This window comes from Ursus americanus, chromosome 20 (genome assembly GCF_024610735.1).
Source record: "Ursus americanus isolate L20-20 chromosome 20, mUrsAme1.1.p, whole genome shotgun sequence".
NCBI lineage: Eukaryota > Metazoa > Chordata > Mammalia > Carnivora > Ursidae > Ursus > Ursus americanus.
In genome coordinates this window covers 12,699,171-12,759,387 of record NC_142146.1, presented here as the reverse complement: position 1 = coordinate 12,759,387, position 60,217 = coordinate 12,699,171, and the positions used below count along the sequence as shown (strand labels likewise).

Below are 60,217 nucleotides of genomic sequence, written 5' to 3'. Positions count from 1 at the left end.
TCGGACACTACCGAGGTCTGAGATTTACTTTGGAAATTCATCCAAAAAAATAAGACAGGTGGATGGGTAAAAGACAGATGGGTAAAAGGATAAGCCTGTGAGAAAGCAACTGCAGTAACATGTTAAAGGGGTAGTATATGGATGACCACTGTACTGGTTTCTTAATTCAACTTTCCTGCGTGTTTGAACATTTTCAGGATAAAATATTGAGGGCAAGTTATATTAAAAAACATTGAGCAAGGAGAGAAGATGGGCAGATTCTCTCAACCCTCTCAGTTTATTTACGGTGCACTAGGGCAATGCTCTAGAAGGTCTCTGCTTCTCTTTGAATTTAGAAGAGGGTAAGAATTTAGCTCGTGATTCACAAACTTTGGGATGCCTAAGAATCTTCTGGGAGGTTAACTAAAAATAAAGATTCTTGGAGATCTCCCCCAAAATTTCTGAATTTGGGTGGGTCTTGGGAATATACTTTTGTAACAGGCTTTCCAGAGGATACTGATGAGAAATCGTGCATATGGAGGAACACTGTTTTATAATGCGATAAGAATGAAAGCCATTAGGTAGGAGACAGCGTATGTGCCATAATTTCCTTTGAGCTGATTGATTTAGGGGTACCCAAATCAATTAGAATAAGGCACTAATACCCCTCCCAGTTAAAAAAAAAAGTGTGCTTCAGTTAAGTTTTCTTAATAAAAGGCCAACTAAAGAGTTTAGGGCTTCATGAACAAACACTTGTATTAGGGACCCCATTGGATGGGTGCATCCGCAGGGAAAACTGTCATGTTCGTTTATGAATAAACAATACTGAATAGTTAAATGCTGAGATTTGCCACAGCAAAATGAGATATCTTATTAATGGAGAAAAGATATACCGAAGAGAGAAAAGAAAGACTCATTTAAGTTTTGAAGAATATTCATTTTTCTCCTTCAATACTATATCGTTAATATTTTTTAAAATAAGAAATAGGAAACATTTGCAAAAAGATAGTTTGGGAAAACATACTTTAATGAGATTTTAGATTTAGATTTGTTACTTTTTTCAGTTGAGATTTTGACTTTTCAGAGTCCCTACTGAAAAAGTTTTACTGGCTTTCTTATCTGTATTAGCACAGTTAGGCAATCATGTGGATACAAAGTTGGATTATAGATGAAGCCTTACAATGAGGCCATAGAAATTTTCATAAAGGACCATGTCATAAAGTAGAAAGTGACATGTGCCATTAAAAAGAGACAAATTAAATGTGCTGGGAATTCAGGGCAGAGAGAATTCACTTCCAGCTAAAGGACCAGCTGGTGGAGCTTCAAGCTGGGGGGTAAAGGATACTTACATTTGGACATGCAGAGGGTGCTGTAGGCAGAGGCGCAATAGGAAGAAATGCAAAGAGAGTACACACAGGCACAGAGAATGGAACGAGGGACAAAGAGGAGTCAAGGAAGACAAGCTTGGAGTCAAATTTTGGAGGGTCTTAAAAATCAGGCTAAAGAACCGGGGGCTTTCCTTTATTGTTGAACAGTGAAGAACCAACAAAGTCTTTTAGTTTAGGGAAGTGAAATGACCACAGCTCTTCCTTGGGGATGTTTTTCTAGCAGCCTGATGTAGACTGGGTAGTTTACAAAGGGCCAGGTAGGTGCTGTTATAAACGTTCAGGAAAGAGGGAACAGGGGCTTGAACTCAGAAAGTAAGTCATGGAAATAGAAGAGAGGGGATGGCTTGAAGAGAAGCTGTGGGAGGTAAAATCAGTGAGACTTGGAGACTGGTTTGTTTGAAGAGGAAGGAGGCATTAACCCTTGTCAGTGTCGAAGTATAAATTTCAAAGAATTAAAAAGATGACTCTCATACAAGTATATAGTAAGCATGCTTCAAAGATTTAATTTATTAGTAAAGTAATCAGGAGGAAATAAACCTGGTTGAGAGGAGGATACAAGAGACTGTGGTATGTGTGTATATGTGTACCTGGATGTATGCATAGTGTTAAAAAACTAGGCTAGACTCAAAATTGACTAACCTTCTACAAGGACAATAAAAATGTTGCCTTTGTGAGTAACTCTAGCAGAGAGAAATCATTTTCAACTCTATCAGGCAGAAATCATTTGTAGCTTATCAGTCTCCTGTAATTAACAGCTAACTTTACAGACTTTGGGCCCAACTAAATAATAAATAGTAAGTCACATTAAATTATCTTTTCTTAGACCAAAAATGACCCGTAAGATGATGCTCTAGTCCAGGGGTTGACAAACTTTTTCTGTAAAGGGCCAGATAGTAAGTCTTTCGAATTATGAGGGCCCTATAAGTCTCTGTCACAACCACTCAACTCAATCCGGCTGCTGTAGAGTGAAATCAGCCATAAATGATAGTAACTAAATGCCATCATGCCGTCATATTCCAATAAAACTTCATGCAAACAGGCACTGGGGCTGGATTTGGCTCATAGTGTGCCAGCCCTGTTCCTGTTCAGTATTTCTCGAACTTGAGAGATCATCATAATTACTGGCGGGCTTGTTAAAGCACAGACTTCTGGGATCCACTTCCACAGTTTTTGGCTCTGTAGATCTTGAGTAAAACCCAAGAATTTACATTTCTAACAAGTTCCAGGACGATGCCTGATGCTGCTGGTCTAAGACCATACTTTGAGAGCACTATTCTAGTATGACATGGGAAGGGCATTCAATAATCCTTTAGCCTTATTTCCAGGTTTTGGATCATTTGTCTTAACAAAAGGAAAATGAAGAACTCGGATTAGGACAGAGGTGTCGGTGCCAGAGGGCGGCAACAAGTGGGGTTCCTGGTAAATCGTTTCAAATATGCATCTGGAGTATTGGAAGAGATAAGGCATTAAGAGGATCCACACAGAACTGACAGAACCATCCCAGTGTTAAAGGGAAGTACCTGTAGAAAGAGGAGGACTAAATCCTCTAGCCCAAAGCTAGAACTTCGGAGGGAGTGGGAGAGAAGGGAGTGGGAGAGAAGGTAAGGAGGAGGCAGAGAAATAAAGGGATGTTGTTTCTAGACAGCAGGAGAACACAGGAAGTGGTGCTATGGAAGGCAAAGAAATAGTCCTAAGATTTCCTTGCCAACATTTCCAAACACCCCACAGTGGACAAGGATGCGAAATATGCAAAGAGAAGTCTGGATCAGAGATCTTCTTGGGATGATAGCTTATCAAGCTCCTCTCCTAACAGAACTAGAATAGGGAGAATAAGCAATCAACACAGTCAATCTCCACATCTCATTTATACCAGCAGAGGGCTGCAAGGGCAAAGGAATGCTAATAATGCTTTTTGGTCTAGGGTTTCTTTCTTTTCTTTCTTTTTTTTTTTTTTAAAGATTTTTATTTATTTATTTGACAGAGAGAGAGACAGCCAGCGAGAGAGGGAACACAAGCAGGGGGAGTGGGAGAGGAAGAAGCAGGCTCTTAGCGGAGGAGCCTGATGTGGGGCTCGATCCCACAATGCCAGGATCACGCCCTGAGCCACAGGCAGACGCTCAAGGACTGTGCCACCCAGGCGCCCCTGGTCTAGGGTTTCTGCTCTCTGCAGGGAGTTAATTCTAAAGTGGTATTTGGGCCGGGGGCTGGGGGGGACACCATGGATCACTTAGCCTCCTTGCTCTCATTATTAGTTGAGTATTTTATTTTACTTCATTTTTTAAGATCTTATTTATTTGTTTGAGAGAGATCACGAGCAGGAGGTAGGGGTAGAGGGAGAAGCAGCCTCCCAGGCTGAACAGGGAGCCCAACATGGGACTCAATCCCAGGACCCCAGGGATCATGACCTGAGCCAAAGGCAGACGCTTAACCAATTGAGCCACCCAGGTGCCCCACTGATTGGGTATTTTAGAAGTGCACAGTTTGATTTGTTGGGTGAGGGGCGTGATGAAGAAGGGTAGAAGCTTCTGATTGTTTGGGGAAGAGAGAAGTTGGGGTCCAGTTTGGGATTTGGATTAGAGGGAGTCCCTGTCATCACAAGGTAACCCTTAACACAAGACTTTCCCTCATAGCCTCATATTGTTATTACAGGTTATAGAAAACCGTCTTAGAGGGTTTTGTTTGTTTGTTTGTTCTTTAAAGATTTATTTATTTATTTTAGAGGCAGAGAGAGCACAAAGCAGGGGGGGCAGAGGGAAAGGGACAAGCAGACTCTCCAATGAATGCAGAGCCTAATGTGGGGATGGATCCCAGGACCCCGAGATCATGACCTGCGCTCAAGAGTCAGGTGCTCAACCAACTACGCCACCCAGATGCCCCGTCTTAGAGATTTTTCCTCGTCATTGATTAAATATTATTTTTTGAAAATGTGAAAATGTGAAAAATTAACAAAGGTCTCAAAGGAAAAACATACAAATGGGCACACTTAGAGAAGCGCTTCTCAGTCTTTATACCTTCCATCTCATTCCACTCAACCACCCTCCCCAGGTAACAAATTGTGACTGTTTCTGACAATCCGTCCTGTGTCTCTTTAGTGGAAAGAGACAGATACCATCCTGGAAGTTGCTCCATATCAGTTCATGGAAATCAGCTTCATTTTTTTTCCTGAATAACCGCATAGTACTCCATTGTGTGGCTGTCCTGCAGTTTATTCATCCAATTTCCTGTGTACAGGCATTTAGGTTGTTTCCAATACTTTGCAATTACAAATAATGCCACACTGAATAACTGTGTGAATACTAGTTTTGTATTGTCAGATACGAAAGTTTAGGGTGAGTTCCATGATGGCCGAGTTTGAGTGTGTAGTTTCATTAAATACTGCAAATGTCCCTCACTAGAGTTTAAGCTGTTTTGCACTCCCAGGAGCAGTGAATAAATACATCTATTTCTGCATCACCTCTCCAACAAAGTCAAGCTTTTGAGGGTTTTTTTTTTCATTCCAATAGGAAGAAATAATATTTCACTGTAGTTTTGATTTGCATTTCTTCCTAAGGAAAGTTAAACATATTTATATATATTCAAGGGCTATTTTTATATTATTTTTTACTTGTCTGTTCATGTCTTTTACCGATTTATTTATATTCTATAGGGATTCTGGATCCCCCACCTCTATTTTAAGAGTTCTTTGTGTATTAGGAATTTTTGGTCTTTGTGATATGTTATAAATATTTTCTCTTACACTTTTATTTGCCTTTTGGCTTTGCTTATGGTACTTTCTGTCATCGTGTAGTCTTCAATCATTTTTATGTAATTGAATTAAAGTTTTTTTTATTACATGTGGATTGAATTAAAGTTAGAAAGCCTTTTCCCACTCAGATGCAAAATAATTTTCTATTTTCTTTTAGTACTTGTATAGTTTCATATTTTATATTTAGGTCTGATACATTTGGAGTTTATTCTTGTGACTGATGGCGGGTATGGATCTAATTTCATCTTGACAAATAGCTGGCAGTTGATCTAATATTATTATATATATATGTGTATCTATCTATATAGATAGATAGATACACATATATATATATCTTTTGTTTGTAGAAACAAGCACACAGGTAGCAGGCTTTTCAGAAGTGAACTAATTACACTAATACATTTAGGGAAATATCTAAAAATGCTTGCTTGAATCATTTATGCATGGGACTAGTATTTATGAAGTTTATGTGAATTAAAATGCCTTCCCTCTATGGCGATAAAACCTTAAATCTGTTTAACCCTTCCCAGTTTATATGGCACCTCCACACCCTCGATCTTGTTTATCCTCAATTGTAACTCTACACCTGAGCAGGTGGTCCTTGCCACCAGCCAGATGATCAAACTAAGGCTTCAGGACGACAAATGCCTCTTCCACAGTCATGTGATTAGTAAATGGGGTAGCTCAGTTCTTCTGGCTCTTTCCACAGTGTCTTGGCACTGCAAGTCTTGGACAGTAAGATTCTCGTGGAGGTGGCGGCTAAGATGTTCAGACGTCTTGCAACAACAGGGCTGAAGTAAGTCTATAAAATAAAACTTGAAGGTCAAATGTGCTCTAAATATCAAGCCATGGTAGAGCAGCAAAAGATGTGGTCATCACCTACCATCTAAATAGTACTTTCTGTGTGAGCAAAACTTGGAGAGAGCAGACTTCATGCACACAAAACACAGAACAATACAAGGCTAAACCAGCTGACTAGGACAAAGTTGTAGCGTTCCAGACAGAAAACATTTCCATAGAGGGGCGCCTGGGTGGCGCAGTCATTGGGCGTCTGTCTTCGGCTCGGGGCGTAATCCCGGCGTGATGGGATCGAGCCCCACATCAGGCTCCTCTGCTATGAGCCTGCTTCTTCCTCTCCCACTCCCCCTGCTTGTGCTCCCTCTCTCGCTGGCTGTCTCTGTCAAATAAATAAATAAAATCTTTAAAAAAAAATTTCCATAGAAAATGCTCGGAAGAGTAACATTCTACAGTATATCAACCCAAACTTCTGAATCAAAGCCTTGTTTTAAATTCTAAGCCAACATAGGGCAAAATCAAAGGAGTTATTTGGCTTTGGATTATAACAGCAGTTCTCAGGGGGATCAGAGGACCCCTAGAGGTCTTGAGACCTTGGCAAGAGGTCTCTGAGGTCAAAACTGCTCTCACAAGACTACTGAGAGGTCATTTGTCCTTTTCACTGTGTGGACATTTGTTTGCACTGCCGGTGGAATAAAACTGCTGGCATTCCAGCTCGAAGCAAGGCAGTAGCACCAAACTGACTTTGTAGTCATTGTACTCCTCACTACTGTGGGGGGGGGGGGGAAGCCGACTTCACTTATGAATTCCCTTAATGAAGTGAAAATTATTGGTTTTATTAAGTTGTAACCATTTGGTACCAGACTTACTTCAAATTTTGTATAAGGAAATGGGAAGCCTACATACATTACTTCTGCTCTATACTGAAGTACAATGGTGTTTCAAGGAAAAGCATTTGTGCTATTGAATAGTTATAAGCTGAATTCGCCACTTTATTTCACCATATTTACTTGAAAGACTACTTATAGGCCAGCTGGTTTTTCAGACTTCAGTATTTGGCAGGCATTTTCTCAAAAGGAATGAAGTGAGACTGTCAGTACAAGGAATACAACTGATGGGATTCTTTACATTGATAAAATTTGAATTTTCCAGGAAAAATGAGAATTTTGGAAAACTTGTATCCGTCACTAAGCCTGTTAGTTTCCTATCATTTAAACTTTTTTTTTTTAAAGATTTTATTTATTTGAGGGGGAAGAGAGAGGAGAGAGAGACAGAGCACGAGCAGGGGGAGGGGCAGAGGGAGAAGCAGACTCCCCACTGAGCAGGGATCCCCATGCAGGGCTCAAGCCCAGGACCCTGGGGTCATGACTTGGGCTGAAGGCAGACGCTTAACTGATTGAGTCACCCAGGCACTCCATGTCTTAAACTTTTCTAAAGAGATCAGTAATAATACTAAAAATGCAATTTGTTTAATGTTCTATAAGACATGTCAATACTTAGAAGAACTCTAACTCAGTGAACTGGTATTTTCTAAAACACCAATGAATAATGTTATAGAATCACATAGGGGAAAAATCCATTCAAAGTGCAAGACAGATCAATGCATTCCACACTGCAATTGACCTTTATAAAACTACAACTTGTTGAGTTTTAGAAACAAAAAGAAAATCTACAATTATCTGGAAGAGCTATTAAAATACTCCTAAAATACTCCTATAAATTTGTGAGGCTGCATTTTCTTAATAGAATTCACCTAAACAACATATGACATCAGATATAATACAGCAGATATTAGAATCCAGCTGTCATCTATTAAGCTAGACATTAAAAAGATGTGTAAAAACATAAAACAATGACACTCTTCTCAATACATTTGTTTTGTAAAAGTTATTTTCTATAAAAATGTTATTTAACATGTAATGGACTTAATACTGTTATTTATAAATGAATATTTAAAAATTTTCAGCTTTTATTTATCATATGGCAAATATAGATAAATATGACCTGTATTATTATTTTAATATGACCCACATAATTAATTCTTCGGAGTCTCCTTATTAAGTACAAGTGGAAAGGAGTCCCATGACAAAAAATTGGAGAATCATGGTATTTGAATTTTAGAAAAAAATCTCAACCCAAGAGAAGACAGGAAAGAATTGTTGCCAGTTAATTCTAAAAAGATTTTGGTGATATGATGGGATCAAGGTACTACTCTTCCCCAAATGTGTGTAAGTGTGTATATATGTGTGTGTATATGCCTCTATGTAGCCTACGTTTTGAAAACTGGTAGTAACAAGTATTATTTCTCAAAGTATGGACATATCCATCTATTCTCTAGTTATCTGATTGAGAAGTAGATTTAAAAATATTCTTGAATTCCAGGTACTTCTTCACATAAGTTACTTCATGTATTTTTATGTATGGATTATAATTTTTCCTAAAATTCTCTAAAATAACTATGATCACCGGAGAAGTCTTACACATTCAGCAAGAATTCCCTGACATCATCGACTGTCATTTCAGCATGGGGAACAGCTATTTGGTATGGACATTAATAAGGTGCTACATGAAGGAGGAATTCCCATATTCTGGTATTTTGCAAACTGAAAAGGCAATTTCTCTGACAAATGAAGCCCAAATAAGAAAACTGTAATGGATGGGGCGCCTGGGTAGTGCAGTCGTTGGGCGTCTGCCTTCGGCTCAGGGCGTGATCCCGGCGTTATGGGATTGAGCCCTACATCGGGCTCCTCCGCTGGGAGCCTGCTCTTCCTCTCCCACTCCCCCTGCTTGTGTTCCCTCTCTCGCTGGCTTTCTCTATCTCTGTCGAATAAATAAATAAAATCTTAAAAAAAAAAAAGAAAGAAAGAAAACTGTAATGGATAATACCATTTGGGCTATTGTTAAGTTCCACAAAGGGCCCTTATAAATTGATGTCAGATAGTTTTAAAGAAACGAATTGATAAGATTTACATCAATCTTTCACAAACTCTTTACAAAGAATACAAAAAGAGAATTACTTCCCAACTTGATTTATGAGGTCAACATAATCTTGACATCAAACACTGACAAAAACATGATGAGAAATAAAAATTACAGGCCAATCTTTCTCAGGTGCACAATGCAAAATCCTAATAAAATGTTAGCAAACCAAATCCACCAATATAATAAAACTAATACATCAAGATCAAGTTAGATTTATTTCAGGAATACAAAGTTGGCTTAATATTCTTAAAAGGTAATGTAAATGATACCATTAACAGAAAAAAAAAAGGAAATGATTATCTCAATAAAGAAAAAACAGTTTATAAAATTCAACACTCATTCATGATAAAACTCATGATATAAAGTAACTAGGAAAGAGAACTTTCTTTTTTTGATAAGGTATCTACAAAAAGCATGCAGCAAATACACTTAATAGTGGAATATTAAAAGCTTTCACTCTGAGATGGGGCACGAGATAAAGATGCTTCCTCTCATTGGTTCTATAGTATTCTTTACTGGTGTACAGGTGTCATAAAGCAAGACAACATTAAAAAGGAGGAAATAAAGCTCATTATTTGCAGATGACATAATTCTATGTAGAAAAATCCATAATAAATTACACATGAACTATTAATAAAGGGATTTGATAAGGTTTCTGGATAATATGAAAAAGATGTATTTCTATACACCAGCAACAAATACAATGAAATTTTAAAAGGATGCCATTTACAATAGCATCAAAAAATTCACTGGAAAAAAATAATCTACCAACAGGAGGTGCAGGATGATACATTGAAAAATATAAATATTGCTAGGAGAAACTAAAGAAAATTCATATAAGTGGAAGGATAGTCCTGTGCATAGTTTGGAATGACAAATGAACCCCAAATTGATCTATAAATTCAATGAAATCTCAATCAAAATGCAGGGTGTGTGTGTGTGTGTGTGTGTGAGTGTGAATGGACCAGTTAATTCTAAAGTTTATATGGAAATGCAAAGAGTCAAGAATAGCAAAAACAATCTCACGGTAAAACAATACCAGAGGACTTGATTACCAGATAAAGGACAGAAACCGAGACTGTAGTATTGGTACCTTATAGGCAAACTGGCAAATAGAAGAGAATAGAAAGCCCAGAAACAGAAGTATATATAAATGGACAAATTATGACCAAGGGGGCACTGCAGTGAGGTGAAAAAGGATGATTCTCCCAACAATGGTACCGAATTAATTAAATACCCATGGTAAAGAAAAAAAAATAATTTTGTCCTCTACTTCACACCATGCATAGAAATCAATCCCAGGATTGTAGAAAAGTAAAACAACGAATCTTCCAGAAAAAAATCATAGAATATCATCACCTGGAAGGCAGGCAAAGATTTCTTTAAAACAGGTCATAAAAGCAATAACCATAAAGAAAAGCTGACAAATGGAACATTAAAACCAGTAACTCCTATTTATCAAAAGATACCAATAAGAGGGTGAAAAGGCGACCCACGAAGTGAGAGATGGTATTTACAATACACGTCGGACAAGGACTAGCAACCTGAATGTGTAAAGAGTAAGTCAGTAAGAAAAAGTCAGATAGTTTCTCCCCCACCTCCCTCCCACCCCTCTCCTCCCAAAAAGAAAAAGACAAGAAAAAGGACAAGTCTCCTAAGACTCGAACAGGTACCTCACAAAAGAGGGGATCTGTATGGCCAATAAACATGAAACATACTTAACTTCATTAGTTATCAAGGAAAGACAATTAAAACCACTAGAAGACCCTACTGTATACCTCCCAGCAGGTCTAAAATGAAAGACAGAGTACTCATCTGTTTTCTGTCTCAATAGTTTTGCCTATTTTGGACATTTTTCATAAATGGAATCCTGTATTGTGACTTTCTTGACTGGCTTCTTTCACTTACCATAATGTTTTCAAAGTTTATCCATGTTGTAGCATGTATCAATGCTTCATTCCTTTTCATAGCTGAAAAATATTCCATTGTAGGATATGCCACGTTTTGTTTATCCATTTGTCTGTTGGTAGATGTTTGGACTGTTTACTTATTATGAATAATGCTGCTATAATCATTTGTATACAAGTTTCTGTGAGGACATATGTTCTCATTCTGTGGGGTATTTATCTAGGAGTGGCACTGCTGGGTCATTTGGTAATTGTATGTATACTCTTATAAGGAATCACCACATCGTTCCCCAAAGTCTTGGCCAATTTACATTTTACATCCCCGCCAGCAGTGTATGGGGTTCTAATTTCTCCACATCTTTGCCAACGCTCATTTTTTATTTGGGTTGTGAAGTGGTATTTCATTGTGGTTTGGTTTGCATTTCTCCAACTGCAAATGAGAATAAGCATCTTTCCTTGTATTTGTCATTTGTGTATCTTTTTTTTTTTTTTTTTGAGAAATGTCTATTCAAATCCTTTGGCCATTTAACTTTAGGTTACTTGTCTTGAGTTATAAGAATTCTTTATATAATCTGGATCATAGACTTATTAGAGAAATCATTTGCAAATATCTTCTCCCAGGAATGGAAATTCTTATAACCTTTTTGGAAAAACTGGCATTATCTGCTAAAGCTGAATATACACATAGCCTGTGGACCCAGCAATCCATGCCTGCATATATACTCAGTAGAAATTAGAATGTATTTTCACCAGACACATTTGAGTGTTCATAACAGCACAATTCATAATAGCAATTGAAAAGCTTAAAAGTCGATAACATCCTGTAGGTAGGCTTAATGATGATTCTACAAAGATGTCCATATCCTAATTCCCGGGACCTGTGAATGTTACCTTATTTGGCAAAGGGACTTTGCAGATGTGCTTAGGATTTTGAGAGGGAGAAATGAGACTTCCAGTTTCCAAGCCAGCAAGTAAGGAGTTTGGAAGTCAACTCTCCACCCTAATAAGCAAAAGGCTGAACTGAAAAATAAACAACTCTTTTTAGATTTGTCAGAGAAGTGAGGCCCCAGGTCAAATTCACTCTTAAAAATTGGAGATTGGCAAGTGGACACAGAATAACAACTTACTTAACTAGAAACTCCTAAGCAGAAACCTCTGAAACAGTACTGGGGTAAGAAAGTCTGCATTGTAATTGAGAAGTTGCTGGAGACTCAGAGTAGGCAAGTCTGTGAGTTAAAAAGCCCCAAACATAGGGGGTTCCCCACACTTGTGAGTTTTACCTCCTGGAGCTGTACTAGGATCTCAAAGGGAAAATCATAGAAAAATCCCCTGGTGTTCCCCATCTAGCCATGCTGTCCCACCTAAGGTGTAAGGGCTTGGGGGTGGAGACGGGGTCTGGGAAGCACTTGTGAAGTTCACAGACCAACAGCACAGGCTCACTGAGACCTAATCACAGGACTACGGAACGCTTCCCCTCCACCCAACACCTTACCACACATTACTAACGGTCTATTCACTGGAGCTCTTTTCACCCAGTGCACCACATCCAGCTGTCAACAGAAAATTACGAAGCATAGTAAAAGGCAAAAAGTATTTTGAAGAGACAGAAGAAGCGTCAGAATCGGATTCGGATATGGCAAAGATGATGAATTATCAGGCCATGCATTTAAAACAACTACGATCAATATGCTAAGGGCTCTAGAAAAAGTAGGCGACACACAAGAGCAGATAGGCAATAATCAGCAGAGAGATGGAAATTCTAAGAAAGAATAAAAAGCAAACGCTGGAGTTAAAAAACAAAAAAGAAACTATAACAGAAATGAAGAGTGCTTTGCATTGTCTAATTAGTTGACAGGATATGGCTATGGAAAGAATCTCTGGGTGACAATATATGTTAATAGAAACTTCCAGAACTAAAAAGCAAAGAGAAAAAAGACCAGAGGGTTAGGTGGCAAGGAACAGAATATCCTAAAAATGTAGGACTACAAAGATGTAACATATATACAATGGAAACACCAGAAGAAAGGAACAGAAGAAATTATTTGAAGAAATAATGACTGAGAATTTCCCCCAAATTAATGTAAGACACTAAACCACAGATCCAGAAAGTTCATAGAACACAAAGGATAAATTCCAAACAACTACACCCAGGCATAACATATCAAACTGCATAAAATCAAAGATAAAAAACCTTGAAAGAAGCCAAAGTGGGGGGACCACCCATGGAGGAGCAAAGACAAGAATCACACCCAATTTCTCTTCAAAAACCATGCTAGCAAGGAGAGTGAAGTGTTGAGGGAGCTTACACTGGATTGCTTAGGTGGGCCCAAGTTAATCACATGGATGCTGACATGAGGGAGGCAGCGGGTTCAGAGCGAGAAGCCATGTGATGGGAGCACCCAGCTGAAGATGCTGTGCGGGTGGCCTTGAAGATGGAGAAGGGGCCAGGAGCCCAAGGAATGCAAACAGCCCCTAGAAGCTGGAAAGGAAGGAAACAGGTGCTCCTTGGAGCCTCCAAAAGAAATCAGCACTGCTGACACCTTAACTTAAGCCCAATAAGTCGGATTTTGGACTTCTGACCCCCAGAATGGTAAGATCATAAATTTTTACTGTTTTAAGCCACTGAACTGTGGTAACTTGTTAACAGCAGCGATACGAAACTAATATACATCCATCAATAGCATAATGGATAAATTATAGCATATTTGCACAGTGGAATATTATGGTGCAATGAAAAGAGATAATTACTGCTACATGATTTGTTGATGTTACAGAACTAATATTGAAGGAAGCCTTGCACAAAAAGAATGTAAACTCTGATCCCATTTATATAATGCTTAAAGAGAAATAAAACTTATCTATAGCTGTGGAAGCTGGGTCAGTGCTCACTTGGTGGGTAGGGGGGCTGATGAAGGGGGCACATAGGAAGCATATGGGATGCCAGTAATGTCTTTCTTGATCTTGGTGGTGATTAGTGGTCTTTCAAACCATACAACCTGTAATTTGTATGCTTTTCTCTATTGTGTACTTCAATAAAAAGTGCTTAAAAACAAAAAGTTTTAAGTAGTCTAAAAACAAATTTCCTTGCAAAAAATAGGGACAAAAATCAGCTTAAGGTTTAAACGTGTAAGTACAAGGTTTTAGATTAGTTAAAACGTAATACCCTATAAAGTGAACAATTACAGTTATTTCCGCTAATGACTCAATTCCAAGGATTTTCTAGTACATCTCCAATGTCACACAGAAAAGAACGAGTTGGCCCAGACATGCAAACACAGCAGACATATCAAAGTATACCATGATGCCCAGTCAGTGATTTTCTTTCATTAGTCTTGCTTATTTCATCAAGTACTACTTTAGAAAAATCGGTCTTTCCAACACCATGTCTACAGAACCCTTTCCAGGCTAAAGATTCTATCAGTGGCATTTTCATCACGTATTTCCTCAAGCAAAATGTTTTTACAAATTAGTTTTTCCATGCCCGTGAACAACCTAAGTTTTTTCCACCTTGAAACAAATTATTACCCTCTCCTGTATTTTTATCATTTATATTCAACAATTAGGAGCCAAATACTATTTAAAAGTAAAGATTTTAAAGTTTTAATGAAAGGATTATGTTAGGGGCGCCTGGGTGGCACAGCGGTTAAAGCGTCTGCCTTCGGCTCAGGGCGTGATCCCGGCGTTCCGGGTTCGAGCCCCACGTCAGGCTCCTCCTCTATGAGCCTGCTTCTTCCTCTCCCACTCCCCCTGCTTGTGTTCCCTCTCTCGCTGGCTGTCTCTGTCTCTGTCGAATAAATAAATAAAAAATCTTTAAAAAAAAAAAAAAAAAAAAAAAAAAAAGAAAGGATTATGTTAGATAGTAGAGGTATTGTCCTCAAACATTTTGCTGAAAAAAAATCTTTGGAATATATATTTTAAAGTAATAAAGAAGGCCAATGTAAAGGGCAATAGCCAGTTTTCTCCCCACTTGTCTGTAATGATTCAGTAAGTTAAATGTGCATGTGTTCTCTAGCTGAACTTCAGTAAGAAGTCGAATTGTTCTTATGAAGGTTCTAAAACAAGCATTTAGAAACAATACTGAAAATTCAGGTGCAACTACTAACAGGTGTTCTCACCTGTAAGAGAGGACCTATGTGTCAGTGCATTTGCCAAGCTTTTAAAACAGCTTCTGCCCAATAAATGACAAAACGCTACATTTTATCTACTAGAAATGCTGACATAAGATTCTGTAGTTCAAGACATGCTTGTGGGGAAGATGTGTTGATCAAGGTAAACTCCCAACTTAGGGAAACTTACAGGATAGTGAATCTCATGTATTTACTTGTCTCTTACAAAGGAGGTCAGAATGCTTAATAATCCTATCAAGTCAAACACCTCAAAATACTAATGAATCTCATTCATTGTTCAATAAATACAAATTATGCATAAGAGAATGCAACAAGTTATTTGAACCTGAATGCAGAGAATAAATACTTTATTAACTGATTACAGTTGAAAGTCACAAACAAAAAAGGGGTATATTAAGGCAGAGCCATATCTATATCTATATCTATATATTGATACAGATATAGATAGACAAATCCAAAGACTGTTACCTCTTTACATTTTAATAACCTCTGCATTTTTCTTTTATGCATTTAGGCAGTGTGCTTTCTTTTCTTCTCAGTTAAAGAATTGAATCTTGGCCAATATTTCAAAATCATATTTTGAAGACAACTTACAAGATCGTGGGTTGAGACAATGACTAGTGTATAAAATGCTATTTGATAGTTTTCTTCGCATATTCCATGTGTGGTATTGTATTTACGTTGGTGTGGAAAATCTGACAACTGATCATTTTCTCTTTTCCAGCAAAACTAACACATAATTTTTCAAATGATTTTAATAGTCTTAACTAAAATAAGCTTGGACTTCCAAGTCAGTCAAATGCCCAAAGCATATTATTTTCTGCCCTTTCCTAAACCCTCCTATGTTTTAAATAGCCTTTAGAGTATGATCACATGGCTGTATTTCAGATCTATAAATTTTGAGTTTTTCAAAATCCAAAATTATTTCCTTATGCAAAGTGGCAATGCAAACACCAATCCTACATAGTGTAGAATAATTTTTCTTCTGTATAGCTTCCTTTTATAAAAAATGGGCAACCACAAAAAAAAAAAAGAATAAATTTAGTCCGTCTGAAAAAGCACTCCAGTTCCCTAATTCCACTTTTGAAGGAGAAGGCAGAGGCCAGTTTACATTATCCCAGAAAATTGAATAAATGGCTTTATTTGGTATCTTCAAGAAGCTTCTCCTTCCGTAGGAGATGTAGGTGTTGTAGAAGAAACTGTAACTGGTTTGCGTGCAATTCTGTCTAGCTCTGCGTGAACATCTGATAGGACAGGCTTCTGGCCTACGTTGAAGGAAAAGAAACAAGATTTAGATAGAAGTCAAAGTATCTTTTACACCAATGTCTCTTCATTTAAAAGCTGCTAACAGTTTCATTAACTTTATCTAGCATACTAAGTTATATAAACATCCTTAATTTAAAAATAAATCCCCCCCCAAAAAAATCCCCTCATTTTACATTATGGGATCTGTTACCCAACGGAAGTAAAACTAGCACCTATCGTTTAATCTCATAAAGATATGTTTTAAAAAGGCACAGGACAATAAGAACAGTAAAACAGAAAATAGCAAAAAAATTTTGGAATGTAGAAAGAATATGAATGAGTAGTAACTATATTAGCAGTCTTGGGAAAGCTTAATCTTCTACACTGGCATTGGGAAAAGCGAAGAAGTAATTCAGTTTATATCCAGAAACCTGTAAAAAGTTCTAAAAATGGTAGCTGCAGAATGTTATTTGTGAGAAGGGTGGGAAGAGGATGGGATTAAAAGGGAAAATGGGTTACAAGATCTGTTTAAAGGGCAGTTACAGAAGCAACAGAAGAAAACTAGACTGGACTTCACAAAAATTAAACACTTTTGTGCTTCAGAGGACACCATCAAGAAGTGAAAGGATAACCAACACAATGGGAGAAAACGCCTGCAAATCCTACATCTGATAAGGGTCTAGGACACAGAATATATAAAGAACACTTAAAATTCAACAATAAAAAAACAAATAACCCAACTTAAAAATGGGCAGAGGGTTTGAATAGACATTTCTCTGAAGATCTACAAATGGTCAATAAACAGATGAAAAGATTCTCAACATCATTAGCCATCAAGGATATGCATATCAAAACCACAATGAGATAGGACTTCACAGCCAGTAGGATGGCTCTATTCAAAAAGATGGACAAAAACAAATGTTGGAGAGGATGTGGAGGATGTGGAGAAACTGAGACCCTCATTCCCTGTTGCTGGAAATATAAAATGGTGTAGCATTTTACAAAACACTTTGGCAGTTCTTCAAAAACTGGTTACCTTATGACCCAACAAATCCACTCCTGGGTATATACCCAAGAGAAATGAAAACATACGTCATTTGTCAAACATCTGTCAAAAACACATGTTCACAGTGGTTCTATTTATAATGTCCAAAAATGGAAACCATCTAAATGTCTATCAACTGATGAGCAGACAAACAAAATGTGGCATATCTGTACAATGGAATTTCATTCATAATAAGAAATAATGATACAAGCTACAATGTGGATGGACCTTGAAAACATTATTAAAAACATTAAAGAAGGCATATAATATATGATTTCACTTCTATGAAATCTCCAGATAGGCAAATCCACAAAGACAAAAAGCAGATCAGTGGTTGCCTAGGACTAGGGGATTCCGAGGGGAAAAAAAAAAGTTCCTGCAAATAGGCCAGAAGATTCTTTTTGGGGAGATTAAAATGTTTCAAAATTACATTATGATGGTTTGCATAACTCTGTAAATATATCATAATATAAATCTATATTTTAAATGAGTGAACTTCATGGTATGTAAATTTTATCTCAATAAAGCTATTAAAAAAAAAAGCGCTCTAAGAGTGTTACCTGATTTCTTGGCAGATGGTGGTAAACCACTGCTTCCACCTCCAGCCCCACCTCCAGGGCTACCACTGCCAACACCAGGGCCTCCTGGAGAGCCGGTCTTTTTACTCAGCAAACTGTTGAAGAAATTTGCCAGGACACCTTCACTTGTAGCTCCAGCTGTTAAAAAAACAAAAACCCAAAAACTTTCACTCAAAACATTAGATTCTTCTATAAATTATTATTAATCACCCACAGACAGCAATTAATACTTAAAATTTAAGAGCTGTGTACTCCAGGGGCACCTGGGTGGCACAGTGGTTAAGCGTCTGCCTTCGGCTCAGGGCATGATCCTGGCGTTATAGGATCGAGCCCCACATCAGGCTCTTCTGCTATGAGCCTGCTTCTTCCTCTCCCACTCCCCCTGCTTGTGTACCCTCTCTCGCTGGCTGTCTCTATCTCTGTCGAATAAATAATAAATAAAATCTTTAAAAAAAAAAAAAAAAGAGCTGTGTACTCCAAATTCAAGTATAGTTTGATCTTTTGAGCCTGGGTAACTATCTCTAATCTATACATTTGTAAAACAAAATATAAGTAAACTTAATTTAAGAGTATAAGATAATTATTAAAAAAATTAGAATGTTATTTTTTAAAAACCAAAAGCATTTAAAACAGATTTTATTTATTTTTTTTTAAAAGATTTTATTTATTTATTTGACAGAGAGAGACAGCCAGCGAGAGAGAGGGAACACAAGCAGGGGGAGTGGGAGAGGAAGAAGCAGGCTCATAGCGGAGGAGCCTGATGTGGGGCTTGATCCCAGAACGCCGGGATCACGCCCTGAGCCGAAGGCAGACGCTTAACCGCTGTGCCACCCAGGCGCCCCTAAAACAGATTTTAGATGCTACTGTACCTCCTTTTTGAAAAAGGTTCTTCAAAATTTTAATTGTTGAGAAATATTTGCCTCAAGTATTACAAAAAGCTACCTAATCCTATATGAAAACCAGCAGAAGTTCCAAGACATAAATGCGTAAAGGATAACAAGAAACAATTCACAGAGGAGAAATACAAAGAGAAAGGAAATACCAGGGACAAAATTCTTACTAGTATTTAAAGAACGCTGATTAGGTTGTGGCAAAATTGCAACACTCAATGTTGATGACTTATAAATTGAATAAGCCATTTGAAACATATTATCAAAAGGGATAAAAGTGTACAAATGCTCATCTACTAATCCCACTTATGGCAATTACTCCTACTGAAATAGCTATTATGCATATAGTTTTTTTCTTTATGGTAACTGCAGATAACCTATTAGCATATGAATTTCTTCAATGAACTGCCTTGGGAGAAGGTTAAAAATAACACAAAATTTCATAAAACTTACACCACAGATATGATATATTAAGGCTATAATATAAAACGGCTTGAAGTCTGATTAACTATGAGATTATACTGACAGAGACAAAGATTAGAAGCTATTGCACAAAAAAGAAAACAGCCATGGAAAAGGCGGGAAGCTAGATAGATTTCTTTTTAGTGTGAAATGTATTGTGTTGCTTTTTCTAGAAAAAGAGAGAAATGTACCTTTCATGTTTGGATCAATTTTTTTTGACCCAGCAGGGATGGGTGACACGCTGGCAACATTGGATGACACGGATCGGTTTGGTGTTCGAGGGGAGCCTCCTGGGACTCTTGGTGAGGCATCCTATGTAAAAACAGGAAAGCCATAATAATCAAAACAGGAAACTTCCAACTTCACCAAAGTTAGTATAAAAAGAAATTACTTTTTAACTGTCCCCCATCTGTTCTACTGGTATGTTGCAGAAGACGTTTAGCAATCATGTCCTCATTATGAGATAATACCAGAGACCCATCACATTTTAGAATACAAACTCCCCTTCAATGGAAAAAGAACATACTGAATAATGGGGTGTGATTACAAATATAAGCATGGGAGTCAGATCTGGGTTCCAGACTTGCACCCTACTAGCTGTAAAATCTCAGACAAGCTATAAGGTCCTCCAAAGCCTCCATTTCCCCACCTGCAGAACCCGGCTGGTAGTACCTGCCCCACTGGGCTGCTGTGAGGATTTATAAAGAACATACATACAGGGTTGCGCACAGGAACTGATGTGTAACAACAAGGCAAAATGGATCTTTAGGATTTAAATATTCTAAGAAGGAGTGAGGTTTATCCTTTAAAATGTCGCAAATTCCAGAAGAGTTCTTAATTCAAGTTTATATCAAAGCACACCCACATGGGACATGTATACGGTTAAGAAAAAAAGGAACTAAACCAATAATGTATGACACTTTAATAATTTTTCAAAATCTGTAATACTGACCACAGGCCTTCCAGCTGCAGTTGGTGGTTGCTTTGCTAAAAGGGACTGAAAAACACAAAAGAGTTCTAGGTTAGACACTCACAGCATGTATAGCTGTATTTTAAAAAATACGTAAGAACAGTTTACCCATTAACCATACTAAATCTGCTTCTGACATAATTTCATACCTGTAGCTTCATAAGAAACACTTGGTCATCTTCTGCCACAATTTCCTTCTCATGTACAAACTGAAATGAGCAATGCATAAATGAGCAAGTCTAATATATTATGCTAAAACCATTAATAACATACTCTCTAGACTAATTTAAAAAAATATTCAATACAAACATTACCTATGTTTACACAAATGAGCTGCCTGACCCAAGGCCCTACAGCAGAGCTGTCCAACAACCGTCTGCACTGGGATGAATGTTCAGTAGCTGTGCTGTCCAATACTGTAGCCACCAGTCACCTGTAGCTATTAAGCATTTGAAACGTGGCTACTGTGGGGTGCCTGGGTGGCTCAGTGGGTTAAGCACTTGAGTCTTGACTTCGACTCAGGTCATGATTTTGGGGTTGTGAGATCGAGGCCCGAGTCCACCTCTGTGCTGAGTGTGGAGCCTGCTTAAGATTCTCTCTCCCTCTCTCTGTCCCTCCCTAGCCTTGTGCTGGAAGGAAGGAAGGAAGGAAGGAAGGAAGGAAGGAAGGAAGGAAGGAAGGAAGGAAGGAAGGAAAGAAGAAAGGAAAGAAAGAAAAAGAAAGAAAGAAAGAAAGAAAGAGAAAAAGAAAGAAAGAAAGAAAGAAAGAAAGAAAAAGAAAGAAAGAAAAAGAAAGAAAGAAAGAAAGAAAGAAAGAAAGAAAGAAAGAAAGATAGATAGATAGATAGATAGATAGATGGGGCTACTTGACTCAGGTACTGAAATTTTATTTAGTTTTAGTAAGTACGTATTTAAAGGCCATATGTGACTGTAGCTACCGTACTGGGCAGCATAACCTTAGAGTCACAGGTATATTAATCATGCTTATAAAACATGCTAACCAACAATTAGGTGTTTTCAAAGGGCCAATAATACCCCGGGTGAGAGAAAAGCAATTTGCCCCTGGTTTCTCTGAAATAAAAATATAATGGCTCTTCTACCTGCTAAATAATTAGGCAAAAAGAAGCAGCAACCATCTCCTGCTTCTACTGTTTCTGTACAATGCACACCATGGGTCTACTTTCCACCAGCAGCCAGAGTGATCCTTTGAAAAGGTCAAGCAGATTACATCACTCCTCTGCTCAAACTCCCCCTCCAGCCGCTTTCCATCCCACTCAGAATGAAATTCAAAGTCCTGACTCCCGCTGAATGAGAAAGCCCCACAAGATCTAACTCTGCCTTCCATCTCCTATCAGTCTGGCCCTCCTCTTCACTCTTTTCCAGCCTCTTTGCCCTCCCTCTACATTCCTGCCTCAGGACATGCACACTTTCTGCTCCCTGGGTAGGTAACACTCTACCCTCTTACCAGAGCCATTCCCTAACCACTCCTAAAACAGCCCCCGCCCCCCACCGCCCCTGCTCCCCGCACCCTCCCTCACTGGGTTTTATAGGCACAGCACTTAGCAGCACTGGAGCACTGGCTGTGTAAGGATTTACTACTGCATCGTTGTCCTATTTAGAACCTAGTGCCTAAACAGGGGCTCAGGAGGTATTAGTGGGATGAATAAAAGACAACTTACAGCACAATTTTGTTGGTTAAAGAGAATGGGAAAAACTGCTTTTTTTTTTTCTTGATGTGTGCATTTAGACATCCAAACCAAATATCCCAACTGATTTTTCATTTGTCATTAATTTTCTTATTTCTAATTACCCACAAACAGAAGACATGCTCAGTATCAATGTTTGGATTTTTTTTTTCAATGTTTGGATTTTTAAGTAAGAATCTTATTATATGTTAAATCAGAATTATTTTTCCTAAAGCATGTCCACTTAAAAGTCACTGAGAAGTACTATATGTAAACACTTCTTTTTATACAACTTTCTACATCTGTAACATCTAACTTTAGAACATGACATATTAACATGAAATCGAAATATGTCAAAGAAGAGTACTTTCTGGAAGCAGATTAAATAGTCATACGAATGACATGTAACAGTTAAGACTAAACTGGAAGCTCCTGTATAGCTGTGGGCTAGCATGGGTAACTAGTGACCATGGAGAAGATTCCAGATCTGCCTCAACAGATAGAAGCTAATAAAATTACTCTATCAATGTTTTCTTGGCTTTTGGCTGAGTTCTACTCTCCAAGATCCATATATTCACTCCTACTAATTCATTACTTCCATTAGAATATGGAATCCGCACTACTATTTTCTAATATAAATATGCCAAAGGCTAAGTGAGAATTCAGTACCTGAACAGCTGGTTTATATTTTGATAACACAGATTTTTATTTTGAATTGACATTAGAAACACCCAAATTATACTTAGAAAACCCCTTGATAGGAAAGCACCCCCTTACCTTTCTAACTATAATCTTAAAATTATGGACTTCCCCCTCAGTTTAAAAGGCTAAATATCGAGACTATATATACTAAAAGTGTTACCTTTCGGACAGGTGGTTTAGTTATAATGTCTTCAAAATTATCTTCTGCTTTTAATGTTTGAAAATTTTCATGTAATATTCCTATTTTCTTATCATTATCCCACCCTGCTGGACTGGAAAGAAACACATACGATAAATCTCAAACACTTATACAGTCATTCCTTCATTAAATCCATGATCATATTAAAGGGAACAAATCTGACCAATTAGGAAAAACTAATCAGCTTTTAGGGCGCCTGGGTGGCTCAGACGGTTGAGCGTCTGCCTTTGGTTCAGGTCATGATCCCAGGGTACTGAGTCTTGCATTGGGCTCCCTGCGCAGCGGGAAGTCTGCTTCTCCCTCTCCCTCCGCTCCTCCCCCGACCCTGCTGGAGCTCTCTATCTCAAATAAATAAATCCAATCTTTAAAAAAGCCCAAAAAACTAATCAGCTTTTTAAATATAATGCTCAAGTTATAGTTTACTAATTTCTACTTAAAAAGGCTCTTAATCTTCCTGATTTCAAAAATGCACAGTTTTGGGGGTTCTTTGGAGGGGGGTCTGGTCAATTGTTTTTACCTCTCAATGTATTCACATAACTTTTTGAAAGCATGTCTAGATTATACACTGGGTCCTTTATGTATCAAAAACAATCAAAAAATAAGTAAATACACTGGTATCTGCACTCAACAGTTTAGCTATATATAATAGCGAGGTCTTCCTAAAGGCCAGCAATAAACTAACAGGCAAAGATAAATAGATCACGGCAGGTTATAAATAAAACAATCTAGAAGATAGTCTCACCTACTCATTGTGGAAAGGTCTATTGGTCTCACGTCAAAACCAAAAAATGAGGATTCACCATCAAATTGCAGCAATAACACATGATAATACACCAAAGAGGATACTTACATAAATACTGCATCTTTTTCCACAACAACAGCAGGAATCTTATAGGGAAATCCATACAGTTTCTGAACGATATATTTATATACTAAATCTATATTTTTGTTTTCTTTTACTGACGTGTAAATAAGCGCCGCACCATCTGAATAATACCGTTAAAGAAATTTTTGGACAAATTCCAGGAACAGGTACCATAAAATTCTGTGTTTTCAGCTTAACAGTTACATGCACAGTAGTTTCAAAAATCATTCCAAAAGGTACATTATAGGGTAGTCAAGAATTCCAGAAGTATAAAATACATATAGGCTAAAACGCAAATAAAACAATCTTTATATTATTGACTTAATTTAGGAGGGCAAAAGTCTCATTAAGCCAAGAAAGTCAAGGTAATTTAGTAATACTGACACTGCTACTACCTCTCCATTTAAAGCACAAGAGGTAATTGCCTTTGTTTTTCACCTTCCTAAACTGCACGAAGGAGGGATATTATTTATCAACTATTTTGCTTATGCTTTCAAAAAAAAAAATGGTGTATACTAGTATCTCTTGTGGTTTTCACTAGCCCCAGGAATGAGAACTTCAGGAGCAAAGCTCAGGAGACCTACTGAAGAGAGATGAGCCAACAGGTACCATCAGGAAACTTTCAGGCATGATTCAAGGCAAAAGTTGATTTCATGATCAAACCTTGAGGTAACACAACTTCCCAGGAGGATGCATTAATTAAAGCAGACCCTGCCAAATGACACGGTAGATCCAGAGATCAAGAGATGCTGTGGAAAAGGGGCAATGTGACTACTGACAGATGATGTGGTCAGAGTGGCTATCAGAAATTCTATGGCCACTGCTAAGGACCACACTCTAGCACTGCCCCCTGTGTCATGAGATGGTAACTTAGACCAAGGGGAAATGCTGGGAATGGTCACACTTCTACTTCTGAACAGGGATACTCATATTTACTAGCGCATGAATCAAGGCTTATGAAGCTAAAAGTGGTATTGCTAAATACGACTTCTCGTAAAACTTGACAGAAACAAACATCATCACCTTAAGTAAAAGCTTAATTGTATGAGCTTTTCATTAATGAGTGATCTTTTCTCATGAGAAACAACTTATAGCTGAAAAATTTGCATTGTAATTAACATTTTAAAAACTTAAAAATAAAGCCACACTATCTTGAAGTGACTTCTCAGTTTGTGTTCTTTTAAGATCAATGGGCTCTACTAAAGGTCTGTAATTATTTTAGTGGACAGTCTCCTTCCTGATTACATTTCTGTATGTACACTTTCAAGAAGAGCATTAAATAAATGTTTAAAGAGACTGCTTGTTCCCAAATTTGCTAATCTTCAAAGATAACAAAAAAGTCTATAGACATTTACTTCAATTACTCCCACTTTTTGCCCTCTTTTTAAAGTCTCTTATGTAGATAAATGCCCTTCAATTCAACCCAAATCAACTGCTATGTGACAGGAGAAAAGAAAGGACCATGGAGAGGACAAAGTACTGAGGGGAAAAGGGAAACTGTCAGTGTCAAGTGATCTATTCATTACTCAGCTAGGCTTCTTGCAAGTGCTCCTTAAATTAAACTTCCATTAATGAAGATGGAAAAGCTACGGACACTATAAACATGTGTATATTACTTATGATTCCTATCTGTCCTGATGTCACCATTTCTTCACTTTTCAGACACAAAAGCTTTGGTTAGGGAATGTAACCGCAGACTCTCTGATCCAAGAGGGGTGGGTGGGAACGGCTCTCCTCAGTGCACTCAAGCTGTGGCACAGTTTTCAATAGCAAATTCTCTTAAAAGCATTCAGGTACAACCCTCATTTTATCCTTCTTTTAGCTGTGAATGTTATTCAGTGGCTCCTCTAATCCTTGCAACCTAGACGAGATTCGTTATAATAGGTTTTCTAACCTTGTGATCATCAAAATAACCCAGAAAGCTTTTTAAAAGTAGAGATTCTTCAGCCTCACCTTGAAATGTTCCAACTCAGCAAGGCTTAGCTGGGCACGGCCAGATTTGGAAACCATTGCATTAGACTATGTGTAAGAGATGGTAACGCAATGAACATATTAAAAATGGGAGCACACAAACCTAAATATTGATCATGCCCCAATACCATTCCCAATAAATGAATACTGCTTTGTAATCAGAATGTTTACAATGCCGACTCATTAGAATTTTCCACAAGAGACTGATACTTGATAATGATTTTGCTTAAGCATAATCCTTTAAAACACAGCAAATCAAAGATACATAATTCAATACTTGCTGCTATAGCTCAAAATAACCCACATATAAATGATTTGGGAGCTAAAATGAAATTTCTAACCAGAAGCAGGAGGAAAAAAGTTTAGAGGATTTCTGAAGTCCATCAATTTAATTCCCTTAATTGAAAAAAGCAAACAACAGGTAAGGTACATCGCATTGATCAATGCGGGAAAAGGATACACTGTAAACAAAACTTCCGGATATGTGACTGAATAAAATCAAAATGTTCATCTCTGTAGTCATGTTCTTTCTCCAATACACTAATGGCATCACACTGTTGAGTTAAAATAATTTAAAAAAACCAATAAGAACATTAACTTTAATCAAAGTTAAATACAATGATTTAAATAGTTTTGGGTGGGGAATATCACAAACCTACCATGGACATGGTGACTGAATATCAGAATATTAGAATATCAGTTACTCTTATCTGTCTAGATTCTTTTAGTTGGAGTCAAGACTAAGGAATAATTTTCTTTGAAAAGTACTAATGTCTATGTTCTATTGAATGTTGAAAACACCAAAGAGAAAGTTTTGGTACATAAAGGAATGAAGAATAACAGGACAAGCACATGGTTGCTCATACTTGCTGACTCAACTCCTTTTGACTTAAGCGAAGTTTTGAAGTTCTAAACTCTATTCTAGTTCTATAAACAATTTGTATATCCAGGAGTCCACACCTTTCCCTATTTCCTCTTTGCTCCTCTGTTTATCTGATAATTTTTAATTGACCTTCATTTTTTTTCTGGTTCCTTTGTTCACTCTTACTACAATCTTACCAACAGAAAAAAAAAAAAGAGAGAGAGAATGACGGTGTTTTTGAACTGTTGTCTCCTGTACAGTCAATGAGACGATTCTGAATTCTGCTACAGAAAAATGTTACAAAAAAATAAACATGATATCCAAATTACGTCACCAAAACCTTTTGGAACTGAAGGTACTGAAATCTAAAAATAACCATTTAACAATAATGTTCATTATACCTAATATTAGTTTGGGGTCAAATCTGACATGCAATTTTTTGTTATGCATATATATATCATACAGTAGAGTCTCTTTGTATAATCACGATATAGGATGCTTGTCCATTCTATAGAACACAGAGTAATTACTCTAAATTACTAAAGATATTTATAATAATTGTATTGCTGACTTATGATACTTTTAGTGGAACATATTTAAATGAAATAAGAGGATCTGGACCAAAGGCAAGACTCTTAAGTCTCTCTGAATCTCAATTTCCACAGTCTTAAAGCAGAGTTGAACCGCCATTATTTCTCTGTCCTGGGATACCTCTCCCACCCCCCTACGTATTTTAAAAGCTCTTAAGCTAATACAAAACTGATGATTGTCTTAGAGTCTGTGAAATACAGCAGATAATCTCTTTTGGCTCAAAAGTCTTATGCATCGACTCATTTGATACTAATTCAGGTCCCTTTACGCTTAACATTTTTCCTTTGAAAATAAGAGGTTTTTATAAGAGGCAAGTTGTGGTGTAAAACAGGGAAGTATCTGCCAACAAACAGCTCTTTGTCAAACAAAATAAAATGAAAACATACCACACAAAAAAAGATTCTAGTGTGAGAGTTTAAAAATAGTTTTACAGTTTTACACCACAATCACTATTTGAAAAGCAGATACCAGATTTTGATTTAATTATTTTAAATGCTACCCCATCCCTTTATTACTAATTTTTGTAGCATTTAAAATAAAACTTAAGCTAGATTAAAAATTTTTTATCATTTTATTCCAAAGAGGAGTAAGTGCCATACCTCCCTTCAATTGTATGTGCAAGTTTTTACATGTTACAGAAAACATAAATAATTTTAGATCTCAAAATGGTTTCTATGTTCTGTCATTTCCTTAATATTCCATGACTTATAAACAATAAAGACATACTACTTAGGACCATATGGGAAGAAGATGAACTTGAACCAGAAATTATTTTTAAAGGGAATTTGATTTTATTATAAAGTGTAATGGAACTAAATTAACAGAATTTGGTAATAATCCTATCAGAACCTCTTTAATAAATAAATAAAAAGCCCTTGATAACTGCGTATCAACTTTACATAATGAGTGCTGGTAGGTGTTTAAGTCTATTTTATTTTAAGTGCATAACCTTCTGATATTAGGATATTAGTGTATCACAATTTAATGTGCAATGTATTTTATAAAAATTAATACCGAAGTTATCATCTTACCTGTAGTATTTCTACTTAACTGACCGGACAATGAAGTCTAACTGAAATTAGGAATATGAAATTCAATCGCAAACAGAGTATGTGAAGTAACATTTTCTTTCAAAGAAACTATGATTAAGATCATAAAACCAACGTGTGATTATTATTCAATATTTTAAACTATTATCTCTATTTGTTAAAAAAAATTATCTAGGAAAGCTAGTGTGTCAACTCCAAAAGGAGGCGGGAAAACAAAACAGTTGTTCATCCTTGGTTAATACGAGTAGTAGCATCTCTAGGAAGGAAGCTAACCTTTGTGCAAACTACTAGTACTGGGATGCCCAAGTTATGTGTAAGTGTGTCCGCACCCAGAGGTAAAACCACACTGTCGTCTTTGTCTTCCTGCGACCCAGTATTTCTTCTCTGAGGAGAGGCTGGAAAATCTTCTCCCGGCTCTACATATTCTTGGAAGTCTCTAATCACTGAAAATCAAAGTAAATAATTTAATACATAGTTTAGAAATTGCTTTATTTCAGCAGGTAGCTTTTTCTGCCATGATCTAAATATGTATTTTATGAGACTTTATACTTAGTCTCGTGTAAGAGAAGAAACAAAAAGGGTTTGAGAAATCTGTTTCAAAGACAGGACAGAAACACTAGACCCACATTAATTATTAGGAGGCAGAGAATAACAGTGAGTGGCTTCAAAGAGTGAAGCTCAATGTAAGCCCAGTTCTGTCTGTACAAATTACTTTGGGTAAATCACAATCCAGCTTTGCTTCTCTATATTCTCTAATTCACAAAGGGCACTGAGAGGATAAAAAACAGGTGTGTGTGTGGGCAGGGGCGGGAGTGTTCCACAGTTTAAAAGTCAGTGGGTTAAGTGTCTCCCTTCGGCTCAGGTCATGATCCTGGAATCCTGGGACTGAGGCCCGCATTGGGCTCCATGCTCAGGGGACCTGCTTCTCCCTCCCCCTGTGCCCCTCCCTCTGCTTGTGCTCTCTAGCACTCTCTCTCTCAAATAAAATCATGAATGAATAAAGGAAGGAAGGAAGGAAGGAAGGAAGGAAGGAAGGAAGGAAGGAAGGAAGGAAGGAAGGAAGGAAGTCAGACCTAGATGACTTTCTAACATTACTTTCCTTTCTCTAAACCCTTTACTCAGGTCTTCTCCTTTTTACCTATGTGCAATCCTGGGTCATATTCACTCTCTACCATAATCCTGGTAAGAATTAATGAGATATTACCAATGCTGATAAATTTTTAGAACTCATTTGCAAGCCTGTCAAAACCACCACTTAACAAAAAGTTAATGTGAATGTATTAAGAGCCTTAACAATGTATACTTTGACTTATTGATTACTCTTTGATTACTTACTGATTACTCCTTGAGTAATTCTCAAGGAAATAATCAGTGATGCAGGATTTCTATATAAGGCTGCTTTCCATGTTTAAAAGGAAAATAACAAATCTGGAAACAAATTATCCACAGCATAGGATTTAAAACAGTATATGAGGGAATTCTACACAGAGCCATAAAGGAGGAAAACTGTCTTAAACTTACATGGGGTCAAGGAAGAGGGAACCTTGAACAGTTGAGCACAGCTCCTCCAGAAACACAGGGGCATGCATACAACCCTAGCAGATCTGGTAGCTAATACCCTTCGAATCAGAGGCTGAAATCTAACAGTGGTTCTCAGGTTTTGGCATGTACCAGAGTAACTGACTGTACTGAGTTTGGGGGAGGGGGCGGGGCTATGAATGTGTATTTCTGACAAGCTCCCAGCTCTACTGATACTGATGCTGCTGGTCCTGGGACCACAAACTGAGAACCAGTGCTATCGTATAAACTTAGGGAAAAAAAAGACCCACAGGCAATGGCCAACAGGGAAAGACAAGTATAGACTAAAAGCAGTTACACACTTTTTTTTCAGTGATTTAGGACATACATTCTCCTAAGTCTCTACTATTTCCTAGCATATAAATTCCAGTAAGCTGTCAATTTTCCCCTAAAAGTTATAATCAGCTAACAATAACAAAGAAAAGCAGCATTCCATCTGTATATTTTCTTAAGCAAAGTACGACATTGGCAAATGAAGAGCTCTCAGTGAAATTAAGAACTGTGACAACTGGCTTACAATCTCTTAGAAATGACCTGTATCATTTTCATAATTTACTTGAAAATTTCCAATTTACATGGGCATATACAAAATATATACTTAGAAAATCATAAAACCAGCTTACCATCTTTATGTTGTTAACATTCTGGGGGCACATTTCATTTTGACAAGGTTGATAGGATTGCTCTACTTATTAAGAAATTGAAATGCTGAAAATAAACGGCTGAAGAAAGATTCAATTTTTTTTACTCCTGAAAACCTGCTTCTCAAAATGAACATTTACGGCCTTTTGGCAAAGGAGAAAAGACACCTCTACTAAAGAGTCTGCTATTATGTATAGGTTTCCAATTTAAAACTACATTAAAACCTAGCACATCAAATTGAATTTCTAAGCAGTAGTCACATTATGTACCCTTCACTAAACCTTATTCAAAGTCAAAAATTCCTACAGTTACGACAGCGAGGACATCAGGTGTTTGAAATCTATATTAGTATTTCTAGACTACTCACACTTTTGCTCCATTTCTTTAATTTCTTCAGGAGGAATTTTCAATTTGTCAATATGTTCTCTAACAACACTTGCCCATTTCTGTAGAGAATCCAAAGCAGTCCAAGGCTTTGACATATCCACAACCAGCATAACTAGAGTATCCTTCAGAGAAATGGCATCCAGCGAAAATTTAAGGAGGCCCTTGTGATATAGGTCTCCATCTAAGATCCATACATTACATCTTGTTTGATCTATAATAGACGAAAGAAAGTTACCAAGGCAACAGGATTAAGTTATTTCATTACCCAACTAACAATACTACCTGGTGTCTTAGGGCACCTCCACAGGAGAGGTCTCCTTTCACAAGGTTGGACTATTTAGGTCAAAGGCCTAACAAACATTCAGGAAAATGATTTAACAGTCAACACAGAAGACCAGCAGCCTCTACTTCTTATTTCTCAATCCCAAATCACAGACATGAATTACATGTTTTTATTCTTACCACAGAATCTCTCTCCTTATCAGCAGACACAGCCATGCATATTCAAGATATTATACATAAAATGAAAAGGCAAGTGATGTAGACAAGAAAAAAAATGGCTGATCAGATTGAAAAAAGCTGGGGAATAGATGACATTTTTGTGTCAAAAATGAGAAGGTGAAAAGGGAGTCAACCAAACAACCCTAGGATACTATTATTTCACTATCTCGGGGGGAAATGAACTGAAAAATTGAGATTCTTCAAGGATAGCAAGAAAGCTAGTCTGCACACCGAAATACCTTAAGATGTTAAAAAATATCACTGCATGAATCCCAATCCAAACCAATAAAAATATGCCCACGCATAACTATTCACTGACTAGCATGACAGACTAGGACTCCTAGTGAAAAGTGACACACTAAGAGAAGTCAAAGACTAATATGAGCAGCAGTGCACCTCTGGAAAGGCCTCAGGAAACTTGTTCTACATACAAATGACACTCACCTTCCCTGTCTTCATCATGAACATTTAAGTACAAATATTCCAACCCTCTTCCTTTCTTGTACTCTTCTATTCCCTGAATTTTTCTTATCAAGCTTGTTTTTCCAGCTCCATCTTCACCTGTAAAAGAGGGTAACTCTTTATAATTGTAATACGGATTATTTAAGGATGCTAGTTTCTAGTGCCAAGTGAAAAACCCAACTGCAACTAACTTTAACCGAAAGGGTAATTTGATGGAAGATATCTAGGTAATTATACAGCTGAAGATGCAGACTTCAGCTCCAAGATTCTTTGTCCTGGTGTCTCCGCCCTTCCTGTTAAGTCTGGTTCTATCCTATTACAAATAGCTTCCTCTATGGGTATTTTTCAGGAAGTTCAACTCTTATGTCATCCCAGTTTACTATACAAGGAACAAAAGACTCTCCCTACTGGCTTTCAGTATGAAGAATCTCAGGTAAAGACTCTTAATTAGCCTGGTTTGGTCACCCACCCACCGGCCACACTTATGGAGGATGGATGGTACATCAAAACTGACCAGGGCAGAAATTGTGGCTGTAGCCTCACCAAAACCATGAAGTCATAAGAAATATTAGTAAAGGAGAGGGGTGGGGGTAGTAAATTGAACAAGAACAAGGGGAAAAGGAATGCAGAACGGACAAAAATGAAATGCAGACTTAAAAAATATTATATTAAAAATATATTAAATATACTTTAATAAGTATTTTATAATATTTATATATTTAATAAATATAAAATATAAATATATATTTTATAAAAATATATTAAAATATTAATAGCAAAAACACAAACAACAAGTGTTAGCAAGGATGTGGAGAAAAAGGAACCCTCTTGCACTGTTGGTAGGAACGCAAACTGGTGCGGTCATTGTGGAAAACAGTACGGAGGTTCCCCAAAAAGTTAAAAATGGAACTACCTTCCCATCCAGTAATCCCACTACTGGGTATTTACCCAAAAATACAAAAGCACTAATTCAAATAGACACCCCTATGTTTACTGCAGCATTATTTAGCCAAACTATGGAAGCAACCCATGTGCCCATTGACAGATGAATGGATAAAGAAGATGTGGTATATATATATATACACACATACACACACACTGGAATATTATTCAGCCATAAAAGAATGAAATCTTGCCATGTGCAACAATATGGATGGAGCTAGAGAGTATAATGCTAAGCAAAGTAAGTCAGTCAGAGAAAGACAAATACCATACGATTTCATTCCTATGTGGAATTTAAGAAACCAAACAAGCAAAGGGAAAAAACAAGAGAGAGACAAACCAAGAAACAGATTCTTAACTATAGAGAACAAACAGGTGGTTACCAGAGGGGAGGTAGGGAGGATGGGTGAAACAGATGAAGGGGAGTAAGAGTACACATTTATCGTGATGAGCACCGAGTAATGTATAGAATTGTTGAATCACTCTATTGTACACCTGAAACTAATAACACTGTGTGTTAACTAGTCTGGAATTAAGACAAAAAACTTGGAGCTCCTGGGTGGCTCAGTCAGTTAAGCATCTGAGTCTTGATCTTGGCTCAGGTCTTGATCTCAGGGTCGTGAGTTCAAGCCATGAGGCTGTGGAGCCCACTTAAAAAAATTTAAATTAAATTAAAAACTTATAAGAAAAAAAATGGGGAGCCGGGTGTGGGGATGGGCTAAACAGGTGATGGGCATGAAGGAGGGCATGTGTTGTGATAAGCACTGGGTGTTATATGTACGTGATGAATCGCTAAATTCTACTCCTGAAATGGAACTACGGTATTTATTAACTAACTTGAATTTAAGTAAAATCTTGGAAGAAAAAAAAAAAAAAGAAAAAAACCCCTGCATCTTTATAAATACCTCAGATAAGAGGTACTTCCTAGAAATGGTAGGTAACAAATGAGATTTTATCTACAGAATATGTCTTCATTGGCCTTTTCAGATGTTTTATGAAACACGTCTATTTTCAAATGTCTGCATTTGCCATCAAGACAAATCACATCAGAGTTCATTTAGGTGTAGAAAAAAGTGACAGCTGCAGAAATTGATCATTTTGAGGCTTAAGACTTATGAAAAGAAGAAATGGGCTTAAAATATGTGTAAAATATGAATGTTCAATTTCAACCAACTGTAACTCCCAAATGTTAAAGTTGAAGAAGAGAGAAGAGTAGTGGATAGAAGTTTTGCTCCCAGAAAAATTCTGTTTCAGGTAGCAGAGTGCTTCTTCAGACATCTTAAGAATCTTCTCTGTGCCAAGCATATGTTAGAATATTCTTCGGAATAAGATATTCTTCTGTTTTTGCCTTCATTCCATTTTCTCCTGAGAGCCAACAAGAGTCACACTCTTGAGAAGGTTGACTTGGATTCTCTTGAAAGGCTGGATTATTGCCATGTTCCCACAATCTTTGTGACTAGCCTGTTCTCAATTTTCTCACCTCTAAGTAGAGCGGATTTCATTAGATTTCCTTACAGCCTGTGTGTGTCTGTGAAATGTTCTTTATTCTCAATGTGTATACTTCCATTTTGTTACCAGAAGTGAGAAATTTTGAAATCGCAGGGTGGGGAAAAAAATCTCAAACTACTGTACTTACCATATTACATTTATTTGACAGTATACTCTTTTTCAAAATTAATGTTGTAATATTTATCTTACAATGGCTCTCCAACGTGCTGAATATTAAGAGGCACAACTATTATCGTTTAAAAATTTCAGGAGAGAAGAAATTACCAAAACAAACTTTATTCCCAATCTTTAGAGGCAGAATCAAGAGAATAGGAACATGACCACCTGTCACTCAGAGGCAGCCCACAGAGAAGAATGCATTGCATCATTTTCTTTTTCTTCTGAAAATAGCAATGACCCCTGGAAGAAGGAGTATCTTTTTCTTTTATGAGTCATAATGTAAAAATAATCAACAGTATTATTTTAATGGCCTCTAAAATAGCAGCTCTGTTGCATACTGGAAAAGAGTATGCTTTGAACTTAAATTTATATGAATTTAGATCCCGGCCCTGTCATTTCCTACTGATGAAACTTTGAATAAGATACTTATCTTTGGCAATTCTGAGTTCCAGTATCCTCGTCTGCCAAATGGGAGATAATCACCATTGCCCATTACAGTCATAGTTATGTTAGAATTACTGTTGCTTAGATGAGTGCAGCGGGCACTCTGGAAAATGTTTGCTGCTCCTGCTACAGAGATGGAACGGCAAGCCACTGATGGTCCCATCTGACTAGGATGTTTGGGCAAAGGGAGCAGTTACAGTCCTTTGTTTTTTGTTATATAGAAACACATGGACAGACTTGAAATTTTAGCCTTTTTCTGCCCTAACTTCTTAGGCTTTTGTCTTTCAAACCCATTAATACACAATAAAGTTTCCAAAGTGGATAAGGAAACAAAATTTATATCCTTCATGCAGGGATTTGTAAAACTCATTAATATTTTGGCAAAATTTCTGTTGTCTGAGACCAGATGTATCAGTGGCTGCCCTGCAAGAGGCTTAGGAATGTACATTTCATTATGGAAAGTGTAGAGTTAAAAGGCACTGTAGTCACAGGTACTTTCTGGATACTGGGGATACAGCAGTCAACAAAACACAAAAATGCCTGTACCGCTGAAGCTTTTGAGGGTAGAGGGTGACTAAGCAAAACACATACTATGTTAGTAAGTTCAATGGAGAAAAATAAGATGAGAAGGAACAGGAATGTAAGGGAGGTTGTGATTTTAAATGAGGTGGTTAGGAATGGCCTGCCCAAGGAAGTGATCTTTGAGAGAAGGGAGAAGTTTAGGCAACACAGAGGTTTCGGAAGAGAGTATGTTCTAGGCAGAGGGAACAGCATATAGGAAGTCTTTGAGGTTGGAATCTTACATTAATAATTATGAAGGCGAGTGTCTGGGGGAAAGGTAACAAGAGTATGATACTGTTTTTGTGCATATTGAAACGTGACGTATTTATGGGACATCCAGGTAGTGATGACCAGTAAGCAGTTCAGGAGAGGCTGAGGCTGGAAGGGAACGTGTGGGTCACTAGTACAAGTGGTACTGAAGTTGTGTGTGGAGCTGCTCCTGGAGTTACATTCAGAGGGAGAAGAGTCCAAGGCTGAGAAAGGAACCCTGGGGAACACAAACGTTGGGTGGGGACGGAAGAGCAGCCTGCGAGGAAGACTCAGGACCAGCCACCTCCAAGGTCCGTGGTAGAGCAGCAGAGGGCGATGTTACCGAAGCAGTGGCAAGGGAGAGCCTTCCCTGACTTCTGTGTCTTCCTCTTCCTCTCTCTGCCTGGAGTACCGCTGTCCCCGCCGCAGGCTAACCTTAGTTCAGGCCTACTTCGTTTCTTGCTAGGACTCCGTTAATATCTAGTTACCTAGTTTTCTTACTCCTTGTCAGCCAGTCTTCCACACTTCTGCCATAGCAGTCTTTCTAAAATACCTAAACACTGCCAGTGGCTCCTAAAGTTCATGCATTCAAATTATTTGTCCTTTGTGAAAGGACACTTCTTTGCCTCCAGGCCTCTGTATATGCTTTCCTTACTGCCTGGAATGATTAACTGTCCAGGGCTCATTAAACACTACAAGATCTGGCTAAAGTATTACCTACCGTCTCTACAAAGCCCTTTCTCATTTCCAGGCAAAACCAAGGATATTCCCTTAGGGCTGGCTTCCTGGTTTGTTGCCTATCTCCAGTGTAGTCCTAATGACAGTATCTTGAAATTGTCTCCTGCTTGTTTTCCCTCTCCAGTTTACAAGCCTCCCAGAGAACAGCGGCTTTGATATAAGGATCTTTGCATTCCTCGTGCACAGTGTAGTAAATGTCTAACTTGACGGTTCTCAAAATGTGGCACCTACACCAGCAGCATCAGTAACACTGGTTATTTGTTAGAAATGCAGATTCTTGGACTCCCACCCCAGAAATCTAGGAGGGGAGGCCCAGCAACATGTGTTTAATAACCCCCCCAGGTAAGTGTGGCACTTTTGAAAACCGTTAGTCCAGTGAAATGAATGATGGACATTTACTCAGAGGAATAAACTCTGGTCTCTTAAGTAGGGGAGAACTCTTCAACTTCAGTCCTTAGAAAAAGGAAATAGCCAGGGCACCTGGGTGACTCAGTGGGTTGGACATCTGCCTTCAGCTTGGGTCACGGTCTCGGGGTCCTGGGATCCAGCCCCATGTCAGGCTCCCTGCTCGGTGGGGAGTCTGCTTCTTCCTCGCCCTCTACCTGCTACTCCCCCTGCTAATGCTTGCTCTCTCCCTGTCTCTCTCTCTCCCTCTGTCAAATAATAAATGAATAAAAATCTTAAAAAAAAAAAAAAGGAAACAGCCATGTTCTCGTGATGGCTACAAGAACTTAAAATACAGCATATGTAGTTAAGATGGACTATATATTTGATGTCATGAATTTGGGCTCAAAACCTATTTGGAGGCTATGGATTTAAACCTTTACAATTAGATAAACTAAAAGGAAGACACAAACTTGTTATCTGAAGAACAATTCCATAAATTTTTCTTTAAAATTCCATTAGCCAACATATATTACATCATTAGTTTCAGATGTAGAATTCAATAATTCATCAGTTGCATACAACACCCAGCACTCATCACATCACATGCCCTCCTTAATGCCCGTCACCCAGTTACCCCATCCTCCCCCACGCCTCCCCTCCAGCAACCCTCAGTTTGTTTCCTAGAGTTAAGAGTCTCTCATGGTTTGTCTCCCTCTTTGATTACTTCCCGTTCAATTTTCCCTCCATTCTCCTATGATGCTCTGCACTGAAGAACCAGTCCATAGTATCACCACTACAGATAAGCAAATCAGTGACTATTTCGAGGTGATATTATTATGGTTTTGGGTCTTTTGCTTCTGTATGTTTTTTTAAATTCAGAAACTTTTGTATTTAAGTCATTTGAAATACTAAAAAGGATCTGAAATAAACCCATCTGATTCTGACCCTTTTTTAAAGTATCTTTTTATTTTCTAACATCTAAAATAGGAATTAAAAAGATAAATCTTGCATTATATTAAATGAAGTTTTATCTGATCACCGCCTATTTTTATGGATGCATATATACTTTAGAAAATAAGACATTTTATTGTTGATTTAAGCTTCTATTACAAGTCTGGGCACTAAGTTTTTGCCTATAATATATAACATTGTTTCTGTGGGATAATAAGTTTGCAGTTGGTGTCAATTTAACTTAGAGGACTCCTTTCAGTAAAGTAGTCTGTCGTAAGAGAAATTGTGATTCTTTTCTTTCTAGTTCTAGAATAGACTCAGATTTTTTAAATTAATAAACTTTGGGTTATTTTATTTATTTTTTAGAAAAAGACAGCATTTATGTGCAAGTGGTGGGGGAGGAGGCAGAGGGAGAGGGGAAGAGAGAATCGTAAGCAGACTCCATGCTCAGCACAGAGCCCAATGCGGGGCTTGATTTCACGACCCAAGCCAAAATCAAGAGTCAGACACTCAAACAACTGAGTCTCCTAGGTGCCCCAATAAACTCTGTTTTTTAGTGGAGTTTTAGGTTCACAGCAAAATTGAGTGCGAAATTCAGAGAATTTATGAATATCCCGTCTCTACAACCATACAACCTCCCTGACTCTTGACACGGTAGTACATTTATTACAATCGGTGAACTCACGTTGACACATCATTATTACCCCAAGTCTGTTGTTCACGTGAGGGTTCATACTTGGTGTTGTACATTATATGGGTTCTGACAAACGTATAATGACATGTAGCTGCCATTACAGTATCATACACAACAGTTTCACTGCCCTAAAAATCCTCTGCTTTGCCTATTCAGACTCTATAAAAGGTAAAGTTTTCATGGATCTCCTCACATGGTGATTTAAATTATTCTTATTATGTCTAGTGCTCCTGCATACTGAAGTGACTACATAGAAATGCTTTAAATTCTATTTGTGTATAGTTCTTGAACAACTACTTGAAAATACTATAAACTAAATGCCATAAAAATGACAGAGTTGATAAAATTCAAATTAGCAATCAATAGAACAAATGATGTTTTGCTTAAATTAAATGCCAGTGTTGGGTTTAGTAGAAGCACTTATATATTTTTCACTAGTTAACTTTATTATTTCCATTTTAAGCATGATGGATCATCATGGGGACAATCATTGTCATTATCATAATACTGCTATTTTCAACCCAATCCGTTATTTTTTTGGCCCATTTTGACAGTACACTGCAAAAAATAGCACTGAAAAGGAAGTACTTATTTAATGACAAGTTTTTTATTGCCTGTTTAAGGTGATCCTTATTGCTCTGAAGTGTTGGAAAACAGTTCATAAAAAGAACCAGTCTGGTAGTGAAGAGAAGGGCCATATGCACCCCAATGTTCATAGCAGCAATGTCCACAATAGCTAAATTGTGGAAGGAGCCGAGATGCCCTTCAACAGATGAGTGGATTAAGAAGTTGTGGTCCATATATACGATGGAATATTACTCAGCTATCAGAAAGAACGAGTTCTCAACATTTGCTACAACATGGACAGCACTGGAGGAGATAATGCTAAGTGAAATAAGTCAAGCAGAGAAAGACAACTATCATATGATTTCTCTCTATGGAACATAAGAACTAGGATGATCGGTAGGGGAAGAAAGGGATAAAGAAAGGGGGGGTAATCAGAAGGGGGAATGAAACATGAGAGACTATGGACTCTGAGAAACAAACTGAGGACTTCAGAGGGGAGGGGGGTGGGGGAATGGGATAGACCGGTGATGGGTAGTAAGGAGGACACGTATTGCATGGTGCACTGGGTGTTATACACAACTAATGAATCATCGAGCCTTACATCGGAAACCGGGGATGTACTGTATGGTGACTAACATAATATAATGAAAAATCATTAAAAAAAATAAATTAAAATAAATAAATAAATAAATAAACTCCTAGAGGCAATGATATATTTTACAATAAATTTTGTATAACTGGCAAAAAAAAAAAAAAAAAAAAAAGAACCAGTCTGGCCAATACAACTGAATATAGTACTGGCTGTTCTGGGAGCTTTCTTTCGTGTCTGACAGATCTGTGTGTCCTCTCTCTGTTCTGTCTGCATTACTTGGCCTCAGCCTGTCACCAGCAGGGCTATGAACACCTGTGCACAAGTGAGTACTGCAATCTTGCGGAGCATTTGGATCTAAAGATGGTCATTCAGAAAATCCAAAACATAATTTTTCTTAAAGTTTAACATGAAAATGAAAACAATTTTTAAATTTTCAGAGAACTCATAAATATTCTCTAGGAATAAGTCCTTAGATCTAAGAAACTCACCTTTATTATAAGTATTTTTAACATGATATTGCTAATAACGAAGCTCAAGAGACAATAATATGTAGTATCTAAATAGATTTACAATATTTAAAAAAATCCCTACCAAAACTAGCCTAGTTTTAAAGTTTTTAAACTTGTGCCAAGTTTATTTTTTTTTAAAGATTTTATTTCTTTCAGAGAGAGAGAGAGAGAGCTCTCTAGCACACCAGCAGAGGGAGGGGTAGAGCAAGAAGCAGAGGAGGGAGCCCAACGCAGGGCTCGATCCCAGAACCCCGATCCCAGGACCCCGGGGATATGACCTGAACTGAAGGCAGATGCTTAACTGACAGAGCCACCCAGGTGCCCTATAACTTACGCCAAGTTTAAATCACATAATTTCTGGGGCGCCTGGGTGGCACAGCGGTTAAGCGTCTGTCTTCGGCTCAGGGCGTGATCCCGGCGTTATGGGATCGAGCCCCACGTCAGGCTCCTCCACTGTGAGCCTGCTTCTTCCTCTCCCACTCCCCCTGCTGTGTTCCCTCTCTCGCTGGCTGTCTCTCTCTGTCGAATAAATAAATAAAATCTTTAAAAAAAATAAAAAATAAAAATAAAATAAATCACATAATTTCTTGCTACTAATATTTTTTATTAAGTTCTTTATTTTAATTTCAGTCTAGTTAACAGTGTTATTAGTTTCAGGTGTACAATAGAGTGATTCAACAATTCTATACATTACTCGGTGCTCATCACGATAAATGTGTACTCTTACTCCCCTTCATCTGTTTCACCCATCCTCCCTACCTCCCCTCTGGTAACCACCTGTTTGTTCTCTATAGTTAAGAATCTGTTTCTTGGTTTGTCTCTCTCTTGTTTTTTCCCTTTGCTTGTTTGGTTTCTTAAATTCCACATAGGAATGAAATCGTATGGTATTTGCCTTTCTCTGACTGACTGACTTTGCTTAGCATTATACTCTCTAGCTCCATCCATGTTGTTGCAAATGGCAAGATTTCATTCTTTCATGGCTGGATAATATTCCAATGTATATATATACTACATCTTCTTTATCCATTGCTTCCACAGTTTGGCTATTGTAAATAATGCTGCGATAAACACAGGGGTGTCTGTATTCCTTTGAATTCGTGCTTTTGTATTTTTGGGTAAATACCCACTAGTGTGACTACTAGAAGGTAAGGTAGTTCCATTTTTAACTTTTTGAGGAACCTCCATACTGTTTTCCACAGTGGCTGCACCAGTGTGCATTCCTACCAACAGTGCAGGAGGGTTCCTTTTTCTCCACATCCTTGCCAACACTTGTTGTTTCTTGTGTCCTTGATTTTAGCCATTCTAAGAAGTATGAGGTGATATCTCATCTCATTGTAGTTTTGATTTGCATTTCCCTGATGACCAGTTATGTCTCTGTTTGGTCATTTGTAAGTCTTGTTTGGAGAAATGTCTGTTTATGTCTTCGGGCCATTTTTCTTTCTTTCTTTCTTTCTTTCTTTCTTTCTTTCTTTCTTTCTTTCTTTTTTTTTTTTTTTTTTTTGATCTTCTGCCCACTTTTCAATTGGATTTTTTTTTTTATTTTTTGGGTGTTGAGTTGTATCAGTCCTTTTTATATTTTGGATACTAACCCTTTACCAGATATGTCATTTGCAAATATTTTCTCCCATTCAGCAGGTTGCCTTTTAGTTTTGCTGATTATTTCCTTCACTGTGCAGAAGCTTTTTATTTTGCAGTGATCCCAAAGTTTATTTTTGCTTTTATTTCCCTTACGTTAAGAAATATATCTAGAAAAATGTTGCTATGGCCAATATCAGAGACATTACTGCCTGTAGGATTTTTATGGTTTCAGGTCTCACATTTAGGTCTTTAATCCATTTTGAGTTTATTTTTTTATATGGTTTAAGAAAGTGGTCCAGTTTCATTCTTTTGCATGTTGCTTTCCAGTTTTCCCAACACGATTTGTTGAAGAGACTGTCTTTTTTCCCATTGCATATTCTTTCCTGCTTTGTCAAAGATTAATTGACTACACAGTTATAGGTTTATTTCTGGGTATCCTATTCTGTTCCATTGATCTATATGTCTATTTTTGTACCAGTACCATACTGTCTTGATTACTACAGCTTTGTAATATAACTTAAGTCCGGAAGTGTGATACCTCCAGTGTTGTCTTTCTTTTTCAAGATTGCTTTGGCTATTTGTCTTTTGTGGTTCCATACAAATTTTAGGATTGTTTATTCTAGTTCTGCGAAAAATGCTGTTGGTATTACAAAGATGTAGTCTTGTTCTACTGTTCTATACATCTTCTAATCACATTATTCGTCAGACTATTTTTTTCTCTTTTTATGTTTTTAGGCACTTAACCCATGGCCTCTGCCTGGTTCTCTTCTCAGTATACAAACATGCTCCTCAAAAGTGAACATCCACTAAATTCATACCACACACCATCCCATTCCTCATCCTGCAGCAGAGTGATCTTCCTCCAACAATCTCCTCATGCCACTTCTCCCTCTTAAGACCCTTCAGGGTATTCTGGTTAATGATACACAAAAGCTGAAGTATTTAGAGTGAAGCAAACTAGCATCAGCAACTTACTTTGTAATGCATAAAAAAAAGGGGGTGGAACAGTGAACTGCTTATGTGATAAAGCAAACACAGCTAAGTTTAATGGTAGAATCTAGGTTTGGGTATATGAGTATTCACTGTAAAATTCCTTTAACATGTTTGTAAGTTTCATAAGATGTCAGGAAAAACCCTCAGGCTCTTCCTGCTGCTCTTGCCATAAAGTGTAAACTATAAAATGCAATGTTCCTTACAATAGCACCTAATTTTTCTGCCCCTCTCCCACCATATCCCACAACCCACATGCTAGGCTCCAGCCATTCACAACTTCTTGCAGAGCACTAAGAGGGTGCTCTCTCCCAACTCTTGAATCTTCACACATGCTCTCATTTCTTTCTGGAATATTCTTCCCTTCCCCTCACATGTGGGAGAACCGCAGCTTATCCTGGTCTCAGTTTAGGTTCCCTTAGGAAGCTTTCTTTGCCTCCCTAAGTCTGGTTAAGCGCTCTCCCTCACACTCCCAAAAACATACTGTACACTGAAGACACTGCAGTGTAGTGTGTCAGCTCATTTATGCGTTTCCTTCAGCAGAATATAAGTCTGCCAAGCCTAACCCCCTTCATTCAACGAATATTCTTTGGGCAAGTTCTCTTAACAGTAAGCAGGATATAAAGTCCTTGCTTTTAAGATACTTACAGATAAGAAATTATCCTATTCTTAACAGACACTGTCCCTGCTTGCTCAACAAAAACAGAAACCATGTTGTCTTAGTCTTTTTGGGCTGTTAAAACAAAAACGCCATAGGCTAGATGGCTTTTAAACACAGAATTTATTTCTCACAGTTCTGGAGGCTGGGAAGCTCAAGATGAAGGCATTGGCAAATCTGACGTCTAATGAGGGCTTGTTTCCAGGATCATAAACAGGTGTCTTCTCACTGCATCCTCACATGGCAGAAGGGGTGAGAGAGCTCTCTAGTGTCTCTTTTATAAGGGCCCCAACCCCATTCATGAGGCCTCTGTCCTCATGACCTAATCATCTAGGAAAGACCGCACATCCTAATGCCATCACACTGTGGGGCAGGATTTCCACATATTAATTTGGGAGGTACACATTCACCCTATAGTACCCATCCTATAGTCAGAAGATCCTTTACCAACGTTCATTATCTCTTAATCACAACTACAGTCTCTATTTTCGTAACTATACTTCATCTGTAATTACTTGTCCTGGACTTTTATCCACAATCTATAAAAATAGATTAAAATGCATTCATATCTATAAAACTCAAGTGGCTACCTCTCTTCAATAACAGATCAATTAATTGTGTAACTCATAATACACACCTCTTTCACCAAATTTAGAAAAGCTTGGCCTGAGTTGTCAGTACTCAGATGCCTTGCCATAGCCAAGGTGAACTATGTTTGACATATTAAAAAGTCCATCATGAACCCCTTCTCTTTATTCAATTATGCAATTAGAAGGATTAAAAAAATATTAAAATGCAGGATACCTATATTTGGCATTGACAGACATTTAAAAACCATCTTTACTGGCCAAACCATTCAAGAAACAGAAGTCACTAAATTCCAAGTTATTTTTAGAAAACAAAATAGAACCTAACAGTTTGAAAACTAAAATAAAAGAAAAATAGCTATATACATACTTAATTCTAAGCAATTAACATACCTTTAAAGTGGCAAGCAGGGCAATGGGGCTTTTGTGGCTTCAAACCGAAAGTAATCTACAGATTCAATTCCATCCCTATCAAAATTCCAGTGGCATTTTTCACAGAAATAGAACACACACTCCTAAACTGTGTATGGAACCACAGAAGACTCTGGATACATCAAAGCAATCTTGAGAAAGAAGAACAAAGCTGGAGGCATCATGCTCCCTGATTTCAAATTCTGTCACAAGTTACAGTCATTAAAACAGTATGGTATTGGCATAAAAACAGACACATATACCAATGGAACAGAACAGAGAGCCCCAAAATAAACCCAAGCATATATAGTCAATTAATTTATGACAAAGGAGTCAAGAATATACAATAGGTGAAGGACAGTCTCCTCAATAAATGATGTTGGGAAAATTAGACAGCCATATGCAAAATAAAACTAGACCACTATCTTATACCATACACAGAAATTAACTCAAAATGGACTGAAGACTTGAACATATCTGAAACCATAAAGTTCCTAGAAGTAAACACAGGTGGTAAGCTCCCTGACAGAGGTCTTGACAATGATTTTTAAAAATCTGACTCCAAAAGCAACAAAAGCAAAAATAAACAAGTGGGACTACATCAAACTAAAAAGCTTCTGCACGACAAAGGAAACCATCAACAAAATAAAAAGGCAACCTACTGAATGGAAGAAAATATTTGCAAATCATATATCTGATCAGGAGTTAAATGCGAAATACATAAAGAATTCGTACAATTCAACTAGCAAAAAACCAAACAATACAATTAAAAAACGGGCAGAAGACAAGAACAGACATTTCGCCAAAGACATACAGATGCCCAAGAGGCACATGAGAAGATGCTCAACATCACTCATCATTAGGGAAATGCAAATCAAAACCACAATGAAATATCACCTCACATCTGTTAGAATGGCTAATATCAAAAAGACAAGAAAAAACAAACGTTGGAGCAGATATGGAGAAAAGGGAACCTCTGTGTCCTATTGGTAGGAGTGTAAATTGGTGCAGCCATTGAAGAAAACAGTGTAAGGTTTCCCCCAAAATTAAAAATTTTGATCATATTTTGACCATATGATCCAGCAACTCTGCTTCTGGGTACTTATTGAAAGAAAATGAAAACACTAACTTGAAAAGATACATGTACCCTCATGTTCATTCCAGCATTACTTATAATAGCCCAGATAAGAAAACAACCTACGTGTTCGACTGATGAATGGATAAAGATGATGTGAAATACACAGTATTCAGCCATAAGAAAGAATGAAATCTTGTCATTTGTGACAACACAGATGGACTGTGAGGGCACTGTGCTAAGTGAAATAAGTCAGACAAAGACAAATGCACTATGATCTCTCTTATGTGTGGAATCCAAAAAAATCCAAAAAAACTCAAGCTTATAGATATAGAAAACAGATTGGTGGTTGCGGGGGATGGGAGGGTGGGTGAAGGGTGTCAAAAAGTAAAATTAAAAAAAAGAAAGTATTCGACGCCAAATACAAAAATAAAAGGAGGAAAGACAAAAAAACTCCAGAAATATACGAATATTTGGGTGACTTTTACAACACTAAGGGGCATTACAGTACATCAATCAATGATACAGACCATTAAAATCACATAAACACTTCTTAGAATAACTTAGAATGAGATCTTAAAATTCTCCTATGTTACCAAAACCACAAAGAACCATGGACAGCACAGAGAAAAATAAACAAAATAAAAACCATCTCTAATGACCAAACCATTCAGGAAACAAAAATCACTAAATTCCAAGTTATTTTTGAAAAAACACAGAACCTAATGGTTTCAGCAGTAAAATAAAAGAAAAATAACTATAGATATACTTCATTCTATGCAATTAATATATCTTTAAAGTGGCAAGTAGGGCAATGAGGCCTGCATGGTTTCAAAAAATGCTGAAAGAATTCATCTACCTGTCATGTATAAACTCTAAGAAAGCTTTATCTTCAGTTCCTCAGCCTTCAGCTGGCAGTGAAACAGACATACTAGCTTTAAGTGTGCAAGCCAAATAGTTAATGATCTGTAAACATACACTTACACAAGTACTGAGAGTTCTGTTTAAAGAGACTAAGATGAAAGTCCTTCTACAAAGAACCCTTTAATGATGCTGAAGTTATTCTCTAAATATTTTATCTAAATTTTCATTTTATATTAGATTTTCTTAAAGAGGGCATATTTTACAGATGTTTTTAAAACAAATATTTCATAGATCAAATTATATTCTAATAGGGCTATTTTCATGTCCTCATCCAGGTGCCAGGAAACTTTTTATGTAAAGGACTAAATACTAAATATTTTAGGCTTTGCAGTTCACACAAGGTCTCTATCACATATTCATCTTTGATTTTTTCAAACCCCAAATCTTTAAAAATATAAACAAACCAACCCCGTTCTTGGCTTGCTGGCCATACAAAAATAGTCCACAGGCCAAACCTTGTCCTAGTATGTGGACCAAAGGAGGAAAGACTTGTTGATCAGATGACAGTGAAATTCCCCAAAGCAAATAAGTCTGTATTCTAAATTATTTGTCTGAGCGCTGTTCAAATCAGTCACTCTCTGTAAGCCAAGTCTAAGATCCACGCACTTAAAAGAACTTCAATTTTATTTTAATTTTTAAAAAGATTTTATTTTTAAGTAATCTCTACATCTAATGTGGGACTCAAACCTATAACCCTGAAATCAAGAGCCGCATGCTCTACCAACTGAGCCAGCCCGGTGTCCCAAAAGAACTTCAGTTTTAGCATTAAGCAATAAAAACCATCAATTCTTATTTCTTTTGAGGTCAAGTTTAAAAACAAAATTGATTACAAAAGAAAGTCTCTGTAAACTCGACCAAAACACTATAGGGATAAAGGTGTACTCATGATACTGTTTTATCACCCCAACAGATCTCTAATTCAACACCAGAGGTAATGTTCATAAACTTTATAATGACAATTTAATTAACAGATTTAGAAATAGGAAGATTCAGAAGATGTGATTTCTAACTGTAACAATATCACAATTAGTTGTGTAAACCTGGACAAGTCAAGTATTTCCATGTGCTCCCCATCTTCTAAGTAGAGGGGGGTAAAAGCAGACAAAATTTACGGTGGCGGACTTAAAATTCTATGACTATTATCAATTCATTACTTCTTGGTTAGTGATACACCAGAAATAAAATCCTTCTATAAGACATCAACAGTGTTTAATTTAATTTTTTTAAAGATTTTATTTATTTATTTGAGAGATAATAAGAGAGAGAGAGCACGAGATGGGGGATGGTCAAAGGGAGAAGTAGACTCTTGCTGAGGAGGGAGCCTGATGTGGACTCGATCCTGGGACTCCAGGATCACGACCTAAGCTGAAGGCAGTCGCTTAACCGACTGAGTCACCCAGGCGCCCCTCAACAGTGTTTTAAAAAATAATATAAAAACAAGAATCACGGGTGCCTGGGTGGCTCAGTCAGTTAAGCATCTGCCTTCGGCTCGGGTCATGATCCCAGGGTCCTGGGATGGAGCCCCACATTAGGCTCCCTGCTCCGCTGGGAGCCTGCTTCTCCCTCTGCTCCCTGATCCTGTTCTCTGTCGCTATCTCTGTTCTCTCTCTCTCTCATAAATAAATAAATAAATAAATAAATAAATAAATAAATAAATAAATAAATTCTGAAAAAAAAAAAAACAAACCCCAAAATCACAAGAAAATGAACAGTCAAAGCAAAACACTTAAGTACTCACGTAATACATTAATAATAGCTATCTTCAACACTTCCAGTATACGCCACAGTTAGAAGTGTTTTGCAAACATTATCTCCTATAATCCACACGATAATCCTAAAAGGTAAATAGTAAATCTGAAAGATTAAGCAATTTGCTAAAGAAGGGTCAGGATTAGAATCCAGCAATGCTCCTAAACACTATAGACATTGCCCCTGTACTTGGAGCAGCTTCCAGTCTTCACTCACGATAAACAGGGATGACAAAAGATACAATTAAGCAGTGCACTGCCTCCTCTTTCTCCCCGGTTCCTCTCCTGTTGTGGTGGAAGGCTGAGACACTGCTCTTCTCGCGCTGCACAGGTCTGGATGCCGGATACCTGCTCTCTATGCCGAGCTTTGATTCACGTCTCCACAGCTATATTAGATTCATTATGGCCTGCAGCATCAGAATAATCAGACCAGAAAGAATTCTAGCCTTTCATGTTCCTTCTTTCTCCAAGTGAGATACCAACATTTTGAAGTTGATATTTTTTATTTGGCCTGGCATGATGTAAAAGAAATCATCCTATTTTATCTGAAAGCTCTGGTGACAAGAGCCATGAGGGGTCTTCACTGGAACTATTTTTGGACTCATACCTGCTACGTGGCCTTCCATAGGTTATCTGGATGACCCAGGCAGGGTGGGGGCTTTTGGTCTGCTCCCCATCTCACAAAGAGCATCTCCTCCCTTGCCTCAGCTGGCAAGAACAGGGAGAGGCTGCTAATCAGCTGCAGCATCTGCACCCAGTGGTTCCAAGTAAACATGTATGCATGGCTGTTGAAGACTACATGCCTCTAATATGTCAAGGAGTACCTGTATAGTGGAAAGTTAGACAAACTCAATTTTGAATCCCACTTCAGCTGTGTAACCAGGGGCTCAAACCGTCTTCTGTAAAAAAATGAACATGCTATATAATAAAGCAGAACACCCAAGCAACAGGCATAGCACATGATGTTCCTATCCCATCTGATGGCCAAAGCTCTACCTTTGAACATCATCATTCAGTAATCCACATTAAAAAACAGAATTTATCCTTTATCATTTCCCTCACTCTCGCAGACTAACTAGACATGAACTGAAAACCACTGAGTTTAATTCAATAAAGATTTATCACAGCCAATAAATGCTAATCCCAACAGTTATTAACAGTTCCTATCCTCCAGGAGGTCAAAATTACACTAAGAGTTTTTAAACAACAAATATGGTATATATTCTATAGTTCAACTGTCTTTAAATTAGGTTGCCAACTTTTAACCTATCTACCAGACATGTAAAGACTAAAGTGAATAATCCTTAGTGTTAGTAAAGGTGCTAGGTAAACAAGTACTCTCATATACTGACAGTAGGAATGTAAAATGGAACAACTTTCCTAAAAGACTGTTTTGTAATATATAGAAAGACCCTAAAGATACACACTTTTGATCCAGCCATTCAACTTACAGGAATTTATCCCAAAGATAATGGGATAATATTGGGCAAAGTGGAAACTCAGATACAACAATAATAATCTGTTTACCCACCAGTTATAATCATGGCATAACTATATATATTATTCAGACACTAAAAGGGAGGAATCCACATCTATGTCATGGAAAAAAAAAACAAACACCCAACCCTGATGGAGTAAAAAAAAAAAAAAAAATCTGATTTCAAAATAGTATATAAGGTATGAGCCTATGTTTAAAAAACAACTACAGACACATAGAAAAAATGAACACTGGTATCTCCAGGTGGTGGGATTATGTGTTATTTTCATTTTCCTATCTTCATAAAATTTCCTTTCTGACAAGAAACACGTATTACTTTACAAGTTAAAATAGTGACTTCCAATTTTGAGAGGAAAGTGCTTTAAGACATAATTTCTTTTAGTTCTTTTAATCCCAGTAAGTATGAAAGAATCTCAGTTAACAGATCAGGAGGTTGTAATTCGCCCACAATGCCACAGCTTCAAATGGTAGGAAGGGCTGACTCCCAGCCTGGTGCCTCTAGGTAAGGATCCCACCGCACCTGAGCCGCCCTGGCCTTTCCACTAGGCGTTTAGTTTGCAACTTGCTCCCTTAGTCTGCAGCCCAGTGTTCTCCTCCTCCCCATGTTACTTAGCAAAATTGTACTCCGACACTATCTTTTCTGCAAAATCTTATGTGACCTATTTCGCAATTATTTTATACTGGCATTTGATTTTCCTACTTTGAGTCTTTTCCCACAGGAGTTTATAAGCTCCTAGAGGGCAGGGACGGAGTCCTATTTATTGCTGTTTTCCACAGATGATACAGCAAAGCATTGTATGGACAGCAAGTTCTAATAAATGTTTGATGAACAAACGAATAGAGATAACCTGTGAGGTCTAACAGCTACTCCCTGATTTTACAAATAAAATAAGGCCCAAAAAGATTAGTCCATGGTCACTCACTTACTGGGTCCTTTCTTTTTCCTAACTCAAGCTGTGCCCTTGTTCACGTGGGCTCGAGCTCTCTCTCAGCGCTGTAAGAAATACATGAACTCCTCTTAACACCTCTTAAACCTATGTTCAGACTATACCGCTGGCTGGAATAACAATGATATTTTAAGTAAAAGCTTGTCACCATTCATTCAGCATTTATTTACTGAGCCCCTATTACGTACCAAACATCATACTCCATTAGTCAGAAAACTCTATTAACTGGCATCTGTGCTTACTGATACAACTGATGCCCATAATACCCTAAAGTAAGGGTCCACAAACCAGCACACAAATCTGGTCTGCTACCTGTTTTTGTAAATAAAGTTTTGTTAAACAATGCCACACCCATTCATCTATGTATTGTCTATGGTTGTTTGGGGGCTACAAGGGCAGAGATGAGTATTTACAACAGAGACCATATAGCTCGCAAAGCCTAAATTATTTACTATCTGGCCCTTTACATAATAGGTCACTGACTGACCATTGTAAAATACTGATATGTCACTGGAGTCTCAAAACACTCTATACACGATATATCTTTAATAATGGCAACACGTAACATGCAGTAAGTAATTCTGTTAATTCTTTGAAAATTACCAATCCAGTATCATCTATATCCATATCAAATATGTGGTTAACATTCTATTCCCTGTAGCATATTCCGATAACCAATCATTCCAGAAAATAGCATTAACATACTTCCACTGATAAAAATCTGTGTTTTCCAGAAGTCATGGAAACTTGATGATCTTTAATCCCAGCTCCTCACAAGGTAACAGTTTCAGAGTGAACAGTCTCATTATTTTCAAAGTCGGTCCTCACATAGAAGTTACTTCTGTGAACAGATCTCTAGTTCCGCTATATATCTTGAGGTTTCCTACCAATAATTCAAGCATAATAGAAGCTAGTTTTATTCCTGAATAAGAAAGACTATTTCAAACATACTTCCTGAAGATGCTCAGCATTTTGTGGGGCTTTGTTGGCTGCACACAATCCTGGACTAGTGCCTTCAGGGAAAAATACAGACTCTAGATTTCTTCTCTGAGTAGAGTCAAACAGCCCACATCTACAAGGAAATACTTTCTTAATTTCAGTCTCACTGCAATATGTCCTCAAAATATTTCTTTAAAAATATTTAACAACCCACAAGCTTTAGAATGTAAACAAATTAAAGAATGTGGGATCAGATGAGACTTCAGAGATCACTAAATCCAAATATCTTAATTTAGAGATGAGAAAGATGAGGCTTATGTGATTTACCAGAGGGCCAACCAGTTTTCATTAATTTATGTTGGCCCCCAATCAGAAAGTTATACTGACGTTCTATTTATAAGCCAAGCACTATGCTAGAGGCTAAGATTACATATGAATCTTAGTAAGCACTGAATTCATTTAATCTAAATCGATGGGATTTTTTGCAATGAAACAGATACATCAGGAGAATCAGATGAAATTCCTTAATATAAACTGTTAAACACCTTACTTTTCCTGCAAAGAGAGCTCTCTTTTCCTTTAGGGAGACAGTCCAGTGTATAGGTTAAGAATACTGTCTTTCAGGGCGCCTGGGTGGCTCAGTCGGTTAAGTGACTACCTTCAGCTTAGGTCATGATCCTGGAGTCTCAGGATTGTCCCACATCCGGCTCCCTGCTCAGCGGGGAGTCTGCTTCTCCCTCTGACCCTCCCCCCTCTCATGCTCACTCATTCTCTCTCTCTCTCAAATAAATAAATAAAATAGTAAAAAAAAAAAAAAAAGAATACTGACTCTGGAGGTAGTCTACACAATTTAGATTCCTGATGTTGACTCTGGATGCATAACTCTACAGCAAGTTACTTAACAGCTCTGTGTTTGTTTCCTGATCTTTAAGGGGATAATCAAATTCTGTAAACAATCCTTACATGGCTGGTACATGTAAATGCTCTGTAAGTGTTAGGTACTACTACTGTTTTTTCTTTAGGGAGTTTTCTTAATAAAACAGAGGAAAGTAACCAAGATATGGAGAAAGTGCCCTTTAAAAAGCAGCTATTAAAATATAATTACAATCATTGTAGTAAAAGTTGATTAAATACAAAGGGTAAAGAGGAAAAAAAATAGTTCTTCAAAGGGCAATTTATAAGTTAAACCCTACTTAAAATATGTGCACGAGAATTTTTACCTTTAATATTAAAAATAAACTTTACTGAAGCCCATTCTCAAAATCTTTCAAGAAAGAAAATGGGTAAGCACTAATGTCAGAGTGTTTCTGGATTTCACTACAGGTCAGGCCTAGGTAGATTAAAGGACTGCTTAACACAAGTGCCATGGCCACAGTGGTGTCCCTCAGTAAGCTGCATCCTAGAATCCAACAAATATTTGGATTTTACTTTAAAATAATTACTGGTATTTTTACTCAGTGATAGCCTTTTTAAAAAGTTACGCAGTAGGAAGAATAAGAGGCACTCTCTCCCCTGCGAGGACTTGCATCAAGTTGGAAAGCCATGCCAATCACAGAGCACAGGGTCTTAATAACTGTGTGACCTTGGAAAACTCACTTAACAAGTCTTTAAAATTCATTATCTCATCTATAAATTGGTGCTATGATCTACCTCTCATATTTGGAGGTGGTGAAAGAAGGGCGGCAAGAGGGGAGATAAACTAAGATTTATATGAAAATGCTTTGAGAATGGCTCATACACATGTATACATTGCTGGTCCTCATCCTCTTCTCCCACAGGCAGTGGGAGGGAAGGCCATGTGGCACACTAAGGTTAAACTGCAATCTGTGTTGGCGTACATAAGCAAGCCTTGATCATTGTTCCTATTTCAACTTGTTTCTGGAAATGTAAAACCTTATTACAGTCTCAGATTTTGCTTTTTAAATACAGGACTCCGGAGATCACCATAATTCACGAAAGACACATTAAGGCCAAACATCCTCCTGCACCCTCAAACTCATAACAAAGAAAACCACAATACCTATTTATATATTTCTTCCCTCTACCAGCACAGACTGAATGCTGCTATAAAATGTGATGGTAAAATGTCTTTAAGAAATCTTGAGAGATATTTTTAAAAATTAATCCTATTTATGTAATCAGTATAAAAATCTGTTCTTCCAAAGCTGAAAAGGACTTTGATGAAAATCCCAATAGTACCCGAAGAAAAATTTTAAGTTTCAAGCTTGTACAACTTGATACTAGATGGAGCCTTACACACTATTAAGCTCATAAAGAAGGAAATTTAATCTATTTTAAGTATGGAAGGATTGAAGTGTCTGGGGCCTCTAAGTACACTCAGTCATATACACTGATCCAGTGTCAAAGGCAGGTTAAAAAAAGGGTTAAAAAAAAGCATGGTGCAAGCTCAGCACATTAGGGACATCAAAAATGAACAAAACTGTCACTTTTGTTTCACTACAACCAGAACAATCTAAGTAATATCTAATGTACAGAAATAATTGAGAGGAACTTAGAAAATGAAAACAAAGTCAGGAACCTTACAATGGCAGTATTCGAAAAGAAGTCTTATTTAACTTAGAGTCATTAAAAAAAAATCCACTTCAATGAGGTCACATTAAGTCCATTTTAATTTTGCAATTAATAGTAATTTGTTTAAATTAGTAAACTTAGAACATTTTCTGGGATTTTTTTTTTTTTTTTGCATTTGGATCCTAATCCATCTCTGCCCTATAAATACCACTTATGTGGACACTAATTCAATTTTCAAAAAGAGAATTCTGATAAAACACTCTCTAATTCAGTTAAAAGAAATCCATCACAAAAAGTCACTGTGCTGTTATCACTTTACAAGTATTATCTCATCAAGTCCTCTCCATAACTCTAGAAGGGAGGTGTTATTATTTCTATAACACCCACTTTGAAGATAAAGAAACTAAGGTTTCTAGATATCAAGGAACTTGTTTAAGATCATAGGACTGTGACTGAACTCAGGTTAACATGCAGTAGGTACTTCCAATCCCATTAAAAATAAGATAAAAACTAATTTTTCAACTAGCTCCATGTAATAAAGAACATCAAGTATCATATATTCTAGATTGGCAGCAATTCGGGAAAAACAAGTAATCTGTCGACAATGTAAACATTTTTATTAAAAGCAGACCCTGTCATGTAGCATTTTACTTCTTTGTTTCCTTTCCTGTTTTTAGATGTACATAAAAATAGTCTTGAGACACCAATACCTAAGTTTTTACAATTTAACCATCATTTTATAAGCAAACGTCAACATCTCACATTTAAAGAATATGAAAGAAATGTCTTCTGTAAATGACTCAGGAGCTAAGCCTGCAAAACTGTGAATCTGTGATTTATTCTCACTCAATGTCCAAAATGCCCACCCTCAGAATCAGTAAAGAAATAAAATACTTAACTTCCAGAGAGCACAGGAGCTACAGAACAGGAAAACTGAGACATTAGATCATTTCTCCTTATTACAATCATTTGGCTGAAGGGACTGGGCTAGTAAGGTGTTCTACTGTCCTTTCCAAATTTCAGAATTATAAGTGACAGTTAAAAACGCATTTGCAACACGAGTCCATTGTACCCGAAAAAGCTGAATCAAATAAGAACATTTACCACGCTTACCAGGTCTCAATTTCTAGCTTCTCTGTCAATTATACAAAGAGTCAGCTATTAAATATTAATGTCATGCCATTTGCACTGGAGCTCTTGCAAAGAGCCTCCTGCTACCAATTTTTGTTATGAAAGAAAAACCGTCCCTTTTTTCTACGCAAACCCCAAGCCTCTAGAATCCTTCAGATGGGCTACCGCATTCTGTCCTTCCCATGGGAGACTGTCAGGGCCACCTCCACATCCAGGAGAGGAAGGGCTCTGGGGAGGGCGGGTCCCCATAGGTACCGGGGCCGGGGTCCCCGTTCCCTTTCTCCCCCAGCTGTCAGCGACAGGTCCGGCGGCTGGGCGGGGCCAGGCCCGGCTGTCCGCACAAAGCGAGCGGGCGGGCGGGCGGGCGGACCCTGACCCGGGCCGGGGTGGGGGCCGGGCGGGGCGGAGCGAGGCAGGGGACACTTACCCAGCAGCAGTACATTCTTCCCCGCGGGGAGCTTGGAGCGCGAGCGGGTGGAGACCTCGCTAAGGATGCAGGACCTAGCGGGGAGCAAAGGCGCACGCTAAGGCCGGGGACCGGGGCCCGCGGGAGGGACGGACCCGGCCTCGGCGCGCTTGGGCGGGGGCTGCTGAGAACGCAGTGGCCTCGGCACGGGATCCCGAGGTGTCCGCAGGGCCGGGAGTGTCAGTGGGGACCCAGGGAAGGGTGGGGTCGTTACCAAAGGTTCTGCCCGTCCTCGTCGTCGCCCGCTGCGGCGCCGCCGTTGCCCGATGTTAGTTCGTTAGCCAAGGGGCCCCCTGTGTAAGTCGAGGCTAATCCGGGCGGGGAGGAACCGAAGGAGCCGACTCGGCCCACAGCCGCCATCTTGGTCGGGAATCACACCACTCCCGGCAAAGCTGAATGAGCGAGGCGGCGGCGGTAGCGGCGGCGGGAACCCGGATATGGAGCATTCAACACACGGGAGCGGGGCGGGGTCTGCGGGGGCGGAGCCGCGGGCGCTGCGGGGACGGACGGAACGAGGGAGGACGCAACGCGCGTGCGCTGCAGTCTGTCGAACGCGCGTAAGGAATGCGCGTGCGCGGGCGGCCCGACAGGCGGCTGTGCTGCGCGCCCGGTTCTACAGGACTCAGCGTGCTGAGAAACCTCCTGCCGCCCCACCCTGGGCTGCAGCAGAGCGGGTTGGGGTGTGTCAGGTGAGCAGTGCTCCCACCCACTCTTCAGTCGGGTCTACAAACCCCGCAGCCGGCGTGGAATTCCTGCACTGTCATTGCTGTCCCACCCCCGCCACCTCATTCAGGCTGAGCGGTGGTCACCCGCCTACCCGCACATCACCCGCGCCAAGATGGAAATGGGCCGCCCCGCTGCAGAGAGGCTTTGTGCAGCCCGAGTCCGGAGTGTTATTGGGGTCCCGGATTTCTGGACTCTACTTTGCAGTCTCACGTGGCGCCGTGTTCCTCAGTCTGGGCCCCACATCAGAAGCAGTTTCCCCCGGCCCCTAAGTAGCTGCGTGACAGAAAAAGTATTGACGGGGCTTGCTTTAATAATAGCCTCGATGTTTTCGTATGAGAGGCCCCGCGTGAGATTTGACAAGACCCAGTAGGTGAGTCATCCATACATCCAGTCAACAGACGTTTATTCAGCACCCACTATATAGCAGGCACAGTTGGCACTGGGCATACAGAGACGGAAAAGAACCTAAAGTAGCCCCAAAATAACTCCCTTTCTATCAAAACTTGACTGGGTAAATTGATTCGAATGTCTGAGCCCCACCTCCAGAAAGAGTTGATGGTTATAAGGCTTGTCTTAGTACATCTTGTCAGAGCCTTTGCTTAAAATAGTCTGGCCCTTTGTACGTTATTGCTATCGTATTTGAACATCGCTTGCTAATATGTGATGTGATCGTTGCTGTTAGGCTAGTGAGAACATCCACAGCTAACGACTGTATTTGTTACAGGTTAACAGTGCAGTTAGAAGCCTAGAAGGCTTTGGAGGCTGGCAATCTCAGTTGAGATTCAGCTGTATCAGTAACCATAGGCCATTTCCTTAACCTCTCTGAATCTCAGTTTCCTTCTCTGTAAGTTGGGGATAAAAGGACCTAGAATTTTTATGGAGATTACATGGATTGATTCATGTAAAATAGGTTAGAACAGTGACTGACAAATCTTGAGTGCTTGATACGTGTTTATTTTTAATGACTAATATTTTCCTTTACTGTTCAAACCATTTGTATCTGACCAACCCCTAGAATTGATAGGCTAATGAACTCCTGCAGCTAAAACTCTTCATTTTTTGTTAGTTTGTTTATATGGTTAGGAAGGGAACCAGAATCCAGTCTTGGGATCCGAGGCTTTCTATGGTGACACGCAGGACAAGGACTTCTGGGGGAACCTGAGTGTTTAAGTCACTGCTATAAAGGAGAGCTGTTTACTGCACTGGGCCCCTCTGAGAGTTGATTCACTCTCTGTACTTTACTCCCTCAGTCATCTCTTCTCGTCAGAGCATTGTTTTCCCCAATTTTGTTTGTATACAGAGTTGTCAGTTCCATATCATATTTACTTAACCTGGGAAGTATTAACTTTATAATGGTGTCAGGCTTCTAATGCCCCATGACTTCTAGATGTCCAACTACCCACTTATACCGAGGTCAAAGTTGTATTCCATGTGGTTTTAGAATATCCCTACCCACCATTGTTCCATTAAGATGGCTGACAAGAGTGGTCATTTATGATACCTACTATGTGCCAGGCACACTACATGTTATTTTTTGCAATCCTCATACTTCTTAAAGAGTCAGTGAAATTAAGTAATTTACCCCACAGGTTGGAGGTAGATAAATTGAGATTTTGACTTTCTAACCTGTCAAATGGCCTTGGTCAAATTACATTAAAATAAAGTCGTGGCAAATTTTGATACTGTTATGGTAAATATCTTCTATAGAAATCTCTACCTAACAAAAATAGAGAACCTTTGCAGTATAAGGAAGTCTGTAAAAGGAAAGAATCCAGAAGTCTTTTGGAATTTTTGTTATATAAATGCTATTTACAATTGAGCTCTTTCCTATACTATGATTACTTTTCTTTCTTCCCCAACTTTTTGTTATATCCAAAATTAACAACTCTCTTGGTTTTTCATTTGCTTAGATTTCTATGCCCTTAACTCTCATTCAGTCTCAAATTCTTGTCCCAGTTGTTTAAAACTTCTCATTAGGTATTTGAACAATTTCATCTTAAACACATCTTTAAGAACTTTCTAACCTGCTTCAATTTGAATTGGTTTTTCTGTGTGCCTAATACAGAGCTGTCATCATGGGATCTTCTCTCGCCATTGTTCTGGGGGATTTCCTTTGTCTCAAGCCTGTGCCTTCTCTTATTTTAGTGGAGAATTTCCTCGAATAGTTTGTGAGAAAAGCTGTATAGATACAGTTTTGGAGATATCCAGCCAGGGTCTAGCCAGGAGAAAAATGGCATTCTTGAGGCGGTGCTAGATGAAAGCTCAACAAAGGAACTATTTACAAAGGTGTGAACAGTATTGAGATGGGGCTAGGGAGAGCAGGAAGATTTAGGCCTGAAGGGGAAAGAGGAAGGAGTGTTTACTAGAATCCAGAGAGAGTTAGAGTTGTAGGAAAGAATTTCTCAGGAAGGTCTGTGACTTCAGTAAAGGAACACAGCACTGACTTCTCTCTTTCTGCCCCTGGTATCTTGCCAGAGTCTCATGTTGGCCAAACCCAACCAGAAGCTGGAGGACAAGAACATTCAAGTGAAGCAGTCCATGCAGGTCTACCTCCCAGAGCGCAAAGAAGGATAGAGAAGCGTGGAAAGTGGATCTGAAGGGGCAAACAGAAGATATCCAGCACACCTTATATGTTTGAAAATGCATTTAGTCTATACTCACTTAGTGATAGTTTGACTGAGTATAGAATTCTTATGTTGCAAATTATCTTCCTTTAGGTTTTTTTCTTTTTTAATTTTTATTTATAAGAGAGAGAGCACAAGCAGGGGGCAGGGAGAGGAAGAAACAGGCTCCCTGCTGAGCAGGGAGCCCGATGAGGGGCTCAATCTCAGGACTCTGAGATTATGACCCAAGCCGAAGGCAGACATTTAACCATCTGAGCCACCAAAGCGCCCCTTCCCTTAGGTTTTTAAAGGCCTTGACCCCTTGTTTGCTGGATTCTAATATTGCCACTGAGAAATTCAAAGACATTCTGATTCCTAATCTTTAGTTATATGTTCTTCTTTCCCCCTCTTTGGAGGCCTCTAGGACTTCCACAGATTTCCACTAACACATTTACTACCCCCCCACTGTCTGTAATTTCATACCAATTATCCTCCCAATTATCACAGAAGAAGAATTTATACTCTTGAACTAAAGCAATCTCTCCACTTACACACTAGTTTCCATCTCTTCTCAACTCTAGGACACTGCTCCAACAATTCTCCCCCCTTTATATAATCATCTATTGATCTCCACTAGATCATTTCCCTTGCATACCAACATGCTATTCTTCCATTAAAAAAAAAAAAACCTCTCTTAATCCTACTTCTTCACCAGCTACTGCTACATTTCTTTCCTCTCTTTAATAGCAAAATTCTTTAAAATAGTTGTCTTTATTTGGTGTCTTCAATTCCTCCTCCCCTTTACCCTTATAACCCACTTCAATCAGACTTTTACCCCTCTGACTCCACAGAGACTGCTTTTATACTTGTGGACAGCAACCTCCTTTTTGCTAAATCCAGTGGTAAATTCTCCATCCTTGTCTTTCTTAACCCATCAGCAGCACATGGTACAATTGGTCACTCCTTGTGGATATCTGTCTTCACAGGGCTTCCAGGTTGCCATGTTCTTCTGGTTCTTTCCTGCCTCACAAGCTGTTCCTCCTCAGTCTTCACCATTTCCTCATTTTCCTGACCACTTAATGTTAAAGGACTGCAGGGCTGGGTTTTTGTTCCTCTTCTCCATCTATACTCCCTTGGTGATCTCATCCATCTATACTCCCTTGGTGATCTCATCCAGTCTCATTACTTTAAATCTCAAATGTATGATAAAAACTGCCAAATTTATCTCTCTAGCCCAGAGCTCGATGTGGAACAACAAATTAATATATCCAGTTGCTTATTCCACATCTCCACTTGGATGTCTAATAACATGTTTCAAACTCGGTACGTTCCAAGCTGAACTTCTGACTTTCCCAAGAAAAGGCTCCTTAACCCAAGACCTTCCCACTGGGTAGCAGCTCCTTTTTGCCTGAGCCATTCTTGACTTCTGTATTTTTCTCACACCCCACATTAAATCCATTAGGAATCCTGTTGTCTCCACCTTCCAAATATACCCA

General features: G+C 38.3%; 1 protein-coding gene across 1 annotated transcript; it reads right to left on the bottom strand.

Moving 5' to 3' along the window:
- Positions 1-15,253: 15,253 nt before the first annotated feature.
- On the bottom strand, positions 15,254-55,856 carry DYNC1LI1 (dynein cytoplasmic 1 light intermediate chain 1). The gene is made up of 13 exons (XM_045776107.2): positions 55,607-55,856; positions 55,354-55,427; positions 31,589-31,705; positions 30,624-30,854; positions 28,310-28,479; positions 25,995-26,088; positions 23,549-23,684; positions 22,660-22,771; positions 20,263-20,322; positions 20,096-20,140; positions 19,335-19,455; positions 17,774-17,929; positions 15,254-16,188 (listed from the first exon to the last, which is right to left on the bottom strand). Exons 1-13 carry the CDS (start codon positions 55,750-55,752, stop codon positions 16,076-16,078), a joined length of 1,575 nt encoding a protein of 524 aa, XP_045632063.1. The 5' UTR covers positions 55,753-55,856; the 3' UTR covers positions 15,254-16,075.
- Positions 55,857-60,217: the final 4,361 nt, after the last annotated feature.

Bases quoted from the DNA above. Each gene is read 5' to 3' on its own strand.
- DYNC1LI1 (XM_045776107.2), bottom strand. From the start codon at position 55,752: ATGGCGGCTGTGGGCCGAGTCGGCTCCTTCGGTTCCTCCCCGCCCGGA. The intron at 26,089-28,309 runs GTTAGCTTCCTT...TTAACTCAACAG, and splicing joins TACTAGTAGTTTGCACAAAG to TGTGATGCCATTAGTGTATT. The intron at 23,685-25,994 runs GTATCCTTTTCC...GGTATTATTCAG, and splicing joins CCGGAAGTTTTGTTTACAGT to ATGGTGCGGCGCTTATTTAC.